Source organism: Misgurnus anguillicaudatus, chromosome 12 (assembly GCF_027580225.2).
Source record: "Misgurnus anguillicaudatus chromosome 12, ASM2758022v2, whole genome shotgun sequence".
In the NCBI taxonomy this organism is placed as follows: Eukaryota; Metazoa; Chordata; class Actinopteri; order Cypriniformes; family Cobitidae; genus Misgurnus; species Misgurnus anguillicaudatus.
Genome location: NC_073348.2, coordinates 10,885,014 through 10,957,102, shown reverse-complemented (window position 1 = coordinate 10,957,102; position 72,089 = coordinate 10,885,014). Strand labels below are relative to the sequence as shown.

At 38.7% G+C, this 72,089-nt stretch overlaps 3 protein-coding genes across 3 annotated transcripts; 1 reads left to right on the top strand and 2 right to left on the bottom strand.

The window, feature by feature from the left end:
- Window positions 1-1,309: 1,309 nt before the first annotated feature.
- On the bottom strand, window positions 1,310-15,532 carry dcp2 (decapping mRNA 2). The gene is made up of 11 exons (XM_073873948.1): window positions 15,243-15,532; window positions 14,386-14,537; window positions 14,129-14,256; window positions 7,859-7,957; window positions 7,605-7,757; window positions 7,391-7,503; window positions 7,180-7,275; window positions 5,628-5,760; window positions 3,247-3,324; window positions 3,115-3,158; window positions 1,310-2,299 (listed from the first exon to the last, which is right to left on the bottom strand). The coding sequence occupies exons 1-11, from the start codon at window positions 15,293-15,295 to the stop codon at window positions 2,161-2,163; spliced, it is 1,188 nt and encodes a 395-aa protein (XP_073730049.1). The 5' UTR covers window positions 15,296-15,532; the 3' UTR covers window positions 1,310-2,160.
- Window positions 15,533-19,890: 4,358 nt separating this feature from the next.
- reep5 (receptor accessory protein 5) lies at window positions 19,891-28,274 on the top strand. Its single transcript, XM_073873950.1, has 5 exons — window positions 19,891-20,123; window positions 20,306-20,396; window positions 24,755-24,893; window positions 26,964-27,132; window positions 27,255-28,274. The coding sequence occupies exons 1-5, from the start codon at window positions 20,003-20,005 to the stop codon at window positions 27,302-27,304; spliced, it is 570 nt and encodes a 189-aa protein (XP_073730051.1). The 5' UTR covers window positions 19,891-20,002; the 3' UTR covers window positions 27,305-28,274.
- A 429-nt stretch (window positions 28,275-28,703) lies between these two features.
- chd1 (chromodomain helicase DNA binding protein 1) lies at window positions 28,704-61,881 on the bottom strand. The gene is made up of 37 exons (XM_073873943.1): window positions 61,620-61,881; window positions 59,882-60,011; window positions 59,071-59,257; window positions 58,052-58,174; window positions 57,647-57,699; window positions 57,417-57,557; window positions 56,674-56,936; window positions 56,330-56,555; window positions 56,147-56,247; window positions 55,880-56,058; window positions 55,664-55,788; window positions 54,609-54,825; window positions 53,299-53,388; window positions 51,018-51,208; window positions 50,681-50,869; window positions 50,317-50,479; window positions 46,531-46,683; window positions 46,381-46,452; window positions 45,579-45,728; window positions 42,386-42,534; window positions 42,175-42,271; window positions 41,578-41,673; window positions 41,307-41,483; window positions 40,833-40,996; window positions 39,661-39,702; window positions 39,451-39,584; window positions 39,228-39,366; window positions 38,942-39,092; window positions 38,021-38,143; window positions 37,635-37,778; window positions 37,125-37,403; window positions 36,823-36,947; window positions 32,644-32,823; window positions 32,450-32,549; window positions 32,273-32,324; window positions 31,921-32,155; window positions 28,704-30,188 (listed from the first exon to the last, which is right to left on the bottom strand). Exons 2-37 carry the CDS (start codon window positions 59,932-59,934, stop codon window positions 29,864-29,866), a joined length of 5,388 nt encoding a protein of 1,795 aa, XP_073730044.1. The 5' UTR covers window positions 59,935-60,011; window positions 61,620-61,881; the 3' UTR covers window positions 28,704-29,863.
- Window positions 61,882-72,089: the final 10,208 nt, after the last annotated feature.

Here is a 72,089-nt window from a genome sequence, read left to right as displayed (position 1 = left end):
CTTTCTCAGCGAAAAATCAAGCTAATGATATTGCACCTGATCCTCGTTTAAATACCCGAGCGGCGGGGCGGCGCCGTCAGATGCAAATATCTGCATGCCAAGTTCATTGGCGTGTTAGTAGTTCTCGAAGTAGATTGGTCCCGCGAGGCACGTTCCCAATACGTCTCCGTTCCCTTCCTTCAGGGAACGAGGGTTACATACGTAACCGAGACGTTCCTACGTCGCATTTTTATAAATGAGTTTTATAAAGAAAAATTCTATAATAACAGAAGATGATGGTAAAGTAACTAACCTACACTACACTACAAAAATACTAGGTTATTTTCAACTCCTCGTAGGGTCCATAAGGGTCAAGCCCATCCATTGGGCTAAATTACCCCCCCACAAAAAAAAACTAATTACATTTGACCGAATAATGGGTTAAGAAAAACCCAGCATTTTGGTTGAAACAAGCAAGCATAGGTTAAATTACAAACAAACGGCCTGGTTTCATCCCTTCTTGACCCAATTTTTTAAAGTATAGAGAGAAACAGATTCAGCTGGTGTTGTCCTCAGACTATATGTGTGAATGTACTGTCAATATTAGTTACAGGTCTTTGACAAACAGAGATTAATCAATTACATTTAAACACAGGGTGCATGATTTTTGAAAAATAAGTCAGGCGAGGACCAAAACACACTTCAGCAGTAAGGGGCATGTCTACTAACTGACATTATTGCCTGGGTTGTATAGACGGTTTCAGCAGTAACATCATTAACATGTGGCTTTCGTGGTCATCACATAACTTCCGGTAAACTCTGTGAAGAATAAACAACAACAAAGTCCTTTTAAAGTAGTTTTATATAAAAAGCAAAATTAACAACACGTAGATTACATAGGAACCCAAAACATTTGTTCTTTTCGACGAGGTATTTGTTTCAGAGTTCAGTTACAGCAGCTAGTCAGACCATTAAACAAACAGAAAACGGAAGTTCAGACCAGACGCTTACGCGTCACCACACGTGCGCCCGATGAAACCGTCCATATGAGATCATGCACCTTGCCTTTAATTCTAAATATTGTCTTTAAAATTTGGTTTTTAACTATCTTTAACTATCTGGTTTAGTCAAGATGTATTGCATGTTGGGTAGTTTCTTTGCGGCTAGAGTCAAGGTTATTATAGACAGTAAATTTCTACTGCTGAGTGTCAGCTGACAGTAATTCATCCTGTGCAGAATTCTCTTATGACCACAAAACACCTTGTGATCATTAGAAAAAAAAATTAATTCATATAAAAATATTTTTCACAGGGAAAGACAAAAGAGGCCATTTTGAAAAAGTATCTTTATTTACGACAAAACAAAAACTCTCGCACAGAAAGAAAATCAAGAAGACCATAGATGATGTGACTCAAACTGCTGTTCTGTAAACTGAGATACCAAAGATATCAGTGCTGTCACAAAGAGAAATACTTTAACAATACTTTAAGAGAAAAAAAATAAACCTTACATACAACCTCAGCAGCAGATGAAACATACAATCTACACACACGCACAAACATACACTTATATATAAAAATCAAAGGGATTTATATTTTCACATATAAAAAATACCAAAAACCTGAAACACATAATACATGACATTATTATTAGTATAGAGAAACAATGTCAGTAGCAACATGTGCACAAATATCACTTGTGAAAGTCTAAGCTAAGCAGATAATTGCTGATTGTGGTCTTAAAATGATAATGTTTTGAATTCGCATGAGTAATATTGACAGCAATCTGAATCGTACCTGTCATGTGACTGTAGGCATGATTTCCTCAGCTAGTTCACAATACAACACAAGCAGAGGTACAACGTCAGGGGCTCAAAATCAATATTAACACTCATCTGTGTTTATTCAGAGAAAGCGAATGTGTTTCAGAAAATAAAGTAAAGAATTCTAAGTGATGATATGAAATGTGAAGATTTATCATGACATTCTCATGATTGTGCACATCGAGTACTTGCATAAATATTCAGACTACCAAAAACTAAAGCTAACTGCATTTCAGATCCAGGTTATTCAAAACTTTTATCTGTTTATGATAAAAGTTTATGTAGTCTTGGTCCAACACACAATGTTTCTTAACCCAGCTGAGGAGACTCTTAAAACAGAGGAGGAAAATGAGAGGAGTTCAGGAGTCGAAGCAGGATTTCATGATTGCCTCCCTATCAAATCTGAAACTAAGGAAAGACTGCGAGGAAAGGACGCATTCATGTTCTCCAAAACACATCTGTCCGTTAAAACCATATACATCAACAGCTTCATCAGTTGAAAAACAAATAAGGACAATGTTAAGAGTCAAATGAATGCAAATTAATGGGAAAAAAGAAATAATCAAGTACACTTACATATTTTTAGGATGTTTAAATATTCTTACTGGAAAAACAACACTTAATACTTGGAAACTAATGTTTTGTTGTGTATTTATGTATAGTTTCTAACAACGTGAGCAATGGAGACGGCACCACCTAGGGGTCGCATTGTTATTTAAAGTGTTCATAACATTGGTAAGCTGTATTAGCTCAGGTAGAGCATTGCATTAATATGATAAGGTTGCATTAATAGCCCTAATTAGGCTATTCTGAATTAAGTTGTTAACATGATTTATTTTATTCAACACAAGTTAGTGAATTCAGTCACTGAGTGCATCAGAAGACCTTTTGCATATTGTTCTGTGACTCTCAAGGTGCATTATGGGTATTTGAACATCAGTTGTACACGTGTGGTGCATTAAGGCATTGGGTGAACTATAAAATGTAATCTCAGTGATTTTGGACGTTGCATGACTGCTGGTGGTCAGATAGGTCGACCAGAATATTATGGTAACTGATGATCTCCTGCACAAACATCTACAGTTTCCTGCCATGGTTTATATATTTAGTTCTATAATTAGTACAAAGCAATCTACTATAAGCTATTTTCATTAACATGACTGTTCTTCTGTAGTCTTTCACTGTAGACATTGGATTATGTCAACATGAGCAGAAAAATGGCAAAGAATGTGGCCCATTTATCCAGTATTGGCATATGAAGTGCTGAGTGTATTATTGTATCAGCTATTGAAAAGCACAAATACCTACCAGTTTCAAAGTTGTCTTGCAGTCTTCTGGGCTGAAGTTTCTTATCTTTCTGTAAGACAACACTGTGTTAGTCAACAGAAACAGTCTTGCTGTAATGAAGAGTGAATGTGTAACAGAATGGTTTTGGGAAAACTCACCAGCTGACTCACACCATTAGATTTTTTCTTTATGTTTGGAGAGTCCTGATGTTTCTTTCCATTGCCTTTCACCTGACTCTGAAGAAACACACAAGAACCATATACTGAATCACAAAAAAAACAATAATCTGTGCTGCTGATATGAAGAACTATTTTTTGTGTTATTTCTTCTTCCTTTATTGCTGTATGGCATTCCAGCATCTACGGCTATATTCATGGCAAGAACCAGTTAATCCATACACAAGTTGGGGGAGGGACAATTTGGCATCTCCAATTTGCCTAACTTGGAGTACCCAGAGTAAACCCCTGCTAACACAAGGAGAACATGCAAACTCCACCTAGAAAGGCAACTTGAACTAGCCGGGCTTGAACCAGGGACCTTCTTAGCAACAGTGCTACCCACTGTGCCGCCCTCAAGGAGTTATTTAAGATTGCACCACTTAAGCAGTTTATCTGGACACTTTAAAGGGGACAAATCATGAAAATCTGACTTTTTCCATGTTTTAGTGCTATAATTGGGTCCCCAGTGCTTTTATCAACCTAGAAAAAGTAAAAAGGATCAACCCAGTAACTTGTTTTGATAAACCATCCTCTGCAAGCATGTAAAAAATAGGTAATTGAAATTTGGCTCCTCTTGTGATGTCAGAAGGGGATAATACCACCCCTTAATCTGCACTATCCAACAACGACACTGCCATTTAGTTTAGAGATCAACTCATTTGCATCTTAAAGGACATACCCAAAAACAGCACATTTTGAACACACCAACAAAGTGGCAAATTTATCATTCTATAATAAATTATCTATATGGTATTTTCATCTAAAACTTCACATACGTACTCTGGGGACCCCAAAGATTTATTTGACCTCTTAATTAGTCCCCTTTAAAGCAGTGGTTCAACGTGTTCACATTTTAGCGTGTGCCCTAGGGAGCATTCCTCTGCAGCCTACCAAATACAATTCATGACATAAAACAATCACAACCTTAGAATTTTAATTAAACAAATCATAGTACCCTGACACCATCTTGCGCCCCCCAGTTTGAGAAATGCTGCCTTAAAGGAATAATGAAGGAGACAGAAATGACTAAATATAACCCATTAGTCTATAAAATCTTTATCCGTGTCTTTCCTCTGTCTGTGCACATCTTATAATATAATATTGTCCATTTATAAATAATCCATTTACCTTTGAAATCATTCAGCGTGATTTATCAGATTTATCCAAAACAGTACTTCAAAGACAAGCAAAAGTACAGGGTTCCTGCAGGTTTCACCAAGTCAAATTTAAGACTTTTTAAGACCTTTTTAAGACCATTATGAGTGAAATTTAAGACCAAAGCGGCACAATGATCTCAGAAATTCTCAAAACATTATATTTTTATTATATCTTTGTTTATTTTTTTTTTATTTTTTTTGACAAATAAAATCCACTAATATGGGAAGATCAGTATGGTCAGCTGCTGATATGTGCCTTGTTAACATGTTTTACACTTTCTCCACCCATACGTTATATGCATAAATATGCACTATACCGCCATCACATTTATTCCCCTCTCTAATTACACAATAATGAAATGAAAAGGAAATTTACTATTAAAAGGCTGTTCGTGGTTTGTTGTGTATTGCAAACAAGGCCGTTTCTAAATCCAAAGGCTGTAGCCTCCAGAGGTCGCATTTGTAGGCTGCAAATGAAAACTGTGTAACACTAAAGTTGACTCATTGTTGATGGCGCGGGACTTGACGGCCTGACTGTTAAAGTTGATTTTTAATAAAGCAGTGTTGATTTTTTCGCTTCTGGGTCCTTCTGTTTCAGAACCTTGCAAATGCTCTGGTAAGCCACGGGCTAGTTGGTTAAATTAAGACAGAAAAGATTTTTCTCGCCAAACCTACAGTATACAGTCGGATCACAACATCTGAAATATAGCTTATGGCATGAATTGCGTGGATTATAATAGCCTACATTTGTATTCTCTTTAAAAAATAATGATTAAAAACTGGATTGAAGAGACATTCAGTGACACGCAAAGGGCAGAACTTTTCTTTTTAGAGGCCCACCCATCAAATACATTCTTACTCCGTCACTGAGGCATTTTAATTTTACCATTTTATTTTTTTCGGACAACCTTTTCGGGAATAAATGGAGGTAAGAAATGTAAGACTTGGGTTAATTAAATTTAAGACCTAGGGTGAAAATCTGGCCATTTTTAAGACTTTTTATGGCCTTAAATTTAACTTTCTAAATTTCAGACTTTTTAAGACCCCGCGGGAACCCTGAAGTATTTCTTGAATTATTGCCTGCCTGCAAAGTTTTTTGAGTGCCATATATACAACATATCTTTTTACATATGGCTCTTAATTGTCCTATAAGATGAAACCTACCATGGGTTTAAGCACATCTACTAATTCACTCTGGGCAGCTTGTCCAAAAGGTTTCTGCAGTTTTTGCTTTGACCAGTTGTCACCTGACCCTGGAGATGCTTCCACCAACAGCTGAGATCTTCTGGGCTTCAAGCTAAAAAACAGAGAAAAACTGAATTCAACTGAATATCCACTCCACAAAGAATCATATACGGGTGATTCTCACGAAACCATTGAAACACCACGGCACTAATGATTTTAGCTTTAAAATGTGTAATATAGTAAAATTAAAAAGCATCAAAATTAACACAATACTGTGTTCTATCTTGCACAATGTGTGATTTCAACATAAGAATTTATAATTGGAAATTTTATCTCATTTTCTGCTGAAATTCTCATTACCGCAATGTGTCCAGTTGTGTTTGAACACGCGTTCAATTTGACTTTGGTACAGTACCAGAACTTAATACCCTGGTATTAAAATGGTACCATAGGTTACAAAACAGCCTCAAATAATAAATGAAAAGAAAAAAATTATTAAGATGAATAAAACATTTTTTTCTACTTGACATATCTTCTCTCCAGCTGTTCCACCCTGGTTTTATTTATTGACATACATTAACGTAATTCTAACATTCATGAGACTATTTCTCATATTAAAATGAATATCAGTAGGCGCCAAAAAAAAAAACCCTGCTACTTCCAGCAACTTTCAGGAGCAACTACCAATGGGAGTGAAACGTAGAGTTCACGTCATCCATCATTTATCGATTACAGCAGTGGACGGTTACTCGTTTGTTTATAACTGTTACTAGTACAAGAATTAGGGATGCCTCCTAACGACTTCATTAAAAGAGATAGGCGACTCACAGTGACAAAGTGTGTCGCAGCTTTAGTGTAGGGATACACTAAACCAATGGCAAAAAAATGAACTGTGAGGTTAGTTCACATTGGCTTCTGGGACAAAGTTGACGTGACGCATCATATAGACTTCGGCCAAGTAGCATGTCCATTCTGGACCTGCGTGTGAAGTGATAACTTTCTGTACCAGCAGGTGGCAGTAGTTTAGGTTCATTAGTCAAAACTGAAAATCGGAAGAGCTAGTGACCAGAGTGATACATAACAGCAGCGCTCGCCTACCAGTCTCACACAAATCTCACTCACCACAGAATGATGGATTTGTGATTTACCTATAATGTCTTATGAGCCATGTCTTTTAAAAATGTTCATGTATTCGAATGAGAAATGCAAAGACTCTGTGCTTCTTCATTTGCTTACTTTATCACGTCTGTTTATCTTCTTGTGCCATGGTTGGCTATACCAAAAACAGACAATCAATTCCCAGTCAAGTTTCACCACGAATTCGACATGGTCAATAGGCAAAAAAAAATATGAACCACTAGGATTTACTTCAGCGGATGGTCCGAAACACACCAAAAAATTAAATCAGATGACACTCAAAAACTGCCCAACTGCCGACCATAAGCTTGGTGTGCACCAGGCTTTAGTTCTAGTTTCATAGATATGAAATGTTACAGAAGGCAAATGTCTTTAAATGGCAAAATAATCCTACCGGAAAGGTTTGGACGGTGTGCTGCCACTAGACGCAAAATCCTCATCGCTGCTTGTCGACTCTCCTTTGCGTTTGGCAATCCACTCTCTGAGCTGTCTACATACAGAGACAATACATCTGAATTATACTCCATCCAAATCAACAAACATGAATTTAAGCAAAAATCACTTTAGAAACAGAAGATCATTAATGATGCAAAAAACAGAGGTACCTCACAAAGGGAATCACCATAAAAAACTTGTTTGGAGCTAGTCCAAGCTTAGATTTAGGCGTCATGTCATTCCTGTGACAGGGCAGTTTGTCCATTGGAAACCATTCAATGTTCTGTCAGGAACCAATGGCAGAGATATGCAATGTGACGTCTTTTTACTATCAAATGACTGTGCTTGTATGTAGGCAAGAGAGAGGACTAAATGTATACACACCCTGATTTCTTTTCTGGTCTTGGGGTTAAACTTTGTGTCTTTAGGAACTCCCGGTATAATATACAATCGCGCAAGCTGATCTGAAATTCTCTGCTCAATATATGTTTTTTTGCAGATCCGATCTCTGATATCAAAACCTGTCTCCTCCAAAACCTGTGTGTAAAATCACATATAACATTTTCATGACACTGACCTGTTAAAAAAAATATTTTTGATATAATAAAGTTTTTTCCACGCATGGAAGACGATTGTACCTCTCTCACAGCGCAGTCATGAAACGCTTCATCTTTATTCACTTTCCCTTTAGGAAAACCCCAGCCAGACTTGGCCAGATAGCCCTGGACCAGCAACACCTTCAGGAACAAATCAAATATCAGTGAGGACTCTAATGCTACATTAACACGACAACGATGTAGTAAAAAACAGAAAAGGTGTCTATTTGCATTTTTGATGTAATGTACACAAGACAACGCTGTCAAAAAGATCAGACGGATCCACAAGGACAACTAAAATGCTGTATTATGTGTGCCAGGCTGGTAGTTGTCATGCTGCACATTTACATTCTTCTACATAGCAAAAAATACAAACAATCGAGATGACAAAGCATCAAGCTGTTTTGTTTGGATGGGCGATGAGGTAGGTTTATAATGACAAGTGACCCTGGAATAAACCTAAGTAAACTTTGTGTGAATAAACTCAAAGTATCTTGAGCAGCACAAACACAGTCCTGTAGGTTTCCATTGCTGTTTTGGTTATACGCACGCATGCCTATAGACTGAATTAAAGGCGGAGTCCATGATGTTTGAAAGCCAATGTTGATATTTGAAATCACCTAAACAAACACGCCCCTACCCCAATAGAATCTGGACCTTCTGTTGATAGACCCGCCCCACACATACGCAACCCGGCATTTGATTTGATTTGATTGGCTATAAGTGTGTTTTGGTAGTCGGCCCGTCTCCTTTTCCAAAGCGTTTTTCAAACATCGTGGACTCCGCCTTTAACACATGCACATGATGTTAGCGTTATCACAGATAGTTTACACAAAGACGACAAGGCATTGTTTTCATAAACTGGAACTTTGAAACCCGTCTTCAAAAGTTTTTAGGATGCCAACATGCTGTTGTTGTGCAAACGATCAGCCAAAGCACACAAAACTGTTTTTGGGTTTAAAATGTTTTCGTGTACTATATTATACAAGCACGTGGTCAGGTGCACTGCCAAAACTATAGGTCATTTTAAAGGGATAGTTCACCCAAAAATTAAAATTCTGTCATCATTTACTCAGAGTTTCCAGCAGAAAATTTGTTAGTTAAGGTGGTAGGGTTGGGCGAGTGGGCAGGACAGAGGGCGTGGCAATTAAAGGGGCGGGGCGTATGCGTCATGATGAAAATTTAAATATTTTTATTTAAAACACTCAAATAAAACTTAATTTTGAAGAAACTATGACAGAAAACAGAGAATAGCTGCATGACTCGTGTTAATCAAACAGCATTGAGAGAAAATCTCTCACTGCCCCTGATTAAATCACTTTTCTACCTTAAATAAAAAAAATATAAGCCTATACATACATGCATAATTAGGGGTCAAGCCCAGAATGGGCGAAGACCCCTATTGTATCCGTTAGTTTTCTTTTTATAATAATAATTAGGGGTCAAGCCCAGAATGGGCGAAGACCCCTATTGTATCCGTTAGTTTTCTTTTTATATAATAATTATTATTATTCCTATCCCCTTGCGGTCTATGGCAGCCCATAGAACCGTATGTAGGAAAGTTATGAAATTTGGCACACTGATAGAGGACAGTCCAAGTAATATCCACAGCAAATTTGGAGTGTCTATCTCAAACCCGCTAGCGCCAATTTTTCCGCCATTTTGAATTATTCATAAAACCTACTTTTGCGAACTCGTCCTAGGGTTTTTGCCCGATTGCCACGAAAATCGGTATGCAGCATCTAGAGACACTCACGGCAAAAAGTTATTAAAATAATTTTGATAAACCAATGCGTTGTCGTATAGCGCGTCAATAAACTTTACGTACAGCGCAAAAAAACAGGTTTTAGGCTGTATCTTCGGCAAATTGAAGCCTATTGACACGATACTTGGTACTTGTGATGCCAGTCTGGAACTATGGGTGCTTGCAGAGTTTTGTCACAGCGCCACCTAGTGGTCAGACTTATGCTTTACACGCCTATAACTTTGGCTCCGATTGACGTATTTTCATGGGACTTGTTTCTTTGGAGTTCTGCGCAGCAAAATAGCGTTTAAAAAACACGCGTGAATATCTCCGCGAGGGTTTTTCCGATCGACTCGAAAACACCATAGGAAGAAACTAACCTTACCTTCTGAACAAAAAGTTCTATTGGCATTATATTAAAATTTTCATCAGAAATGGCCGAAAATTGCAAAAAACGAAAAATTACCTTCAAATTTTGTGTTTTTTACACATAAATGGTTGTAACTTCGTAACGAAAATATATTTTTTCACCAGAATTGATACGCTGATGCATGAGCACATTCTGAGGCTACACAAAAAAAATTGTATGCTTGCACCACTAGATGGCCTTATAATTGAACAAAACCTTTGATAACAAGCCAGCCCTATGGTCATACAACTGTTTCTTCACTAAACTAAAGTGTATAGACATAATACTAGCTAGATGTAACACAATCATGACCTGATGTTGCATGCACAATTTTGTCATTGCGCCACCTACTGGTTTTGAGATAGAATATGGTATTTTTGCCTGAAACTACTGCAGCAACACATCTAAAACCATGAGTCATCATGGATTATTCCCTTCATGGCTTTGACTATAATCACTGGTGGTTGCCAATTCACTCCCTACCAACCATTGAGAATACCTTATCAACCGTTTTTGCAAAAGCTATATCTCTGCATCAGAACATCGTAGAAAAAAATAAAAAAGAACATCGTAGAGACACGGGGATGGTCTCTTTTGACTAATTAAACTTGTTTTAACATGATGTGACCCATGTTTTGCCACTGCAAACACCACTCACATGTCCTTCAGTGCTCTAATGTTCCATGATTGTCAATAACAGAAGGAAGATTGCAGTAGACAAGAACTTAGATTAATTTTGTTGATAACTTTTTTGTTTTTTCATCTAAAATGATTAGGTTTACCTAGGTTCTTCAATCTGCTTATCCAATCTCAATTTTACATCCTTTTGTGCCCTTTTCGGCTTGACCCCGGTATTGCTGCTTGCAGCTATATTTATTATTATTCCTATCCCCTTGCGGTCTATGGCAGCCCATAGAACCGTACGTAGGAAAGTTATGAAATTTTTGACACTGAAAGAGGACAGTCCAAATAATATCCACAGCAAATTTGGAGTCTCTATCTCTAACCCGCTAGCGCCACCAACAGTCCAAAGTTGCACTTATGCTTTTGCTTATTACTTCTGACCCATAAGTCCTAAACACGAAATTCTTGTTCCTTGGCTCAAGACGATTCGATTGGACCCTATGACGTAATTTTCCGTCATGACAATTTTTCCGCCATTTTGAATTATTCGTAAAACCTACTTTTTCGAACTCGTCCTAGAGTTTTTGCCCGATTGCCACGAAAATTGGTATGCAACATCTAGAGACACTCTCGGCAAAAAGTTATTAAAAGAATTTCGATAAACCATTGCGTTGTTGTATAGCGCGTCAACAAACTTTAAGTAGAGTGCAAAAAAACAGGTTTTAGTCTGTATCTTCAGAAATCTTATGCCTATTGACACGACACTTGGTAGTTGTGATGCCAGTCAGGAACTGAGTGTGCATGCACCGTTTCGTTGCAGCGCCACCTAGTGGTCATACTTATGCTTTACATGCCTATAACTTTGGCTCTGATCGGTGTTTTTTCACGGGATTTGTTTTCCTGAAGTCCAGAATAGTTACCGAGTCCAACGATACCAAACATGCCAGATTTCGCCTTACGGTTAGTCCTGCGCAGCAAAACAGCACTTAAAAAACATGCGCAAATATCTCCGCGAGCGTTTTTCTGATCGACTGGAAAACACCATAGGAAGAAACTAACCTTACCTTCTGAACAAAAAGTTCTATTGGCGTTATATTAAAATTTTCATCAGAAATGGCCAAAAATTGCAAAAAACGAAAAATTACCTTTACATTTTGTGTTTTTTACACATAAATGGTTATAACTTCGTAAAGCAAAGAGATTTTTTCACCATATTTGATACGCTGATGTACGACCACAGTCTGAGGCTACACAAAAAAATTGTATGCTTGCACCACTAGTTGGCCTTATAATTGAACAAAACCTTTGAAATCAACCCACCCTATGGTCATACAACTGTTTCTTCACTAAACTAAAGTGTATAGTCATAAAACTAGCTAGATGTAACATAGTTATGACCTGCGGTTGCATGCACAATTTTGTCATTGTGCCACCTAGTGGTTTTGAGATAGAAATATGGTACTTTTGCCTAAAACTACTCCAACAGTACATCTAAAATCTTGGGTCATCATGTATTATTCCTTTCATGGCTTGGAGATCATTGGTGCATGCCAATTAACTCCTTAGCAACCAATTAGGATACCTTATCAACCCTTTTTACAAGAGCTATATCTCTGCATCAGAACATCGTAGAGACATGGGGGTGCTCTCTTTTGACTCATTAACACCACTGTAACATTTTGTGAGCTGAGAATTGCCACTGCAAGCACCACTCACATTTTCTTCAGTGTTCTTGTTGTCATTGCTCCTCGGGAAGAGAGGGAGAGATTACACTGAATGAAAACACAGCTTTTTTGCTGATAACTGTTATATTATTTAGTCAGAAATTAAGAGATTTTCCTAGGTTCTTTAAACTGCTCATCCGAATTCAACTTTACTTTCTTCTGTGCCCTTTTTGGCTTGACCCCGGCATTGCTGCTTGCAGCTATATTTATTTATTATCATTCTTATATCATTGACTGTTTATCTTCAGAGAGCTTGAGATTTGTATGTTTTTATCTTCTTTCTATGCTTGTATATGTTTTTTGTGAATTGTGAACATTTCTATGGTATTAAAGATTTAAACCTTATTAAAAAAAAAACTCTACCGTGATACATATCGTTATCATGATATAAAATTAATCCTATCGTGATAGAAGATTTTGGTCATATCGCCCACCCCTATGTAGCATGTTTATAATGCACATAAACAAAGTGAGTAAGAGCGCTCAACAATTGTATCTAATCACCAGGCACGTGAAACCTAGCTAGCAGGTTGCTCAAACAACAAAATCACCAGCTAACTTACTTTAAATGTGCAAAAAAATTTTTGGGGACGATCTAGTTAAGGCGGTAGGGTTTCCAAGCTTAGGCGGGCCGCCTGAACTGAAATGTGCTGCGGGAAACCCTGTTTACTCATTCTCATGTTGTTACAAACCTGCATAAATTTCCCAGTTCTGATGAACACAAAGGAAGATATCCGGGGAAATGCCGGCAACCAAACCGCCCGTGGACCCCACTTACCTCCACAGTAGGAAAAAAAGAATACTATGGAAGTGAATGGGGTCCACAAACAGTTTGGTTACAAACATTTCTCAAAATATCTTCCTTTGTGTTCATCCGAACTAAGAAATTTATACAGGTTTGTACAGTATTATTATTTTCAGTATTATTAGTATTATTTATTTCTTAATGTATTTATGCTTTACATGTACAGCATATTGGTCATATAATGGTTCTTGTCTTAAAGGGGTCATATTATGAGATATTTTTAAGATGAAAAATAAATCTTTGGTGTCCCCAGAGGGTGTATGTGAAGTTTTAGCTCAAAATACCCCACAGATAATTAATTAGTAGGCCTGAGCAAAGTGTGCCGTTTTTGGGTGTGTTCTTTAAAATGCAAATGAGCGGATGAAATGCAAACACTGATCACAATGATGGTGGTTTGTTGTAATTGAAACTCAATTGTGCTGTCAAGTCCTTCTTTTCTCCATCTTCTTTCTCTCTGCACTAAATGGCAGTGCTGTGGTTGGATAGTGCAGATAAACGGGGCGGAATTATTGTAATTCACCTTGCTGCCTACCTCACCAAACAGGCAAAATCTGAACAACCTAATTTTTCACGTCCTTGTAGAAAATGGCTTACTCAAATTAAGTTACTGGGTTGATCTTTATCACATTTTCTAGGTTGATAGAAGCACTGGGGACTCGATTATAACACTTAAACATGGAAAAAGTCTGATTTTCACTCTATGACCCCTTTAAATAATACTATTTTAAATCTAGCTCTGTCTAGGATCTGAATCCAAAAGAGATCAAAACATTTGCTGCAGGCATTCTGTGGTGTTTTTAAATTAACTTTAAACTGAAAATTTTGTGCATTTACACTTTCACTTTTTGTAGTCTAGAACAACTAGTCTAGTAGACTTTTGTAGTCTAGTCAGTGTAGTGTCTCACAAACAGCCAAAAAAGGAACATGAATTATACATTACAAAACACAGTGTTATGAGGGGTCAATAGCATTCACAACTCAACTTCTTCTGTTTAATTTTACTCACATTGTCAAGCGTTTCATCAAGAATTATTGCACCAAAAGTAGGCACACCCATTTTATACTCCTTCCATTGCTCTAAAACCTTCTGAACATCCTCTCCTTGTGGCAGCAGGAATGGACAGTGATTAAAAAGTGATTATGAAGTTAAGAAGAGAAACAAAAGCATCTGGGGCAACAAATAGACTGTGTACAAACTAATTAGACTTCCTCTACAATCCTAATATGACCTTAAATGTAGTTTTAATATAATTTGAAGGATATCAGCCTTGGCAAAGTCCCTTATCCCACACTGAGGTAATCCTGGTGCATTCTGCATGCAGAAGTCCAGGTAAAACCAATGGGCGAGTTCAATCTGGAAGCAAACTCTGATGGCATTGTCCCTCTCTTCACTGGGGATGTGCAAAATAAAGCGACTACAGGGGGGGGAAATCAAAAACATTAATAATAATAAAAGTAATAATTTCTAGCATTATCACTTATAATGCTGACTAAGGAACTGCTATATTAATCTGGAGCACCTTTAAAACTACAAACATGTTTGAGTTTATTTTATTTATTTATTTATTTATATAGGCATGCTTGACTTTAGGTGGCGCACAGCAAAATGACGTGACTTCCGAATATCGCGAGACCGATTCGAATATGTGCTTTCGAATCGCTCTCGCGGTACTTTGATGTAATAACAGGTCGATTGGTCTGGGCTTTGCCGCATGATGTTGAAAACATCACTTAACTGCGTCAATAAGCGACAGTAGGCTTGTTCGACTTCATGCGGCGCCGCAAGAACCGACAGCCGGATGACGTCAAAGTACCGCGAGAGCGAGACGAAATTAGACTTCTCTAATCGGTCTCGCGGTACTTTGACGTCATCCGGCTGTCGGTTCTTGCGGCGCCGCATAAAGTCGAACAAGCCTAATATGATGCCTAGAATAGCAGCTGACTCGCACAAAATGCTGCCTGGTTAACGGTAGATCATGTCGGCGAGTTAGCTGGAGTTCACAAGGTTTGCAACACAACACATCATTACAATGTGATCTTGTAACAAAGTCAAACGTTAAACTTGATATAACAATAACTCTAAGCACATGTTTAGATGTAAATGGAAGGTCTCTGTTTACCTACAAAGGTCGTCCAGTACGCCGTTAGGTATCTCCCCTCGTTTTGTCTCCATGTTAAGGGTAAAAACATCACGAACAACCGAAACTAGTACGGTCGATTCTAACAGCGCAAAGCTACTAACCGTGCGTACATCGCATTTATAATATACGATTCAAGTAAATGGCCCTGTCGAATCGAAAGAACAAAGAAACATTGCTAGGAATTTATTTCGACGACGCAAATGCTAGAATGCTAACTAGATAAAAATACAGACACCGCGCATGAACAAAGGCGGGGATTTACCGGGGAACTAGACGCAGCAGCCAATGACAGAGCGTAAAAACTTTGCTCAAAGTCTTTTTGACCAATCATCCACTTTTCTAAATGATAGACATTGCCAGACACCAAACACAGTTCAGCAGTCACAAGGGACGCGTTTAGTAGGAAGTTTGGCTGAGCGGGAGGAAGTGTTTTAGAAAAAATGCATGATGTTTAAAGGAGCTGTATGCAGGTTTTTGACTGTACTAAATAATAATATAGATGTTTAGTAAATATGCCAAGGTCACATATCTTTCTCAGAAAAACAATGCTGTAGGTAGTGATGGGAAAATGAAGCGTCGAACGAAGCACAGCCCTACTGAAAAATGCAGCTAAGACCATTTGGTAGCTGTTTTTGCTGGTTTAAGGTGGCAGTAGCTGGTTTAAGCTGGTCAAGCTGGTGGGTCAGCTGGTCTTCCAGTTAGACCAGCTTAAAAGTGACCAAAACAAAGCTAGACCAGCTTAAAAAGTGACCAATACACAGCTAGACCAGCTTGCTATACCAGCTAAAACCAAGCTGGGAGACCAGTTAAAACCAGCTCACCAGCTTATGCTGGTCTTAGCTGGATTTTTCAGTAGGGAGAGACCCCTGGCTGCGTCCGAAAGCTTAGGCAGCTGACTTGTTGCCTTGCTGCCCCATGAGGCAATGACTTTAGAGGCAAGGCGTCAGTAGTGATGTTCGGTTCTTGAACAAATCAATCTTTTGAGACACTTCTCAGGAAGTAACCAGTCGAGCCGGTTCACAAATCAAACTAAATCAAACTTTAGTTTCTGGTTGATGCAGGACCCACAGCCGAAATAGCACATCGGACTCGGAACAAATGAGCCGGTTCAACCAATTGTCGAAGTTTGCAGAGGATTGCCAACGATTCTGACGAATGAGTTGCTGACACTGCGTGTGTATTACCGAGGATTTGAACGAGCCTGATGCGCGAAGTTTTTATTATTGTATTATTATTATTTTTCTTAATGAAAAACACAACAACAAAATGATCTTCCTTATATTAAACATTATATATGTATATTATAACAAAAACAAGTAAGCACGCGGCTTCTGCCATCTTCTGGTCAGTCAGCTTGCCTTAAATCTGACACCGGCTGCTCTGTGACGTGACGTGACGCGCGTTCAGCTCCGCTGAATTCACACATTCAGTTGAGTGTTTGTTCACTCTAACGAAACTAAATGATTTAATTACATGAAAAAATCAAAATGACGGTGGAAGACGGTGCCGCGGTGGGCAAGTAATCCAATCGGTGAGAGACTGAAGCACCGTATATCACGGGTTATACCGACTATATCGCAACAAGCCTACATGCAAACCATATTTTAGATGTTTAAGCAAAACCAACGAGTTTGGTCATCTTAATTTTCTGGATTAGATTCAGCATGTATTGATAATACCTGTCAGCACTGCATTGTGAGCTTATCTTCAAACAATGCTGAAGCGTCACATTTCCGGCTGACAAGGTATTTAGGTCAATCACAACATATAGATTAGATGGCCAATCGGATGACCCTGTGGTTTTCAGAACGATGAGCTTTGTAAAAAATCAGTGTGAAAGGGAAAGATTTATGGCGCAACAATACTGTATGTGGAAAATAATGTGTTTTTTGAACCATAAACCATGCGAACACATTGTATTATACCCAAATACACAAAATATTGCTGTTTTTAGCAATGTAATAGGTGCTCTTTAAGTGAGACCTTAATGGACCATAAATGATACCCCCGAAATGTGTGGCGATTGAGTAATAAAATGTGCGCAGATGGAGTTATAAAAATCCACACGCATGTAATATGCAGACAACAAAAAACATTGCAAACGTAAAAAGTTTCCACACTGGCAGTTTAGTGTGATAGTGGGCACAGTTCACATGAAAAACTTGCGAAGCTGGAAGCGCACTGGGATACCGAACCCGAGACAATCTGAAGAAGGAACTTTGGCACAATTACCATGACAACTGATGAATTCCACATTCCAAAACACATATGCACATATGTCGCTCTCTCCGCTGCGCATGACAACACTAACATATAAAAAACTAAAAAATGCGCATTGGTGATGACGTAAGATTACGCAAGTAAACTGGGATTTGATTGAATCGAGTGAGTTTAAAACCAGATCAATGCAGGAACATTTGCAATTGCAAACGATTGCAAACGGTTTTATGCTTTCAAAGTCAATTGCACTCCTGTATGTATCTGGCAACCCGAGAGCGGGGCAGGGAAAAACGTCTCCAATAGTTTGAATTTAAATTGCAGTACCAGGTTCAACCGCTCCTTTAATCCTCAAGTATAATGGGGACAAATGTGGCCACTCATAGGGAAATGGGAAATGACTATAATTTAGGGCAGTGTTCAGGGTGGCACAGTGGGTAGCACTGTTGCCTCACAGCAAGAAGGTCTCCGGTTTGAGCCCCAGCAAGGGCATGTGGCCTTTCTGTGTGGAGTTTGCATGTTCCCCCTGTGCCTCCCACAGGCCAAAAATATGCAAGTTAGGCAAATTGGAGATGCCAAAATGTGCCTCCCCCAACCTGTGTATGGATCAACTGGTTCTCACCATGACTATAGCCATATGCTGGAATGGCGTAAAGAAATAAAGGAAGAAGAAGAGCAGTGGTCATGAACCCTGTTCCTGGAGATCTACTTTCCTGCAGAGTTCAGCTCCAACCCCCCAATGAAACACACCTGAACCTACTAATCAAGCTTTTCACGGCTACCTAAAATTAGAGTGCTGTGCTGAAGCAGGGCTGAATCTAAAGTATGCAGCAGTATGCAATGGTAGACCCCCAGGAACAGGGTTGGTGACCACTGGTTTAGATTATTTTTTATTTCCTCAATAACCATCATGAGTACATACATACACATAAATGAAGAGGTGAGCCTATACAACATTTCTAATGTGTCCCACATTCACACACACACACAAACACAGAATTGAATGAGCCTATTACAAACTGTTTTTATTTTGTCAAAATATAGAACAACTATACAGAAACAGATAATTGAATGAGCCAATAACTGAGTAAACAAAAAAAGGCCAATGTGCAGAACACAAACACATATTCCAAAGAGATCAAAGTCTTACTGCAAGATTTGATGAAACTTCCAGATAAAACATTGCTAAAGTTAAGTTTTTTTTTTTACTTTTAGCAGAGACCCATCTTGTACTAGAAATTTGTTGCTGCAAAGAAATTTCTCTCTCTCCTACTTTATATTTTTCCAATACTATTATACAGTCAGATTTGTTTTACTCAACATTTTTAAATAATTTTTTTATATATTTTTTAAATTAAGTTTATTTAACTAAGTTCAGGAAGAGTATGGTAATGTGATTGTGATCCAAACAATCAGCACGAAAAGGGTCCCATACTATGAATAGCCTTTCTTCACCTCGGTGCCTTGATAGTTTTTGCAGAATCCCTCCTCCACCCCATCACCTCACTCTCAGCTAGTTTCATTCAGGCTAAAATTCCAAACTTAGAGCCCTCCCCTCGGACTGCACCGCAAATATGCTTTATCTCATTCCTTATTGATTACATGTTGCTGCAAACTCGTGAACTTGTGATCAAATCTAGACCTTAAGACATCCATTTTTTTTACAACACTGGTTTATAGATTTCAGCCTATGCAACCAGTGAGTAGTGCATGTAATTACTTTTTTATTTCCAACAGATGTCACTGAAAAACAATAGTGGGTCTTATTTTGAAAGTTTTCACTGTATTGTAATTAGTGGAATGAAGATTTTCATTTTAAGTCAAAATAACATGAAAAATGCTTATTTTATATTTACATTTATATTCCATGTAATTGAGATGTCACAGAAACAAAAGTGGTATTTAAAATGTGTAAACACTGAACACTTTAAATGTGTTTACTGTGTTTTAATTAGTGGAATGAAGTTTTTTTATGAAAATCATATTTTTACGTAAATTTTGGGTGAAAACATAAAAAATGCTTATTTTACAGTCAAATAAATGGAGTACTTATACAAATAATAATAATACCTTTGTACATTTATTTAAAAGAAAAAAAATCTAAAATATTCATTGAGTTTTATGACATTTCTGTAAAATATAAATGGAATCTCAACGTGCCTAAATGTTTCCACCTACACACCACGTGGGGGTAATAAATGTGTCAATCATCTGAAAAAAAATGGATGCTCATACGCAACTGGCACATTCACATTAAATTGTTAGCCTAGTCGCGGACACTTTCACTCCATACTCTAATTTACATGATCATTTAATTTTGACTAGTCACACAAATTATGAATATGTAATTTAAAAAATCACATATAAAGTATTTTTCTTTAGAGGAAGGGTGTGGTCGAGGAAGTGTTCGCTCGTGACGTCACTCTCTGCGTGTCAGTCGAGCTAGTGGAGCAGCGCGAGGCCAGCTGCTCTTCGCGAATCATTTTATATTTCGATAAAACGACAATCGCTTTAGACAAATCATGGCACGAGCACTTAAAGAGCGATTCGAAAAGTTTCTCCACGAGAAAAATTTAATGACGGACGTGTTGGCGAAGATCGAGGCGAGGACTGGTGTAAACAGATCGTACATCGCTTATGCTGAGTAGTTACTGCAGGAAACACATCACGTGTGTGCGCATGTTGTAACAGACCATGTATAAATAACAATACGCAAATAATACCTCTATCTTAGTGTATGATTATAAAGATAACGCCTCAGATGGGTGGATTACAACATGGACATTACTGATTAACAAGTACGATGTTATGCTTTTTTGCAGCTGTCATTGCTTTCCTTGCGATCTATCTGGTGATCGGATATGGCGCATCTCTATTGTGTAATCTCATTGGTTTCGTCTATCCCGCGTACATATCGTAAGTTTGCATTTTAATAAATCTTTCTGCTCGCAGCCCTCTTCTTTTCATCATTCTGCGGTGCGTGACGTCATTGTGGCCGTTACCGTGACTCTTCCTGCCTGACGTCATTTCTTTATTGTACCATGCAGCAGACCCATTTTTGGGGTGCTCCTCTCTCCAGAAGTCAGACAGGTTTTGGGACAGTGTTCTTGGTTCTTAGCCTCTGAATACAACTCTGTCCTGATGCAACAGGGTGGTGACCATACACACATTAAGGAAATGGTATTTCCCAACAATGGAGTACAGTCTTAACACACCTCAAGTATTTCAAAAGTGTGTTTCTGTAACTGGTACAGCATTGTGTTAGCAATGTAAAGGTTGTGGGTTCGATTTCCAGGTTACACGCATGCTAATAAAATACCTTGAATGCACTGAAAAGGGCAACTTTTTGCCCGTACACTAGGGGCGCATACAGTGCACGTGACACAGTTTCGTCATCAGAAGGGTGCTTGCGTAGTGTACGCACACCGCCAGATTTTAAAAACCCAGCGTACATTGTATGTGTAGGTCGTGCATGCGCTTAGCTTACAGGAAAATGTAGTTTTAAATAGTATGGTCTAATGTAATGTTTCAGCCTCCTGATCTCCAGTCTCCCAAACACTTTCTGTCCAGTAGGATACAGTTACTGATATAACCAAAAAGTGATTGGAGAAATAATGCTTTTAAATGCATTAAATCCGCTTGAAAAAAAAAAACGATTCACCAATTAACTGAAACACAGAGCTGGTGAACACCGCTTGCCTTCATACTGCCTGTATGCAGTTATTAGCTAGTAGCATTTGTTGCCCAATTGGTGCCACTCCTTCGTGAGTGCTATAATGGCCGATGTGACGCAGTTCCTGAAATAATGGCAGCAGCAGGTGTCACACAGTCAAGCCAAGAAGATCTGCACTTAATTTACTCTCTGAATCAGACGTTGCTCACGGTGGGTGTAGTGAGTCAACTGTTATTAGACATGTACATAATGACATGTACATTATATAATTATAAGGTTCAGGTGTTATAATAACTTGGTGTTTTTTAAAACTCTATTTACTGGTCTGTTTGGATACAAAATGCATAAGCGCATTTTATGTTTTGGGAAACTGAAATGCTAACGTTTTTTACATTTTCACGTTTGTCTCTTAATATATCTATTATAAAGAATGAATATTTAGAAGTTCATAGGTTGACACTTACTGATCATTTCTAAGGCTTAGCTGTAGATAGATTAAGGATGTCCCGATCAAGTTTATTGGGCCCCGGGGTTACATTTTGAGTATCGACCTGTAATGAGTCACGTACTGATACTTGTATTTTCCTAGTGCTAGATGCAAACTTCAAATACATTAAGGTCATTAAAATCGACCCGGTGCATTTGATTCACAGCTTAAATCATTATCTCTGCAATGCATTAATAACAAATAGCATGAATCCAGTTTCAAATTTCAGTTTTATAATTTCCTTTTTTTTACAAAATAAAACAATATATATATACTTATTTTTATTTAATTGTGTACTATTATTATTAATATTATTATTATTACAATAATTATTACAACTACAAGCAAAGTGTACTTATCATGAACATGGTCTAAATTTAAATCAGTTTCTACATAATGGGTTGGGTAACGACAGGTAGATTAGCAACATTATAGTTAAACCTGAAAAACCAACTAGAATGGCACAACAAAGTGTTCATTGCAGACATCACAAGTGTTTGTTGCCCTGTTTTATATTTTCACACTGCAGATGCTTTAAATGTTTAATTCAGTCACAACTTGTCCTCTACATTTTTAAAACCTGTGTGACGGCCAACGTAAAAATAATCGGGCTGATAAATACATCTGATTCCAATCGGTTTAAAAATGCCTTGATCGGCCCTGATACAATTTTTTTGTGATGTAGATGCACGTACTGCAGATGTGCTCATGGGACCTTGCATGAACTTTTATTTGTGGTGTCAGATGCACTTGCAATATCAAAATTGGAAATATGCCTAGAGAAGTGCAAAGTATTCAAGGAAACCGCGTTTATGCTGTAAAACATAACTGGCATGATGCAGCTTATAAACATCATGAAACGCAATACAGTTTTTGAAAAAACATTTTTAAATAACATTTTAACATGGGCATAAATAAAAATTATTAAACAGTTAGTGAACTCAGTCAGTCTAGTTAAGGATTACAATATTTGGCTTATATGTTGCAAGGATGTGTGAACATTGACATTTTTAACTTTCCATTATGACTAGTATATCATTAAATCATGCAAAACGTGCATAACATCATGTGTATTTACTTTCCTGCTAAATAGAATTACAACTATAAAAAAAACTTTGCATGTATTTTTTTTACAGTAAAACATATGTATAACTTTATAATAATGTGTGGCTAATGTAATCATCATAAATTGTTAAACAGACCATTAAAATGTAAGATGTGTAAACGAAGAGCAGAAAGTTTGTCTGAAATACTGCAGTATTGACAGCAAAAAGAGTTTAACGAAAGACGGCTGTCGATTCTTATGACTTTATTAAAGCCATTTTCACACACAGATTATGGCAAATACACAGAAAATGTCTCTGGGATTTGTCCGGGGATTGTATAATTTTGTTTTATTCACACTGCCAGTGATTTTCCATAATCTGTGTGCGCGTTCACACACTTCCCGTTAAGATCTCGTAAAGACGTGTGTATTGTGTGTACGCATGTAAAGTGTATTGTATTAACAATCGTGCACTTGGGCGGATTTTATCCACAGCATGTTAAGTTTGCCTATTATGCACGAGAGAAACCAATTGCATCCATTTTTGTTTCTGATTCGATCATAAAGCAGCACATGACGTGCTGTTGTATTAAGCTAGCGATCGATCTCAGTTTCATCGTGGAAAGCCTCGAGATATCAGGATAATTTTACATTTTTCAGTGTGAATGGCAATCTGCATTTTAAATCCCCATATCAAAGTGTTAAACAATAACTTCTTGTTGTGTTTACACGCTTGTCCTGACTACGGCACAGCCTTTATGGCATTGTTTCTGCCTTTTGTTCACATATAACGCATTCTTTAAATGTTACGGCAGTATTATGCGGCTTTCACATAGGACGTGGTGTGCGCTATGAAACCCATTCATTTCAATGGCTTGCACTGCGCGAGGGCGTTTTTTTTGTTGCATCGAGAAAAGCGCACACACTCACGCCGCGGTAAAAGTTAAAAATAGTTTAACTTTTGCGCTGTGCTCTGTGACCGTTACCTGCGTGGCCAATAGAAACTGGGCATCCAAACAAGCAAAATGGACAAAAAGCTCATACTCGGAATTCCTGGAGCTTTATAATACAAGTTTATGCTCCTGCAGAGACATCGGAAGGGAAAGCCGTGTCACGGAAACACGTAGCAATTCAAGTTGGCATGTCAGGTGTGTCTTAAATCAAAACGCTTGTTGTAGGTAGGCAGCTTAAAGTTATGCGAAATGGAGACGGCAATTTCATCGACAATTTAACCCAAATATAAACGCTATTAATTTATTGAAAACCCCGCCTACTTTGGTCTGGCAAGCAGAGTGCAAATAGCTTGGCTGTGCTGAACCCAGCGGAGAGCGCAGTGTACACCGCATCCTATGTGAAAGCCCCATTACTTAGGTCACCTTTACGGGAGTGATCCCAAAAACAATTATGGGACATGATTGCGTTCACACCCAAGGCACACTGGCAATTTTATGGGACTTTTCTGGGATCAACGTGTCGTGTAAATGGGGTTTATGTAATATAGAATGTAAATGTGCATATTGTGTAAACTTATGTGCATGCGTGAGCCTATAGGTCTTAACAATGTAAATGAGTATCATTTCAGTTTATCATGCGATAACAGAATGCTAACTGATAACTGAGGGTTAAACATGGCAAACCACAGAAAGCCTTGTGACTCAACCGCAGGGATCTGCAGATACTGCCATCATACCGAACATAGCTGTGTGTTTCAAACTAGGCCTGTCATGATAGTCGATTAATTGTCCTAGAAAAATGGGGATAATCAAACCATTTCAAATCACTGATTGTATAACGATATTAAAAAGCGTATAATAATAATAAAAGTATAACTTTTTTATATAATTAATACAATAATTAAAACATAAACAGATGTAATGGGATAGTAACGTCTGGTCATCAGTTGAGCTGCATTTAAATCAGCTAACAAGACCCAGAATCCTTTATCCTTTAATCCTTTATCTACTGTTATTATCACTTTTTGTTATGTTTAATTGCAGAAAAGCTTTGGGAAACATAATGATCATTTAAATTCAGAAAAGTGCTCATATCAGATTATCTTTTTTTGTTAGAATCAAAGCCATTGAGAGCGCGACCAAAGATGACGACACTAAGTGGTTGACCTACTGGGTGGTTTATGGGGTCTTCAGTGTGGCAGAGTTCTTCGCAGACATCTTCCTCTCTTGGTTCCCATTCTACTTTTTGGGAAAGGTAATGTACAGTATGTTTTAAGTATGTTCTATGTTGATAAACATCTTCAACTCTAATCCTACATGTAAACACAGAGGTATTGTTTGCAGCTTAGACAAAATGTTTGAATGCGCTCTCATTCAAAGTCACAAAGGCCTGCTTCATAAACGAATGTAAATGTAATGTTAGCCATTGTACTAAGTTTTATTACATGGTTGTTATCTTTAATGTTTAGGTGGAGCAATACTACAGCAGATGGTTATTAAAAATTCACCACTGCATATCAGTCTAATTGTTTGCTATATATACAGAGCCAATATGCATAGGATTGTGTAAAAGTCACACTGTTTATTCTAGGGCTGCTAGATAAAATTCATAGTAATCGATTATGAAATTCGTTGTCAACGAATTCCGGTTCATACTGTACAGTGCAAGCTGTGCGCTTCTAATTAAAGTCAGACTGCATTTTTCATACATCGTGACCTGCATGCTCAACGTCAGGCTTTTTTTCATACAACGCAAGCTGGACGTTTATCAGGCGCTTCTCACCAAGTGACCAGCTTGTTCAAAAGCAAGGCAGCATTGTCAGGTCAGGAAAAGCGAAAAGAACACTGGTTAATAAAGGTTTCATTTCGTCTTTTCATGTGAGTTTGTATTGTTCAATTGTTGTTGGGTTTTCATTAAAATAGTATTGAACCATAAACCAAGCATCTGTTTTAAAGTAAGGGGAATCCAGGTTTGTATTACTGTAACAATGCATGTATATTACTTTCATAATATATGGATTATTTATTTGTAAATAATAAATTGTTAATTCTCATTAAGGTCTAAAGTTGAAGATTAAAATGAGTTTATTCATCTGTGGAAAATTTTCCTCAACAGCACCTCCCTGAAGATTCATTTTGTTTATTTATATTTTGACATTTAAACTTGTTAACTGGCGTTGTCCAGTGAGCGGGACACCTATGTTTACTTATATTTTAAAGGCGGAGTCCACGACGTTTGAAAGCCAATGTTGATATTTGAAATCACCTAAACAAACACGCCCCTACCCCAATAGAATCTGGACCTTCTGTTGATAGACCCGTCCCACACATACGCAACCCGGCAAGGATGTCGGTTAGTAGACACGCTCCTTACTGCTGATTGGCTATAAGTGTGTTTTGGTAGTCGGCCCGTCTCCTTTTCCAAAGCGTTTTTCAAACATTGTGGACTCCGCTTTTAATGTAAATTTTAATCTACAACGACAAACTATGTATTTGTATATTTTAAATCCTTTTAGCAGTAATAATAATGCAGTAACTGTAATTTATTCATTTGTGACAAGAGTATGCAGTAAACCTCAGTTTTTTGATAATTTTATATTTTTAACTGCTATAAAAAATTCACCTCCAGACACTTCCAAAAAAAGTTCAAGTGTCTTCTTAAAAACAAGACCAAAATTAGGCTTCTAGAACACAAAATGTCAGAGTTATATTATTTTGAAGGCATAAATCACCTTTTCACCACCCCACACTCAAAAAGGGTTGCGCCAGTTGAAGGGTTAAGATGTTTTACTATTTAAAAGCTGTAAAAACTATATTTAAGGCTTAAAATATAAAGAAAAAGATTACATTTGTAAAACACTATAGTAGTGTGTGGCTTTTGCGCTTTTAAATGTTGACTTCGACACGTGAATACCCGCATTTAGTGCCTTATTTAGATATAACAAGTGAAAAATAAATTAAATATTTACGTTTTTTTATCAGATTAGTTGATTAATCTGAAAAAATCACCCAATTAATCGATTATGAAAATAATCGTTATTTGCAGCCCTAGTCTATTCACTTGTCAGTGTTACTGTATTTTTGTTTTACAATCTAAAGATGTGAGTGTCAAGTTTCTTGTGTGCTTTATATCACTGTGGCAGTAACAAAGTTTTGTACATCACAGTAGATGATCTAAAAAGATTATACTGACTTTACTTTAAAAGCATGCACAACTGAAATCCTGTGCTTGCATAGACCAGGAGTATCCAATTAACCATTGGATTCTGTTATTCACATTATAAGTGCATTCGAATAAATGCCTGTTTGTTTTTTATTTGGTTAGTGTGCTTTCTTGGTTTGGTGCATGGCTCCCACTCCATCAAACGGCTCAGTTCTGCTCTACACAAGAATCATTCGTCCCTTCTTCTTGAAGAATGAAACCAGGATTGACAATGTGATGAAAGACATTACGGATAAAGCATCAGAGGCTGCAGACAAAATAAAAGATGAGGGTAAAAGATACTTGCATGTCATTGTTTAGGATCTTTCTTAAAGTCATACATTATAAAACAATGACTGAGAGTGAAAACCGTCTGTAAGCATGGTTGCATTATAAATAATTTTTGTCTTGCAGCCAAGAAAGCAACCGCCAACATAATGTTTGAAGAGAAGAAAAGCTCCTAAAGGTCATCGGCGTTTCAACTGCTGCATATCCTGCAGGATTTCACTTTTCTAAATAAATCCTTTCTTTCTTTTGGTTAACTGAAAGTTAACCAACTACTTCGACTCCTTTTATTCTGTCTTTAATCTAACGGCAACCATATTAAATATTGCATCAGATAGCGTTTCAGAGCTGAAAATATCTAGTTATGCTTAAGCGGATATGGCATCCATCATATATCACGGTTACGTGTAAATGTAATTCTCTTGTGTCTTTTCCTATGCCTTTTTGCTGGATGATAGTAACAGGCTATGCAAATAGTTTTGATCTATCTTAGTCACTGGTCCGCTAATTCTCAGATGTATTTATGTGCAAGAATAAGATTTATTATTTGTTATAAAGTCTCATCTGACTGTTATGAGATAACGGTGAAACTGTAGGTGTATGAACCAAACGTTTGAACTATCAAATGACTATTGAAGGAATCAAAGGCATGAAACTCAATTCTCATCACATCCCTCAGGTTAGATTTCCAATCGCTGGCACACGTACAGTATGACCCTGCATGTATTAAATGAGAAATATTTGAAAACAATATTACATTAACAAAAATGTCCTATCTGTACTTTTGTCTCAGACCAGATGTATTATAACTGAATGATGGCTAATGTTCACAAGAGCTGTCTGAATCTGCAAAACTGACATAGAAGTCATAAAAAAAGAGAAACTCATGTAAATCAGTGATAATCTGGTCATTTTTTGTTTTGCTGTGATTGTGTGCCATCACTCAGCCTTAAGTTTTCACTTCCTTGACATGACAAGATCAGGTGTACATGTAAACACAGTAAACAAGTTGTTTTTACGGTACATTACATTACCAGGCTGCTATGAGTCTTTGCCTAAGTTTTGAAGGAAGCACCGATTCTGAATTTGCAAGGAATTTACGTCGATGAATGCAACTGTTTAATCCTAATTTAATAAATATACCTAAAACAAGTCTGTTTGTAGAAGTTTGTATTCATTTACACCAATTAACCTCAAACCACAAATGTGGTCTGAGACACCTCGAACGCTGCGTCTGAAATGAAAATCTGTATACAAAGAGATTCGTAGTATTTGAAAAACGGGTGAAAAGTACCAGGATGACCTGGTACTTATGGCTAGACTAAGTGTGCATTCAATTTATTTACAATTTTTTTAAAAATAAAAATATTATTTATGATCCTTTATTTAAGTGATTTGTACTTGCTAAACACACAAATAAATTATGGTCGTGGTCCGATTACATCATAAGTCACAAGACGATGCAATATGTCCGAAATGTATTCATAGAATGTCATCTAATTCAGTACGTACCGTCACAGTACACAATTTCAGACGCAGCGTAAAACAAATAAGTTAATGTATGTCAACAAAGTCAGATTGCAGGTGAAAACAGTGATTGGAGTTTAATGACTTTATAAACAATTATATAAAACAATTACTTTAAAAATCCATGCATTTCAGTGTAAATTTGGATTTGAAATATAGAGTTATATATACATCAGTGTTTCCTGTAACAGCATTCTGACTCGGGCCGGTCACCAGAAATAAATTTGGGCTGCATAGAAAATATTACATTATTGCCAACATTTCTAGAAAAACAGGAGGAAAGATGATGACGATGAAAAAGTTCCAGTGAGACCTCACAAGCGCCGCGACCTACCGCTACGACTGACCCTTTCATGTCCTTTTTTATATCGTTTTTTTTAAACAGGGTGCATGATTTCACTGAGGCTTAATTTACAAATAAAGAGTAAACCAACGACAAAGCGAGTATACAAAGAAAAATGTCTCTACAGAATACACACATGGAATATTTCATCAGAACTATTTCGATTTTCATACGTCTAAAATCATCACAACCAAGAAAAGAGCCTGAGTTAATGGGGAAAAAGTTGAGGGTTGGGTCACTACACCAGCCTGAGAAAAAAGCCCATTTGATTTACTTTACAATAATTTACAGTAGTACAATGTGAGAAAGTGACATTATCTGACATACACTAATAAGCCCAGATTATTTTACAGCCAAAACAGATTTAAATAATAATTCAAACATGATGGAAAAACAAAAGACTGATAAAAATTGGCAAGGTGGTCACTAAACACTGTAAACGAGGTACTTTGGAAGGTAAACCCCAGTCCTTCAGAACATCCTCTAGCATGATAAAGACTAGCGTATTTAGCATCCTTTCGTGAGCCGCTTGTGGCGTGTTTGTGTGTGGTGGTATGAAGTCAATGCCTGGATCCACTCCTCGCATGTGATAGCGAAACGTGGATCAGTCTATTCTCAAGTTGTTTAAAAAAACAAAAAAAAAGGAAACAGAAAAGTCAATTTATAAAAATAACAATTTAAAAAAATTACTCTGCAGCAGCTACAAAGGACGCAGCCGATTCTTAAATACAAAAATAAGCGAATTTATGTTTCCTCCCAGGTGAGGAGAGAGCTGCACTCCCTGAGGCGCAGTGCACCGTGCAGCGGCCGACAGTCCCCTAAGGCATTCCTGTGTGTGTTTGTGTCTATGGCTGATTGGAGGAGAGCGTTATGTCTTTCGGCTGCTCCAGACCTGTTCGGGTGTGCTCTTGTGGTCAGACGAGTACTCGAAGGGCGAGCGAGAGTCATACGGCGAGCGCTGTTCACGGGGCGAGCGCTGGCCGCTACCCGAAACCCTGTGCTCCATCTGCCAGTCCGAATGGTAGCGGTAGTCCCGGGAAGATTTTTGGTGAGCGTAGTCGGGGCCGGATCGGTGCTCGGAATGGGAGCGGTGTTCGGAGTGCGTCCTCGAGTCCTTTGAAGTGCTGTCTGATCGGTGATCTCTGCTGGAGCGATGGTCGTCTAGCTTCCGGTGCTTGCTGTCACTGTAATATCTGCAGGACATTATGGCAGTAAAATTTTACGTGAGATAACAAACCTACATTTATTGGAATCATAAATTGCCTTATATCATTTAACTATTATATTTTACAGCCATATCTATCAACACTAAGATAACATGACAAGCGAGAGTGTGTGCAATGGCAAATCTATATCTATTTAAATGAGTTTATAGGCCTTTAAGCATTCACAACCATTTCAAATGAGTGAGGTTCATGCTTACAAATGTAAAAGTTTACGGTAGAGAAAAGCAAAGCACAAATCTTAATCATTTTCTTTAACTGGAAAACAGTAAATGTGTAGTAAAAAAAAGATGGCACAAAAGTACACAGTACTGACTTTGATAAACGGTTACATTTTGCAGTTGCTTTTGACCAAATGACTTACAAAATAACATATTATTATGCAACCGAAATGTGCAGATTTCACTGAAAGCAGATTCAACCTCTTTTAACACTGATCATCTATGGCGGTGTTTTCTGAACTATGGGTTTAACAAACCACTAGTGGTTTTCAGGGGAATTGCGTAGGGTTTGTGAGTTGATGAAAAAATAATCAATTAATGAAATCATAAAAATGTAAATAATTTTTAAATCTAAATAATGTGACTATTACACAACACTACAATATATCAGAAAACTGAGAACTCATGAAAAATTGACAGATTCGTTTTGTGTACCAATAAAAGAAAATTACCAGATGGAGGTCCGGATACTACTGAAATAAACTTTAAAACAGATGAAGAGTTTAAGTTAAATATGCCAATGTGCCATTAAAGCATTACTCCATTTTCTTAAAAAAATCCAGATAATTTACTCACCACTGTGTCATCCAAAATGTTGATGTCTTTTTTGTTCAGTCGAGAAGAAATTATGTTTTTTGAGGAAAACATTCCAGGATTTTTCCATTTTAATGGACCCCAACACTCGACAGTTTCCCCAACAGAGCTTCAAAGGACTCTCAACGATTTTATCCAGCGAAACGATTGTCATTTTTGACAAGAAAAATATGCACCTCTAAACCACAATTCCCGTCTTCCTCCGGCTGTGCGACGAGCTAGCGCGACCTCACGTAATTGCATAATGCCGTGGAAAAGGTGATGTGTTACATATATGAAACACACATTTGCGGACCACTTTAAACACAAACTGAAATTAATTAGTATTATTCCACATACAACAACGTCAGAACGGTCCTCTTTCTCCACACTTGTAAACACTGGGGCGTAGTTTCGCATACATCATCTGTGACCTCTTGACGTGATGACGTATTACGTAAGGTCGCGCTCGTGAATCACGGGACCGGAGACAGATGAGAAGTTGTGGTTCAAAAGTGCATTTTTTTTTTCCTGCCAAAAATAACAATCGTTTCGCTAGATAAGACCCTTATTCCTCAATTGGGATCATTTAGAGTCCTTTGAAACTCTGTTGAAAAAAAACTTTTAAGTGTTGGGGTCCATTAAAGTCCATTAAAATGAGAAAAATCCTGGAATGTTTTCCTCAAAAAACATAATTTCTTCTCGACTGAATAAAGAAAGACATCAACATTTTGGATGACATGGTGGCGAGTTAATTATCTGGATTTTTTTTTTTAAAGAAAATGGACTATTTAAAATTTTAAGTAAATATTTTAAAAGATTAAAGTAAATAATTTTAGTCAAGGGAGTCTGAAAAGACCCGACCTACAGCATTGATATGGACTGTATTGTATCACGCATCCACTGACCTGCTGTCCTGTCGCTCTCCTCTTTCTCTGTAGTGGTCTCTTTCTCTCTCTCGGTGGTCTTTGCCATTGCTGAAGGAGGGGTACGGCCTCTTTCGGGAGTCTGTATTTTTTCTGTATGCGTCTGAAGGGTTACGTTCTTTGCCGTGTTCGTGGTAGCGAGATGTGTGATGTCTGTCAGAGCTGCTGCTGTCTCTGCTGCTGTCGTCGTGCTGCGACTCTTTTATCCGCTCGATATCTGATGATGCAACAGCATTTGGTGTTATACACAAAAAAAAACAATTGTGGGATTTCTGCTGTATTACGATAAAGATCACGGTCATGTTTTGAAAATGTGAACAGACAGTAGACAAACCTGTATTTTTAGCGCTTTGTGCATTTACAGTGCTAGTGTTCTGTTCCACTGCCTGAAACGAGACAAGCAACAAACATAAATATTAACATAATAAAATCAGTCTTGGTTGTTTATTGATGTTTTATGACAGGAGACACACAGACCTTACGCTTTTAAATGTTATTCCAGCATTCATACCTGAACATTTTCTTGTCTCTTCTTGATTGCGTGTTTATAGAGTTTATGCAGTTTTCTTGCATCAAATTCAGTAAATTTAGAAACAAATATCCAAAGATTTCTAGGAAGAAAAAATGTAAGCCTTAATAAAACTCACATCTATCATACAACCACTTATAAACCTTGATATGTCGTCAAAGACTAAACGGCCTTACTTCCTCCACTGTTTGATGTGCTCAGGGTTTGTGTATTCTCTGAGACACTCAGTAATGTGATCTCCTATTTTGATCAGGCATTGGCGTGTATGCTCCAGCTGCTCTCGCTCAGACAGGCCTTTCTCTGGACGATCCAACTGTTTTAGTGCTGCCTTTACTGGTCTCATGCGTTCCTTACACTGTGTGACACACAAATAAACAAACAATGATAAATGCCAAGAAAATCTTCATGATACTGTTAAATAGAGACATCAACTCTATATGTCCAACTCAAGCCAGCAGCATTGGGCTGTTCACTAAGATCTTTCATTTTGACTACATCCTTAGTATGCTTCATTTTTACAAGTAGGCTAATGGAAACTTAACCATTTAAATTAGTGCTGTACCCATCATTATTTAACAGATTTGATCATCTTTATACACAATGCTGATTCTATCTATGCTATGCAGATTCGAAGCGGCCCCTCATCAATTATTCCTTACATAAACAGCCAAGAAAAATAAAAACTAGCTGATACTTTATTATATTGATATTATTTTCTAAACCTGGGGTTGTCATATTACTTTGTATTGTACACAAATTAACTCATAGGAATAGTTTACAATGTACTTGCTTACCCACGTGTACAACTTTCTTTAGCTGAAACCAAGGTGATCCCTTAATGTCAATGAACTTTATAAAAATAGGCCCAAAAGGATGAATAATACATATGCGTAGGACCTTGGCTACACATTGGTTTCCATTTATACTTCTGCATCGTTGACGTGCCATTGCAAATCGGTATTAGGCAATGTTCACTGGTGTAACAAACAGTATCAAGGCAAAGCTTGTTGTGTATGTTGTTGAAAAAGCATCAGCAGGGATGGAGGTAAACAAACAGTGACTTTTATTGCGCCTCGATTTAAATATCGCTCCTCAACTTGGCCTATCTTAGTTTTTAACGTCGCAAGCGGAAATCCTTACGAGAAAATGCAAAGCGGTTTTTTTACCTGATGGGAGGGGTTTTAGCAGACCACGCTTTAGCTACACGGAACTATATATTGCCCTCAAATGTTGACACTCCAAAATGCATATTCATCCATTATAAAAGCAATCCAGTTCATTTATAAATGTCTTCGGAAGTGAAAAAAGATTAGGCAAGAGTATAAGAAAATATATATATATATATATATATATATATATATATATATATATATATATATATATATATATATATATATATATATATATATATATATATATATATATATATATATATATCAAAAACTTCATTTGTGTATAGCTGATAAAAAGGAAGTGATAGACATCTGGGATGACATGAGGGTGAGTAAATGATTTTGGGGTAAACAATTCCTTAAAAAATTGTTTTTAAAATTTTATTAAAAGGTTGGTTCAATGGGATTTCATGCATTCTGACTTACTAACACAGTTATAGAGTTGTTTCCTCGTGCTAAACATAAGCAAGTGTCAAAAAAGCAGTTGGCCGTGTTTAAAAGTATTTCTGTGCCGAATGCACTTCGCCAGGGTTCGTAGAAGTTTCGGAAAGTTTTTTTTATCGATTACGGGTTTCTATACGCATCACTTCTTTTTATGGGCACTTCTCCTGGAAAACCCCGGCCACCCATCAATTAGCAGGAGAGGCGAGAACTTAAAAACATCATATCACACGACAGCTTTGTTTAATTTCAAAACTCAACAATGGCATGAAAGAAGAAGTGTGTTTTTGGATGTAAGGAGAAGAAAGCCAGCCTTATGGAAACAATTGATATAATTCATTATCGGAGGTAGCAGCGGAGTTTTGCGTGTGTGATTGATGCGCTGGATTTTATTGAAAAGTCCCAGTTAAATTTAAACAGTGTTGTATTGTTGCATGACTCGTATTCGCTCCTCCTGCGGTAGTAACTCCTCCTTCTTCATTTTTTTGCACGTTATCGGAAAGAATCGGTAAAGCTAATCTTTCCTTTATAAATCTGATTAAACTAAAGACTCTTCAGAGATATAAAGGATGTAATACTACTCTATAGGTACTCCAGATTAACATCAGAAATGCAGAAACAGCATGTGTTATGTGAGCTTTAACATTAGAAGTCTGCCTTAATGTAAATGACTGTAGTCTATTGGGTTGCTTCAGTTCAGTTGAACTTGTTTATGTGTATTTGGCGCCACCTACCGCATTTTTGCGGGTGTACAGTGTGATTGACATCGTCTATATATATGAATATGAGACGACATTGTTTATTGAGAGGCTTTCCATGAACAAAAAACTCATCTTATATGCAGGACAATACAGTATTGTAAATATGTTATTAATCAGTTTCTGTATTTAGATAATACTGTAATTATAATAAAGAATTTAGTTCCTGTTCTCAATTATGCTTCGCTAAAAGTATTTTTGAGTTATTGTTTCTTAAGACAATATTAATCCCGAGTAGGACGATGCTTTAGAAGGTTACCAGATTTTTGTATAGGTACAGATTTGAGACAGATCTACTGGCAGCTCCAGAGGTTTTAACAGCGAGTTGGCCAATATCTTACCTACTTCTTGAAATGATCAGATAAGTAAGTAACAGTCCATCTATGTATAAGGCTCTAGTTGAGTATAAAGTATAACTCACCACTATGGGTGACCCCGAATAGTCGAAGATTCGATGCATCGATACGAGAAGCCTGATTCGACTACCAATCTCACAGGCGAATTGTCACAGATGTGTTATAAAATGAGTATCCTTTAATTTTGCCGTATATGGGTGCACTGTGCACAAATCTGATTTCACATATAACAGCTTTCTCCCAATATATTAATATACAGCATATTATTATAATTCTGCAAATAATATGTAGTAGCAGCTTTCAATAAATATTTTTAAAATGTGTTAATAAATCCAACAACCCCTGTGACCGGGCTACACATCCATAAGAGGTTTCTATGTTAATAAACCATTGCCTCTTTGTTTCTACATTTAAAAGAAAAACCTGACAATTCTGGCTATACTTTCATTCTTTTAATAATTTCTTTATTTTATTTATAAATCACTCTGGGTTATCTGATTTATCTATTTGGCTTGTGTTTTGTTTACGTGCACTTGAGGCATTTTGCACATTTGTTCTGCACTTTGTTACTTCTGACCTTATTTTATTTAAAAAAATGTATTTATTATAAACATAAATTCTGATCTAATTAAAGTCTGTACATTTTGGATTTTGCACTATTGCGTGCTGGCCATGCTTGCGCATGTAATTTAGCCAAACACGCTAGGTGCTCTTCATCTCATATTTAGAAGTTCATCAAACTAAACATAAAAAAACGGATGTTTTCGGCAGGTACGTTTTTAAAATGTATTTAAAACACAGTGGTTATCTTATCAAAAGTTAAACTACAAAATAGGTAAGCCGTTTCTTTAAATTTCGGTGATGACACGGAAAATATCTGCACCGACCCTATATTTATGCCTGACACGACTGTCTTGTGATTTAATATTATTGTCGGTGTTCACTTTCAAATGATAGAAAAGAGATTCCTGAAATAAATAATATCATCAGTTGTTTCTGTATCTAAAGTGAATGGAGATGATCAAAGTGAAAGCAAGCAGGTATTTCTGTGTTAAATAATAACGCGTAGTGTCTATATGAAATCATTAATTTCAGTGTTTTTATGAATTGTATATAAAGCTTAGTTTTTATAATTTGCAGTAACAATCACAAATTATTTATCATTTCTCATTTGTCGTTTTTTTGGTCATGACTGCTTCGACGCGCTTAATCTCCATATTAAAAAACACTGAATTATAGCCGAGGTTTCCAAGGCAGGATCACCTTTGTTATATTTTTAGGTTTAGTTATCAAAATGTTTTTTTTGTGTGATGTTCTGTAGATCGTGGCTTTAAAATGTTATGAGGAATAATTAAACAAATGTTGACTTACATTTTACATTAAAAATATATAAATGCATTATCAGTTTTGTCTTCGTTCATCACTTGAAAGGCAGTTTTGGTCATTTTATCAGAAAGTTGTTTATGTGTGCAGCTTGAGAAAGAAAATAAAAGTTATCAATTTGTACCTGGTCTGACCCCCTCCCAACCCATGCACACACACATGATTCGACTATCGGTCGACTATGAAAAGATTCGACAATTCTGATTCGAATGTGTAAATCCTTAGTCGAGGACAGTCCTACTCACACGCTGAAGGTCTTCTGGTCGAGTTCTTCAGACTCTTCAGATGATAAAATACTCTCTCCTACTGTAGATGCAATCACAGGAGTATCTGCCTTCTTTTCCCGAACTTCTGCTTTCACCTCTACGGCCTGAGAACACAAATCACCTGCTGTTTAAATAACCAGTCATGCAAATATTGTACCCAATACACACAATACCAACTGATCTAAAGCATTTTGTAAGTGCTACGCATTTGGCCGATGATGTGGCACGCGCCCCAGCCTGTGGGTCATATTTTAAGATGTGTTATTAGTGTTGATTGTAACCTCTATAGTAGTCTCCTCTTCTTCTTCTTCAAGTACAGGATCTTGCTTGATTTCCTTCTCTTTTAGTTCTTTTTCTTTGCTGTCACGGCCCTCCTCTTTTTTCTCTTTTTTGATCTCTTTTTTCACCACCTTCTCCTTTATCTCTTCTTCCTCCTCCTCCTCCTTAATCTCAGGCTCCTCCTCCTCCTCAGACTCATCTTCCTCCTCCTCCTCTTCCTCCTCGACCGCTCGCTCTGTGACACGCGCTCTTCTGCTAGGCAGCTTCACTAGAGCAGTTTCCTGTGAAAAAAAGAGAGAAAACTAAGTCCCTCCCCCAAATTTCACCTTGAGCTCTCACAGCCTTCCTTTGAATCCTAATTTTAACAGTGTTGCATCTGTAGAGTAGAAGGTCTCGGCAAACGTGTGCATCGAGTGAGCATAGAGACTGCAGATGGGGAACTCATTAGCACCCTTTATCATTAGCACCTAGTGCATAAATTCTTATTTCAGAAAAAAGGGAGTGATACAGACCTTTTCCTCATCCTCTTTTTCTTCCTCATCCTCAGAGCTCTTATCTGAAGGAGGAGCTGAGGACAAACTGTTCATCAGTTCATCAACCTTTGGTTTCACTGCTTTATTTTTCTTTCCCCGTGGTTTCCTTTTACGTGAATTTGCCTACAGAGCACAAGTAAACGAATCAGTGTCTGTAGTATGACATAACCCCAATAATGAGCCATCCATGGCTTTACATCTGGGTATAACTTTATTATTTTAAACAACAAGTACTATAGTAAAGCGTGTAAAACACAATGTCTTTTGTAATGATGATTATTATTGATATATTAAGATTCAATGATGTCTTGCTTGTTTTCAGATGTTAATGATAATCCTGATTGTATGTAACCAGTGAAACTCACACTGCCAGCCTGTTTCTGTGCTTCTTTCTTGGCCAGGTCTTTGCTCAATAACTTGATGAGGTAGTCAGCTCGTGTCTGCAGCTGTTTGGCCTGTGGCTTCTTGTCAGGATCGTCTGGAAGGAGCTACAACAAACAAAAAGTCAATATTTCAGTGCAGCGGGCGTATTTTTGTTTGCAAACTATTAAGTTTACCATGTATTATACTGATCAAGAATAATATAAAACTTACATACTATATTTCATGACAAAGGCCAAAGGGTTCAGATTTGATATTTGAGGGTTATAATAAGTGCTGTAGGAATATTTATACTATATTTTGTGAGATATCTCAACTTCGAATACAGATATAGGTGTTACGGTAAAAATGCGCTACACATGGCATTTAAAAAAACGGATGTTTATGTATAGTTCGAATATGGAAATTTCACTTCATGTTCGAATGCATATTCGATTATCGAATAAAAAGTGACAGCCCTAATTCTAATATTAGCAGTAACACAAACTGTTATACAAAAATACACGCAGATAAATCCAACCCAAATGTCAGTATTCACTTAAAAATGTATTAAGTATATTAATAATTATTGATTTATACATTTATTTCATTTAGCACATCTTTATGGTTCAGTACTGTTGATTTATTACTTTTGTAACAAATTTTAGTTTCTTTTTGAGTGTTATGTTTGTTTTTATCCAGTATTCTTTATTTTAACTATTGGTCAATGAATCAGTTATTGGCAAGTACGGACCAACCTAGTTATTGGTAAAATCCACTATTGGTCGACTTCTATCAAGTACAGAACTGGCATGACCGAATAAAAAAAATCAAACAATAAATTAAAAGAAACTGGAAATGACAATCAACATAACTAAGTGTAACCAATTAGTAAAGTACACCAATGCTTTCATGTTATTGTGTACCTTATGTGTGAGGTTGAGATCTGGGTCCATCTTGATCATTTCCCAGCTACCATAACCATATTCATAGATGCCAATGAGCAGACTGGAGTCATCCTCTTTACCCCACTCAATGTCAAAATGAGCTGCCTTTGAGTGGCATGGGATCATATACCTGAATAGATAATGAAACACAACAAGGATTAACAGCTCATCTCTGATGTTTTATACAGCTATAGGAAATAGGATTACGATCCAACTCTTTACAACTAGTTATGATACACTGTTAAGATCTTGAACATCTGGTTACCTCTTCCTCTCCTCTGCGTCTGCAGGAATGGCCTTGTGTAGAGGTGCCAACTCCTCCTCATGAGAGATCACAAGTTTGGCATTGACCTGAACCCCTGAGATTCTAAAAGTTGGTCCTTTCACCTTTCCTCGCCTGCCTCCTGATGACAAAAGGGGACAATCAGGACTCAGTTTCTATAGACTTCATAAATGACAGAGTAAATGTAGTTTTAGGTAGCTCTTGCCTGAGGTTCTCTCTGGTCCACAGGGATTCTCCTTCAGGGTTTTCAGACAGCCGTTGTGGACAGTCTCAGCCAGCCGCCGCAGATCATGCTCAGATTTATCCACCAGCTCGGCATCGCGGGCGATAGCATCGAGTCTGTCAAATATAGAGAGGTCAAAAAGACAGACGAGGACAGAAAAGGCCTCTAAAAAAATGTATGATGGTTATTTACCTTTCTAAAGGGCCACCGAATTTCTTATAACTTTTGATAAACCTGTGAAGACAGTAAAGGGTTACATGTGAGAGAATGAATTACAAAGTTGGCTAAGTATTGACAATCTACAATCCGTTTTCAGTAATAAACATCTTCAAAAAAATTGTATTACTGATATATGGTCGGGAGGGTATAATCATATATACTGTATAATGTTAGAAATGTTTCCCCCGTTTGGGTTTCGCCATACAAATGATACGTTTTTACAAAAACTTGCGTTTGAGCTTTTAACACACAAAGATACAGACTTTGAGGAATAATTAATTGTTTGGAGATTGTTAATGGACGTTTCTGAGTGGTAAGTTTGTGTTTTGTTTTTTTGTAGTATGGACCTGTAAAACATAACTGTAACGTCAATAGTAGAACTTCAGCCTAAATGCTAGCATATAGCATTAACTAGCATAAAGCGCCAACTCAGCAGTCACAACTTTCATTGTAACAACATTGTAATTCATTTAATGTGTAATTTAATGTTGGGGTGTACATCACTGGTGTAATGTCACAGTCGGGGTTATGTTGAGATTGCAGGTCTTTTTCATGCACAAGGTTTAAGGTTTACATAAGAATGAGCAAACAAACATGTTTGAGGCTCATAATATGTCATTACCACGTACAAAACTCGTATTATTCATCTATTCCTACATAAATACAGTTTAACATTCTATGGCACCTTTAAAGTAAAAAAAAATTTTTTTTCTGTGTTTTATCCTGCATTTCATAATGTAAAGCTGCTTTGACACAACTAAACAATTGTGAATACGAAAAGCTATATATATAAAAATAATAATAATAAAATTGAATTATGAAAATGACATTCAACGAAGCTGTGCATCTGCTCCAAACAAAGATCAAATCATTTTTATTAAACTTTTATTAACAAATGTTGTGCTTTTGCCTCCACCATCGTCCTGTCAGTCAACGCACGTCTCACATCATCATGAAACTCCCATTGCATGGTGCAGATGTGCCTCTGTGCAGCTCGCACTGTTGTGATGGGGCAGTGATGTCACAAACCAACCTCACCAATAATAACATTCGTTGAACACTGGTCGATTATGATCAATTGGTTGTGGCAAACCTAACAGTGATGCATTTAAACACTTGAAAACGTAAAAATTTAAAAACTTTACCTGCGTATCTCAGCATCAGTGAAGCCCTTAATGTTTTCTCTTGGAATGGTTCGAGGTCTTCCTCGTTTCTTGGGCCGCTTCCTGTCAGTACCCGAGTCGCTGTCTGAAGCAGAGTATCTGAGCCTGTTCCGACTCCGCCTGCTCTCATTTCCATTAAAGCTGATCTGTTTAGCACAACAAAAAATCTTTCAAAACACACTTGTAATGTCCTTTTAGGCAGGGTAAACACACAACATGACCAGTGATGTATAATTCAAACAAATTTTTCAATAAAAGGTTAAAACAACAGATGAGTCTGGACAAACAATGAACTTGACTTATTAGTTTGAACAGAATCTGTGTAACAAATAAATTAGTAAAGGAAGTAAAGTGTGTAAGACCGTTCATGGCTACAGCTGTGTACTACCACTGAAAACAAGGAACAAATCCAGTATTAAGCATCATATATGACCATTAAACTAATGTATCACTAACCTGTTTAGCACATTTCCTCATGCGGGGCAGTAAATAGATCTCTGCCAGCTCCTTCTGTCGCTCCTCCTCCTCCAGTCTCCTCCTTTGCTCCTCAGGGATAATATCATCCCAATTCCTATTGTTTCTATCCGTGTCCATGTCAATTTCCTCTTCGTCCATCATGGAAAAGTTTGCCACCTGGATTTAAAGATGTATTATTTATGTGACTGTCTTGAATGCCCGTTTCTTATGAAGAAACACTACATATGAAATAATGCTGAAGAATAAACACCTTAAACTGTGAGAGGAGCTCTTCTCCTACAGTTGATGGTCCAGGGTCGTTCTCTCTGGTCTCTGCTCTTTTCAGGATTTCATCAATATCCATCTCCTAAAAATTACACAAACACCACACAAGTTAAAAGATGTTAAATAAAATACCGGTATACAAAAAATGTCACTAGCCACACTTGCTGATTATCTCCTATATTTAACAGACTTAAATAGTTGCTTCGGACATTAAGTTGCACTACAGGTATTTAAAAATTGCTTGATGCTGCTTGTAGATTTTTTTAAAGATGTTTCTTTGCACTGCTGCTTCAAATTTGATGCTTTGTTTTTCATATTATTCCTTTATTGTCTTGAATAGCAATTTAAAATGTGTTGATTTTGGCAGAAACTAAAGGTGCATGATACAAAATGTATCTACAATTTTTTTTAAATCAGCTTAAAATCTTCAATACAGTCATATTGATTCAGCGGGTTCATTTAAATATATTGGCTCCATTTTCAAAAAATTACAAAATATTTGTCATGTAATTTGCCCTGCATCAACTCCTGATATTATAGATTGTTTTACTGAAAGCCCAGACAGCTGACCAAGTCTACAGACCTGAGGTTCTTGCTCTTCTCCCTCCGGTTCTTTAAAGAGCTCCTCCGCACCAAACTTCAGGATAGCAGACAGCTCCTCCTTGTTGAACGGAGTGGAACTGAAGTGAATTCAAACAAACAAAGCAAGATTCAGCATCATTCATGAAGCAATTATCAGACTAATAACATAATACAGAATATTAGATGTCTTCCGGTTATATTGGGTTTTGTACCTGGAAGGAGCAGCGCCCGTGTGGAGAACCGTCTTCCCTGTAGTGTCCATTCTCTGAATAACTAGATGGTCCAATACCATTTTCTTCTTGGCCCTTTCAATAATCTCCTCCTCAACTGAGCCCTTTGTCACTAGACGGTATATATTTACCTGAAAGAGATTGCAGCACAAACATAAAAAAATAGCATTTGGTTACCAAATGTATGGCCAAGTGCTAATGGAAGAGCTCTGATGAAATGTTGTAGCATATAGATACAGTGTTGTTGTTTTTAGTTGGAGAGTTATTTTAAATTATACGACGGATCTGTTGAATGCTTGAATCTGATTGGCTGATGAACGTACTGAGGTGTGCAATTATTTTCTGGGAAACGCACGGCGAACGTAGTGCCGGGTAGCTCTATTTACCGCATTACAGTTCCATATCACTTCACAGTTAACTGTAATAACAGACTAACAAAAACAACATGACAGATGATTTCCCGAGGCAATAACAGCGCTGTGTAGAGTAGTGCTGGAGCGACGCGTCGATATTACGCCGACGTCATATTTTTGCGTCGACGCTTCGACACAGCTCGTCACACGCGCGTTTGAGAACAAAACATAAAAAATGGAGGACGAAACACCAACCTCCTCGCATAATTTCCAACAAAGGCCTACAAAAAGCCCCCAAAAAAGAAAACAGCTCGCACTAAATCATCGAAGGTATGGGAATATTTCAAATTTAGTTCCAAACGTAAAGATGTTGTTATCTGCGCTATTTGCCAAATGGAGATGGCATACCACACCAGCACATCAGCGATGTTGGAGCATCTGAAACGGAGGCACCCCATTGTCGTGAAGGAGACAATAAAAAGTAAGTTTTACAGTTGGCAAAATTAATTTCATGTTTGTGTAGTGTGTTGTGTAACATTAGCATGAGATATGTGCACTTCAGTGGTGGTATCTAACTATATTAGCTCTCGGTGCAGTTCGTTGCTCATGTGCGACGTTATATGTCTAATGTTAGCTAACTCAAGAGTCACGACTTGACGTTTAGTAAGCGTTAACTCATGTTTTGGTTGTTTACGAGTCAAAAACATAACATTAGACTAACGTTAGCCAGTTTATAGTATCATGATTCAGTACGCTAGTTTGCCAGTGTAACGTAAACTTACGGAGCCAGGGCTGCACATAAGCTGGTGCAGAGTGCTCATGAATGCATGGTTTTATAAGCACTGAAAACAGATAAATATTGTTATGTGTAACAGTTAACCCTGGCAATTTCCATGTAACAACACAGTAGCACGTTAGCAGCTGGCTAGCCTAAACATGATGATGAAATGCATTGTTGGACATAACATTACTTTTAAAAGTCTACACGTTGGTTAAGAGTAGATTTAAAATGCCCCACTGTCATAGCTGTTCTAATATGCATTGCTTTTGTCTTCAGGCCAAGATCAGAGAGAAGATGCTGTCAGGAATGAGCTGCTTGTGTACTTTGGGGAGAAACCCATTCCAAAGGACAAAAACCCACTCCAGTGGTGGAAGGAAAATGAAACAAAGTTCCCTGCCCTGGCTGTTGTGGCGAAATCCTATCTGGCTGCCCCTGCAACATCCACACCTTCTGAAGGTCTGTTCTCCGCAGCAGGGACCATCGTGAGCAAAAAAAGAGCAAGTCTCACCAAAGAGCACGTGGACATGCTCACATTCCTCCACAGTAATTCAGAGTAGGTAGGTAGTGTAGAAGAGGAGTAACTAGTGGTGATGGATGAGGGAGGAGAGAAGCGCAGGAAAGTGGACAGTTCTATATTACACGCACTTCATTAGCATATAAGCTTACAGATAGCAGTTAAGAGAGTCAGTTTGACTGTGCATCAGGTTTTATGTTTTGACTGTTAATTGTGTTAAACACACTCAAGAATGTCTGTTCTGTACTGTGCAATGCACAGTGTTTGTTTTTGCACTGAATTTTTATGTTTTGTACAAGAGAGATTTATGTTTGGACTGTAAAAAGAAAACAGAAATTTTATATTGTGTTGAACTCTCAGGAATGTATATACTGTGCACTGCACAGTGTTTTTGTTTTGCACTACTCTTTTGAATTTTTTTGAACAAGAGTTATGTTGGTACTGTAAAAGAGTAAACAGACTGTATAACAGTAAAATCCTTTTATTTATTTTATTTTGTGTAAAGCAGAATATTTTTTTGTCGTGCAAAACTGTTCCTTAAAGATTGTATCTTTAAAGTATATTATTAAGAATGTTTTTGTTATTTATTCGAGATACATTATGGTTTTTATTAATCGATAAACAGAAAACTAATCGTTAGATTAATCGTCCAATTAGTCGTTAGACTAGTCGACTAATCGACAAAATAGTCGACAGATTAATCGTTTAAAAAATAATCGTTTACCCCAGCTCTAGCGTAGAGATGCACAGAGGTAGCCTCGTTCACACAATCTCTCTCTCTCGTCCCCTCTCTCTCTCTCGCGCTCGGTTTCTCTCTCTGTGTCTCTGTCGCTCTCTTTCTAATATCTTCATTAATAACTGCATTAGAATGCTATCAACGGCTCAAGCCTTCATTGTCAGCTTTAAAATGACGTTTTGGAACAAGCAAAAGAGCCGTTGGAAGAGACGCAGAAGAAATAGTCCTACTCACAATTGCAATTTAAGTATAAAAACCGGACAAATCCCTTAAAATGTATCATGTGATGGATGTCTTGAGATGTGTTAATCGTAGTATAAGTGGAATAATTGACTTTGGGCGGTTGAATTATTAAAAAACAGCAGGTATGCATCATTTTTCTAATAATTCAACGGCCTGTCGTCAATGATTCCTTAAGTATTAACCCTTTCCCCGCCATTAATTAAGAGAAAACATTTCCCTGGCAATTATGAGTTTTTACGCTATCCATATTTCCGCTATTATCCACTAGGTGACGCTCTTACCCAACTTCTGAAACACTGAAGCATCTACTGATCCAAAAACAGTAAAAACTCTTGTTGTGTTTTGATCATCGCTCTGAATCTGATCTCTAACAAAAGCCATTTTCAAAAATGCAACTATCTCAGCTTTTTGTTCAAAATGTGCTTTTTAAAGCTACCCATATTTGAGAGGTGATAAAAGAGAAGAAATAAAGTTAAAATGAAAGTTTTTTTCTCCTCTTTTTTAAAAACGCTGGCGGGGAAAGAGTTAAGATGACTAGTGTTGTTCACCTGTTTCTTCTGTCCAATCCTATGAGCTCTGGCCTGGGCCTGTAGGTCATTCTGCGGGTTCCAGTCGGAGTCAAAAATCACCACCGTATCAGCAGAGGCCAGATTAATGCCCAGACCACCTGCTCGTGTAGACAGCAGGAAGCAGAAATCCTGCAAAATCCAAGAAAAACTCATCAGTATCGACCATACGCATAAATAAAATACTGCATCTCTACCAAAACAAACCTAGCCAAATCTAAAATGTTTACAAGGGACTCTATGTATTTGCATGTATGTGCTTTTTGCACCATTATAAAGTAATCCAGTGAATTATTGTCTTCAGATGACAAATGAAACATGCCTAATCCCATATAACACAGAAGTGTGTTCATACGGTAGAAATGGAAGTTATACTCATCTGAGATGGGATTAGCGTGAGCAACTGATAATCATTTTTTTTGTGAACTATTGTCCTTAACAGTCTAAGGCTCATTTTACAAGACCTTAGTACTTTTTAGTAATGCTGTTTGCAAAACAAAACCTGGTAAACTGGTTGTAAATGCAAATGACACTGGCCAGCGCAATGTGGAAGTTTCTGACTGGACTGAGTGGATGGTGGGTGAGGTCTACATATTTGTATCATATTTTATACATTTATGAATTTGTGTTATCATTATTTGTGAATCATAATCTAACTGCTAACCCTATATTGTCAAGACATCATCAGTAATGCACTATTAGTAGAAAGCACCATTAACAACAAAGCACATCTATATATTAACACCAGTATACTCCATTACAAATACATTTAAACCACATATACCTCTGAGCCTTCAGCATTAAAATGATCCAGCGCCTGTTTCCTCATCTCACCCTTTATAGAACCGTCCAGTCTCTATAAACACAAACAAGATCAGATGTCACAGCTGTTACACAAACACTGCAGGGCTTTGAAAGTGTACGTTCCCCTCACCTGAAACAAGAACTGCCTGCTTTTCAGGTATTCGGCAAGGATGTCCAGCATCCGAACCATTTGGGAGAAGATGAGCACACGGTGACCTCGTTCCTTTAACCGGACCAGTAGTTTATCTAAAAGAACCAGCTTCCCACTGCTACGAATCAGGTGCTGCAGATTGTAAAATTAGTATTTAATCACTTCACGACAGTTACAGCTCATGTAAGACACATGTGTTTTACAGAAATGTGCCACGATGTTCAAAATAGGTTCAACATACTGTTTGATTTTACATGAACAAGCAATTTAAAGGAGCGGTGAATCAAAAACTCAATTTTAACTTGATAATTTGTTATATAAGAGGTCATCATACTTAAATGAACATCCTGCAAGTTTCAGAACTGAAAACGTCCGTGCTACTGAAATATAACCGTCTTTGGCACCAAGCCAGCTAAAAACTCCAGTCTAAAATTCGGAAATCTATGACGTCAAAGTAGAATTGAAACACCTCCCCATAACCAAAAGGACAAGTCTACTTTTGTAGCCCCGCCCACAGCTTCGCGTGACACGTGTGTCTCAGTAAGTAAACATGTCTTTAAAGATTGACAAATTTAACCAAAATGACTTTTTAAATACATTTTTTCTGAGAGACTTTTATTTTGACGCGGTGATCTGTTATGATACCATGGAAACGCTTTTTCGGTTTTGAAAGAACCGCGTGGGAACAACCATGGGAACAACACAGAAGCTAAATACTTCAATTCGGAGGCTTGGAACCTAACATTAGCAATATGCTTGGATAAAGTTTGCTTTTGAAGAAGTTCCAGCTCGTGTGGGGAGCGTTTGTTAACGTTGTGGACATGGATTCATTTGTAAAGAAGTCGATGCTGGATTTGCAGAGAGACTCAGTCAGAAGCACCACTTATATTGGATCTGACAACAATGACACAGCAGTATAATTCACAGTAAGACATTTTACTTTATTTAAGTTACTGCGTTTCACTATTGCTTTGTTAAAAGAGATTGCTTGATGTGTCCTGTTGTAACATCCATGTCTAAATACGTTTGTTGACTGTTTTAATTTACTAAAAACATTAAACGATTAATAAAGGTACAACACTTAACAATACGACTGTAATTTAAAAGGTAGAAATATACAAAGTTAGTTATAAGGAAGGATTTATCAACCGCAGTTTAGATTCTGATGCCCGTTTACTGTGTTGTATACGGTAATTTAGGCAAGTTCCGTTTGAAAGGTCAAACACTCAACAAAGCTTATTTTTTATCATATAACTGTGGTATTTAACATTACGTGAATGTAAAAGCAACCTCACAAGCACAATAGAAATATACAAAGTTATTGATAAGGATTTATTAGCCGCAGTTTAGATTTGGATGCACGCTTACTGTGTTTTATATGGTAATTTAGTCACGTCGAGTTTTGTTTCTACTTTAATATACGTATTGTCATTTATGTGTATCATGTTTAGCACCCAGAATCTTTTGTGTCTCAAACATATTTGTGTTCGGCTGCTATTTTTATCACATTAATGTTTTAAAAACATTTCCCTACATGTAATGACGGGGAATGAAGCTGTCCAATCATAGCAGTGGGTGTTTACGTTCAGGTCTTCAATGCGGCCCGCCCCTTCAAACGAACCATTTCTCAAGACAGCCATTAATCCATGTTACAAAATAGCGTATTACTTATTGCTTTTGATGTTTTTGAATGTAAAAACAACGCGAAACGCATAAGTAGACATCAATCAACGTCATAAAGCAATAAAATCGACCAATTCACGGCCCCTTTAACATCAATTTAACAAAGTCTCTTGCAATGAATATAGATTCATATAGATTTCCTGAGTTCTTATGTGTACACTCACATAAAGGATTATTAGGAACTCCATACTAATACTGTGTTTGACCCCCTTTCGCCTTCAGAACTGCCTAAATTCTATGTGGCATTGATTCAACAAGGTGTTAAAAGCATTCTTTAGAAATGTTGGCCCATATTTATAAGATAGCATCTTGCAGTTGATGGAGATTTGTGGGATGCACATACAGGGCACGAAGCTCCCGTTGCATCCCATCCCAAAGATGCTCTATTGGGTTGAGATCTGGTGATTGTGGGGCCATTTTAGTACAGTGAACTCATTGTCATGTTCAAGAAACTAATATGAAATGATTCAAGCTTTGTGACATTGTGCATTATCCTGCTGAAAGTAGCCATCAGAGGATGGGTACATGGTGGTCATAAAGGGATGGACATGGTCAGAAACAATGCTCAGGTAGGCCGTGGCATTTAAACGATGCCCAATTGGCACTAAGGGGCCAAAAGTGTGCTAAGGAAACATCCTGCACACCATTACACCACCAGCCTGCACAGTGGAAACAAGGCATGATGGATCCATGTTCTCATTCTGTTTACGCCAAATTCTGACTCTACCATCTGAATGTCTCAACAGAAATCCAAACTCATCAGACTAGGCAACATTTTTCCAGTCTTCAATTGTCCAATTTTGGTGAGCTTGTGCAAATTGTAGCCTCTTTTTCCTATTTGTAGTGGAGATGAGCAGTACCTGGTGGGGTCTTCTGCTGTTGTAGCCCATCCGCCTCAAGATTGTGCGTGTTGTGGCTTCACAAATGCTTTGCTGCATACCTCGGTTGTAACGAGTGTTTATTTCAGTCAAAGTTGCTCTTCTATCAGCTTGAATCAAGTCGGCCATTCTCCTCTGACCTCTAGCATCAACAAGGCATTTTTGCCCACAGGACTGCCGCATACTGGATGTTTTTTCTCTTTTCACACCATTCTTTGTAAACCCTAGAAATGGTTGTGCGTGAAAATCCCAGTAACTGAGCAGATTGTGAAATACTCAGACCAGCCCGTCTGGACACTTCACTATCCCATGATGCCCCGGGAGAGGAGTTATCCAACAAAGAAGAAAGGCATGCGGCTGTTTTCACGCTGGAATGACATGACGTGATGACGACGCATGTAGCAACATGGTGGATGTAGTACGTCCGAATCTCATTCATACTACCAGGATTCATACTATACAGTACCTACTGTTTTAACGGAAAGTAAGTACGTACTTCATCTCATTCAGTACCTACTGTACAGGAGCTTAAATGTTTTTTGTTTTGTCAAGTTTAAAGGGACACTTCACCCATTTGCATTAATCTTTGTATAGTTAGAACCCCAGTCATGTTATTGAATGGTCATGCATAATTTCCTCAGTTGGCACTGATGCAGGAGAAATACAAATTTCAGTGTCGCACTTCCTTCTTTCAATGATGTAAAAATCATCATTTTGCATCATTGAAAGAAGGAAGTGCTATATCTTTGTTGAGGGAGTGAGACTACAAACACCCCTTTTCTCGGTCAAATAAGCACCAAATTCAAATACAAATATGACACACTTTCAATAAAGATTAATGTTTCTATGGGTGAAATGCTCCTTTAATTCTGTTTATCATTTTATTTTTTGCTATGTCCTATTTTGTTATGCCGTAGACTTCAAATAACACACATAGAAGTCCAGTAATGAAGGACAAGGTTAAAAGATTTGTAGCCGTGTATAATCATCTAAAATACCTCATTTATGTATCTATATTTCACATAGAGTGCCTGAAAACAAAATGTTATCGTGATGTGAAATAAGGGAGTCTACATAAAGTGTTCACTTTCGAAAATGGACAGGACTCGGCGCACATCAACAATAGACTAGGCTACTGGGACGTTCCTGAAACGAACCATGGCGTTGCTGGAGTCAGAAAACACACACACACACACATACACACCTGTAGTCCCTCTTGTCTGTTGTAGAACTCATTCTCCTCAGGTGGTTTGATGAGGTAGCAGTGGTTACAGCATTTCTTCAGCTCCATCATGATGTTCAGAAAGCCAGATGTGCTTCCCTTAGTGCCTTTACTCAGAGCTTTATAGTTCCTCGTCAATATCCACCTAAACAAAGATGTGCACAGATATGTTTTAACTGTCCATAGAAACAAGTAAAGAGAAAAACTGAAGAGCTCAGATGCACTTTCATTTGTGTTCAAGACAATAAAATGCCAATGTATTTCTTAACTACTAACAAACTTGTTTCAAACCCTCCTGAGAATGACCAGGCCAGGAATGGTTGCAAGTGGTTTTAAGTTCTCTTACTTGTAGTATTGTTTTTGAATAGCGCTCATCTCAACCCTGAGGATCTGCTCCACCTTAGCGGGCAGAGATTTCTCTACATCCTTCTTCACTCTACGCAGCAGAAAGGGCTCCAGCTCTTTATGAAGGCTGGTGTAGCCTGAGTCTCTGCCCTTTCCATGTTCCTCTTCAAACAACTCCCATGAGTGAAACCTGCATAAACACACACCCAAAAAGATCAGTCATGCATCTACACGCATCACTTAACCCAGATCTTCTATCTAAAGCACTTAGTACAAGAGATAAACACACAGAGAACAGCAGGTAATATTGCAAAAGTGTACAAGATGAGGATACTCACTTCTCCGGCATGATGAAATGCAGAAGGGACCACAGCTCTTTCAGGGAGTTTTGGAGAGGTGTGCCTGTGATTAGCAGCCTGTGATTAGACTTAAAGTCTATCATGGTCTTATAGAGAAGAGAGTCATCATTCTTCAGTCGATGAGCCTCATCTACACCAATGAACGCCCAGCTCACATTACCTAAAAATGACTGTAGGAAAAACAAACGTGAGCACTTTGCCACTTGCAGGTGCGTTTGCCTGACCCCTATAAACAACTGCTCTCAACCTTTTTTACTGATAAAGCTAAAACTTATTAAGCTTGCATTACAAGATTTGAATCTTTTGTCATCCCTGCAATACTGTGGACATCCAAGTACAGAACTAAACACACCTAATTTAGTTTTATACCTAGATGTTTGTGGCTGGAAACTACATTTAAATATTCATATCTTTATGTTATTTAAGGGTAAGAGTAGTGACTTACTGACGCTCAACTAGAAGAGCATTGAGCTAGTAGCTCAAGGGTCATGGGTTCAATTCCCAGGGAAAAAATTGTGACAAAATGTATACCTTGAATGCCCAATGGGGCCGTTTACCGGACCAGGCTTATAAAGGTATAGTTCTTTTCATTTGTCAAGTTTTAAATATGGATATTTATTTTACAAAATCGCATCAATTACCCTCAAAAGGCCTTTATTAATCCCACTGGAGCCGGGTGGATTACTTCTGTGAAGAATGTATCCACATTCTTTGGACTTAAATTAGGTAGAGCCCATATTCTCACATTGAAAATGCTTGGAAGAGCTAGGACATTTTCTAAAATAACTGAAAATGTGTGTTGTCTGCTGAAAGATGGTGGACATATGCATCTCAGATGGCTTGAGAGTGAGTAAATCATGGGGTAATTTTCATTTTTGGGTGAACTATCGCTTTAAGCCTAGTCTTAGACTAAAATGCATGTTTGAGCATTTTTTAACTTAAATAAACAAGTTGCATTCACATTAGGTATGGGCACGAGTACTCGATTGCTTGAGTACTCGAACGTGGCATCGAAGATTGATCACGAAAACGATGTTCATGTGGGTTTATCTATTTATTTATTGTGGATATGGATTTGGATGTCTGGTTAGCGTTACAAGCGCATGTGGTAGTAAAGACTGTTTCTGGAGATGCATGTTTGAAGTCGTGTCGAGCTACGCAGACCAGCGTATGACATCGGTAACATTACCATGCATGATTCAAATACAAACAGATAATTCCGCGAACCGCGCAGCAGCAACCCGCCGGTCCACGCAATGTGCGGCAGCCCGCCGATCCCGTGAAGCCGGCCACACCTCACACCACTGAGGCACTATGGTTTAAAAGGATGCTGCGATTTTCGGAAATACAGTCAGTCAGTGGCAAAATGTACAGCGCCATCAAAAGTTCAATGGATTATAATCTTATATTTAAACATCAAATGCCAAGAGATACCAGAGAGCCATACGATCATTAACATTACATCTTGACTGAGAACAGGTAAGGGATGACACTGCACAGCTAATCGCTAAAATGATAGCAAAAGACTTAAAGCTGCTTAATGTTATGAAGCTTGTGCTTTGCCTGGACGTGTTTAAAAGCGCGCTGTTTATGATGCACATCCACAAAGGGTGTTAAACTTTCTTTTTTTTTTTACATAACTTAGTTATAAACTTAAAGTCTTTTTATGCAAAAAGTCATTTTATGCAGATAGATGCACATTGTACATTTATGTTGTTTAAAGGCCTAATGTGATGTAGAGTGTGTCATATAGAAAGCATTTAATTCATTAATAATCTAGTGTGTGGGTCATTGTTCTGTCATAGTTTCTTCAAAATTAAGTTTTATTTTAGCGTTTTTAATAAAAATATTTTCATTTTCATCATGATGTGTACACCCGCCCCTTTGATTGCCCCGCCCCCAGTTAATCGAGTACTCGTTCTTCAGAGCTATGGATTAATCGAAATGAAAAAATGACATAAATGCACATCCCTAATTCACATCTTAAAATATACAGTCTTATATATCAATCTTCAGTATTGTCTCAAGATGCACACCAGTAAATTTATAAGGTATGCTTACGAAAACTCCTAATGTCCTAATATAAATAAGGCCTAGTCCTGTGTGAGAAACTGCTCCTATAAGTCACTCTGGAACGGCCAAACGAAATAATATGTAAATTTCAATATGTACATACTTTAAAAAATTAAACTAAAGGCAAGAAACTGTCAGACAGACACACTGGTATAAAGAGATTACCAAAGGGAAGTCAAAGTCGTACCTTATCTTTGAGCAGAATTTCATAAGTAGTGAGCAGGATGTTGAACTTTAAGCGCTTCGTCTGCGGATGCATCCATTCATGTGTCCGGATCTAAAAAAATAACCAGAGACAATATAAAATTTTTCTGACATCAGGCATAGCAAAATAAGAGGATAAACACAAAGAATGCTTTACTGAATTCTACTCGTGCCTCTCTTTAAATTGTAAATCGCATGCAAATCACACGGTATAAAGACCTCAGTACATATTAAAAATACATGCATCACCCACAGATGATGGCAGATCTCAAGGCAAGAATCACAGCAAGCGATTAACAGATTATGTGTATGCCCCACCTCTTAGCTTTAGCACATCAGAGCTACTAATTAGCATGTCAGACGCTCCTGACATTTCAGTCTCATTTTTGCTGTACCCACAGCTCATTGGCTGGTGATCATGCACATGACTAAGAGCATCAGACACTAGGGATGAACCGAAAGGAAAATTTTTGGCTGAAGCTGAATAAAATTAAACACTCAGCCAAAGACTTAATTTTTTTTCCTAATTGTTTTGCCAAATTTCTCACCATTCATTGCACAAGTTACATTTTCAGAATGTGCTTTTTACTATATTTATTTTTTACACCTGGTTTTTACAGCCACCTAAACTGTTTCATTTACATTCAACCACATAAATGAGTCTTGGTTAAACGGATATTAAATCACATCATCTATCCCCACGCAAAATGCAAATAACCTATTCATTACTCCTTAAGAAACTTGCAACAACGCTTATGCAACACTGTACTGTGTTGAGCAGCGGATACGCCTGCGTGCACGGTCAAGCATAAGCAGAGGGAGAGAGACGATGGAAAGTTTGTCAGGAGCTAAGAGAGAAAAAAGAGGTCTAACAAGAAGTTTGTGTTAATAAACGTTTAATTTCTTGTTTAATATAAGCGTGTTTGTCATTGTAGGACTTTACTGGTTCTAGGAAGTGTTTGTGCATTCAGCAGAAAAATACCCAGGATCGCCACCGTCGTGTCCTTCTCATACACTGCATGGTGTTCAGGATGTCTTGTTTTTAAATGATAAATAAACTGTATGTTTTTGCATCTTTCTCTGACACTTTAAAATGCTTTCACCGACATGTTTGCTGCATTTGCGTGTCTCTCACTCTGCGCTGGTGCTATTTGATTGCGTCATCAAAGAACTTATTGTCCGGTAAAATGTATTACATCTTTGTAGTCCCTGCAATATGCATTGTTATATAACGAGCACAAATATATAAAACTATAATAACACCTCATACACCTGCGTTTTACAATATCATACCATGTTTCTGCTGTTTATGTCACCGAGGTAGACAACAACGTTCATTTGGGAAGCCCAGAGCTGGATCTCTCTCTGCCAGGATGTAAGTGTGGATAGAGGCACTACCAGGAGGAAAGGCCCATATAGCTGGTGCTCATTGAACAGATAATTGAGGAAGCTGATCGTCTGTATGGTTTTACCAAGACCCATCTCATCAGCTAGGATACAACTGTTCCCTCTGGAAAATAAAAAAGGGTGTTAGTGATACAGCAACTCACGAATCAATCATTTATCAACACTACTAATCGAAAAGGGCAGTGGTTCTCAACCAAACAATCAAGACCACTAGTGTGGGGTAAACCTCGAGGACTGGCACACGCATGTTTGTAGATTGTCAGATGAAACAAAACGATACCCAATCAAAAAGCGAGCTGATGAAAAACCATAACAACCGCAGTCATAGCGCAGCAGGCACAGTCCAAAGTGAGATGGACATCAGAGATATAAAAAGCAGTCCACAGTATTAATGACAAAATTAAAATGATTCATATTTTTATGCCTGTCGTCAGTCGCTTTTGTTTACTTTGAAGTCACGTTTGACCACGAGAGACATCTCAAGATTCTGTGAAGGAAATTATAAGATGTGCCCTGTGCTGTGATGACCACATGGCAGAGATTTTTTTATCATGTTTGAGGTCTCACACATTTTGAAAATCTGATAATCTTTTCATATGGCCCTAGCTTAAAACTCATGAGACCAGCTTCAAATATTGATATGATATATGGGTGGGGCTTGAAATTAAAAAGGTCACTTTTTTATTACTATGTTAGAATAACAAGCAAAATCCAAATTTCAATTTTTTTAATCCAATTTTAGTTTTCCTAATAAAAGGAATCAATTAATGGCAAAATTATATTTTTTTATATTCTACAAAAACTAATTCAAACATTTAGTCAAATACCTTTAGATTAAATTAATTAACATTTTAGTCAAGTAACCTTAACCTTTATACCAGTAGCAAACGTTTGGATTTAATCAAAGGTGAGAAGATTTACTAGAAATAAACGAAACATACTTGCACCAGGAATGCGCCATCCAGTTCAAACCGTCCAGCTGATAGTCCCGCAGCTCCAGACCTTCTACACAGATATAGGAAGGCTGTTTCTTCATGGGCACAAACCGTGGTCTCTGTTTTAAAACCTACAGAAAATAAAAGATAAAGTGATGAGATTTATTCAGAATGTTTATAGTGCAGTATTTCTCAGTACGTCTGGTGTTTAATGCCAGTCACCTTGCAGTCTCTGGAGGGAATGTTTTTGCACTGGTTTCGGCTCATGTATTCAGTAATGCACTTCTGAAACTTTCTCGCGATGAGCGCTCCGTCTTCCCAGCTGCACTCGGAGTACGACAAACCCTGCCATTTACACAGGTAGTCCGGATAGCCTGCGGCCGACTTTTGGTTTGAATGTCCTGCAAGTTTAAGGTGGCGAAAATAATAAATACAGGTGCCCATTAATTATTTTAAACCTCAAGAAGTGAATAGACAGAACTTTCTTACCGATGATTCGTTCCACCAGTTGATATTGTGAATGCAGGTCATCCATCAATTCCTGCTGACAGTTGAGGTACTCCACATCCTCAGGTGAAGCGGTTTTTAACCTGCAGACATAAAAAAACAGAATCAGCATATGCATGCACATTAACTTTAGGACATGACATCTTCTAGAAGAGGCTCAGATACCATTTTTTCCTGTCTTGCTCTTTTTTCTTGAAGTTGTCTAGTTTCTTCATTCCCTTCACGTTTTGTTGCTTGAGGGTTTCCTCTGTCTCCCAGGTGTTGTGAATGTGAGACCAGTTCTTCCATTTAATCAAGTATTGCACCTCTCCTGACTGTCTGCTGGGGTCAAAGTTGGCGTTGGGGTCACCGTCTGCCTCGACAGCGTAAACTGTGGTTATAGCCCCCGTCACTGTAAGAAACAGACAACGCTTTCGAAACTGGCTTTTCATAAACTGACTGAGGTCAATCATTAAAAAAAAAACTAAATAATCCATGTTTGCCCTCTGAAATCTTAGAGGGATCCTAACCTCCTTTCTGTCCTATCCTCATTTCCATCACCCTCTCCAGCGTCTCATATTCGTCCTCCTCTGGTGGTGGCACATCCTCCCCACACACCTCCACCAGGTCATCTGAATCGGTCTTCAGTTCATCATCCTCTTTGTAGCTGACGTTGACCGTGGCCTGCCGCCGAGGGCCTGCGAGAGCTTTCTTATAGTCATCCTCATCATCGGAGGACGAGCGGGGGGGCTTCTTTGAAGCTTTACTTTTTTTGCCATTCCTGGCATTGGACCTGGAGAAAATGAAACGGTTCAGAGTGAGCAGGTAATGGAGTGATTGTTATATCAAGACAATCAAACAATACTTCAGATGAGGAAAGTATTAAGCGACGTCATGTCTTCCATTTTATGAACCCTAAGCAAAATCGCCTTCACAGTGCATCCCTACATCAATAACAATGCTTGGCAGACACACCAAATGGCATTATACACAATGTGCTTTTTATCCAAAACAGGCAACTGATAAAAATGTTGGTTTACTAGATGTGGTATGTATGATTTTAATGGCTATGTCAATGGTATTTTATCAATCAAACCCAGACTACTGTGATGGCGCTGTGGAAAAGCAAACTGAGCCAAAGAAAAGAAAGCAGAGCCAAGTTGTACCACACAGTAAAAAAGCACCAAAAGACTTTTATTTTAATCCAAACATTTGTTACTGGTTAAAATGTGAGGAGATTTACTAGAAACATTGAAGAATGTGAAAAGCATACTTGTTTGGAGGTTTCCTGCTCTTGACTTTGAGACTGGGCTCGTAGTCGGACATAGACTCTTCACTGTTCCCTTCCTCTGCTGAGGAGGCAGATGAGCTTCCCGAACCCGAGTCTGAACCCGAATCAGAATCTGATCCAGACCTGCACACAGAACAACAGCACATACGGTTAAAACCAAATTATTCAGAAAGTCATCTTACATTCAGGATCAACACAAGACACTCACTCACCCTTTACTCTTGCTCTTTGAGTCATCGTCAGAGTCATCACTACTAGAAGAGTCCTTTAGAAAACAAAACAAAAAAAAAAACAAGATATGAGACACTCTAATGCTACGTAAAAACCAAACGCCGGGCATCGCGTTACTTGCTCTAGATTATTCGCGGGATTTAACTTCATGTCATGCGAATTTTTCGCTCGAGTTGAATATTTTCAACTTGGGCGAAGACACATTTGAGGCTAACAGCGCGTGTTTTGCAGCAAACGCGCCACCCATATCGCGTCATTCGCATCTAACTCTTTACATTTTGCATTTTACTCTTTAAATTGTTGAACTCGCATCTGGGTGTGAACCAACAGTAAAACTACATGTGATTGGTTTGATAGCGTTTGAAGGAGTAACTGTGCTGTAGTACCTCATCTGAACCGCTGTTGGAGGAGCTCTGAGGTGGATGATGGAGCTGTTGTTGTTGTAACTGTTGTTTCCTGAGCATGGCCGACCTCTGCACTGTCAGGATACTGGGGTTGGACTTCCAAAACTACAGCAGAGAAAATTCAATCAAGTTTAAAAAACAAATGTATTCACCCACACACAAAAACCTATTGTCGCATCAGAAGACATTTATGAATACATTGGAGTCGCAGGAATTATTTTTGAATGCTGTATGTGCGTTCTGGGTGATCAACATTTTGGTACCAGTTTCCCTGCCCTGTATGGCAGGGCTCAACACAAATAATTTTTTATACTGACCCGGTCGGACCAGTGGTTCAGGTGTTCACTTGCCCTGCCAAAATATTCACTGGCCCCAATAAAAAAAATGTCAGTGTACCATATTTAAAAATAATAATTAATGAGTAAAATATAATTGTATACATATACATCAGACATGTTCCAACAAAAAAAGGCTCCCAACTTTTCTGCTTTACCTGTAAACTGACAGCAAACTGTGCAAAATATTGCATTGTTTTTTTTTGTTGTGTTTTACCCAAGTAAATGTCTGCTTCCAAGATGTTAAATAAAATACACATTGATGAAAATATATTTTAGTTGTTTAATGTGAAGGACTGGCCCGATCAGGCAAGTGACAATACTTTTTACTGGCCCGAACGACTCTCACGCTTGCCCCGGTCCATCGGGCAGTACTTTATGTTGAGCCCTGTATGGACCTCTCAAGATGGGATATTATCTAAAAATTGTTGCTGATCTAAAGAAAGGAAGTGTTGTTCAAAAATGGCATGACTGCCAACCACTGACTTGATGTAAAGTAAAAATAATACTGGCATATTATAGCATACTGGGATTTGAATTGTTGACGACCAGGTGAACATACATTCCAGATCCACGAGTCTTTAGGTCTCGAATGGTTATTGTCATGCAAACCTTCAGAGATAGGCAAGTAAGCTGATGCAATGCACGAGTTTTATGAAGTCTTACCGCTGCTCCATCAATTTTGTTTTCTTGATTATTCTTTTCCTTGGACTTCTCAGAGTCAGAGTCTGATTGGCTGCCAGAATCTGAGCCACTTCCTGATTCGCTGCTTCCTGATTGGCTACTGCTGGAACTGCTACTGCTGGAACTGGAGCCAGATCCCGATCCTGACTTCGACTCATCATCCGAGTTACTAACACGCATACACAAACAAATGAGTCACCTTTTAACCCTCCAATTATTTACATTACATGCTGTGCTGATTGTAAACTATACTAACCATAATTATAATCTTAAGCAAATTATACCAAAAAGCAAATTTCTCATAAAATGTCACTGGGATTTTGTGATGAAAACTTAACTTTGCATACAAACAACTAAATATCACATAAAAATTTGTAATGATAATGGAATGCCATGAGGGTGTGTAAGTGATGGCATTTTTATGGGTACTATTGCTATTACATTAATGTGTCAAAAAGTTAGAATAGTCAAATTTTTAAGTTGAAGCAGACAGGTGAGAGACTGGTGAGACAGAGAGCAATGATCTTTTTCCCAGAAACAATGTGCAACAAACATTGATTATACAATCTTGAATATATTTTATTGTAACTAAAATTGATTTCAGAAAGCATTATTGTGTGACATGTCACTTTTCTTCAGTATCACACAGTCCAAATATTTTGTATCACAGTAGAAAAAAACTGTGTGGAACATCATGAGGGCAAGTTAATGACAAAATTCTCATTCTCATTATTTTTATTTTTTACATTGTCCCCCAATATTAAAACAAATGTATAATGTATGAATGGAGTACCTTGACTCTCCACTGCTGTTACTGGCACTTTCATCTTCACTACGTCCATCCATCTCAGTGGATAAAATATGAAAGAATCAGTGCCTGATCAGATCCTGTACAGTCTGTGTGCCACTTCAGAGCAGATCGCCTAAAATGTCATTGTGATTAGCACAAAAAACTAACATGTTAAACTGTATGATTTATTGAGTATTCGTCTGTAATCACAGACTACAATCAATGCATTTATTTTTAAGAGATTCTGAACAAGTTTGATCATTGATTTTAAATTTATTTCAGTCTCTGACATGACCTTACTCACTCAATATTAAAGATAACAAGGATATATCACAGAATGTTCCTTACATTATGCTGGATGATTTTATGTAGAAAACAGTAAATCACCAAAAAATATCTTTAGCTGGAATTTCACAGACTGCGTCACAAACATTCAACTGTTGACAATTTAACAGCTGGTTTTCAGAAGCATTTTTATTAAAACAACAGAATATATTAATCTACACTTGATTTTCCAACGAGTTTTTCAATAAAGTACAGTGGCAGAACAAACAGGTGGTGTACAAATGTTGGAATCGGCATTAGATATTCTTCGTATTATTATACTTTACATCCCCCGACGGATTCACTAATTTTTCTGCAATGAATGTTGTATGTATTTTGCACCGCAGACCAGGTGAGTTTTCACTCTTCACACATCTATGTTGCTAGCATAACAGTATTGAGTATTAATATGTTTGTTTTGAGGACAAACAGTGTAAGCGATTCTTAGATGCTTTTCAAAGTAAAATCCACGAACGAGTCGTGTAGAACTTGTAAATCACCTTTCATGTAAAACGAAACTGTCTGTATTAATGAATGAACCCGTACAGTGTGATGTACGCTGCAGAGGCCTCTTGGATTCAGGCCTTGAAAGCCGCGGGTTTTCCTACAGTGCGTGGTCGCCCGGGACAGCATTATCCTGGGCATGACCGCGCAATGCTGCCGCGGTATGTTACGTACAACAAAATCAACAAACATCCCTTGATCCGATCTTTATTCGGGTGTGAACTTCCAAATCCTACATCTTTACCAAGGGACCATGTTTTGATCTTTCGTCCCAATAGTAGCTCTGGGTTGGCGGTACATTTCAAATCTTTCCTCAGCGTGTTTCTGTATTCACCAGACTGGCTATGGTACTTTAACATGCTAACGCTAAAAGAAAAGCGTGTGTTAGCTATTTGGCTACCTGTCGGCTAACTCTTTTCTTGACCATTGTAAAAACACAGCCATTCTTTAGTTTAGTTTAAAATTATCTGGAAAAGACGTTTATATTTGATATGTAACCATGTAACATTACTTATTGGTTAAGCCAGTTCGCTCACGCTAACTCCGAGTTAGCCTCAAGCTAACCGAGCAGACTCACTTAGGGGGCGAATTAAATGGGATTTTTACTATAAACATACCTGGCCGATCTTTCGCACTCAAAACAAACATGTGCAACAATGGACCCGTGATTTGTTCCCAATCAGATTGAATTTCAGTTGTTTTTTAGACTAATGTTGTCCGACAATCCCGCTGTTGATTCCCGAACTGCGCTTAAGAAGATCCGTCACTCAGTTTGTTTTCATCACCCCGAACCGCCACAAACACACCTAAATCCCACTGAATCCATCACACGAGCACGAATTTCCTGTTTTATGAGCGAATCTCTTCAGGTTTCACACACAACTACAATCACATTGAATGTGTTTTTGGTTACCTGTCTGCCCGTGCACCGCTGACCGACTCTTTCTCTGTTGAATACTCGAGAACTCTTATACTTTATTCTAAGGCGAGAACTTCTTCGTTTTTACGTCCGCGGTCAAGTGCGCCTTTAGATGTAAAACAGTTTCACGTATTCCATGTGTTGGAAACACCGATAAGACAGCGGGCATATTTCAGCTGTATATCCTAAACCGACCGGCCTCCGCCATGACGCGCTCGTGCACACGGACTGAGCGCGGAGAGACGTGTGACGTCACCCGCACCCGCGAAACAGACGTGCGATCGAATCCATCAAGAGCCACTGCACAGACCATTCGGCATGTGACGCAGAAGTCCCGCGAGAGCGACTAAAAAGGACCGCTCTCGCGGTACTTCAGCGTAATATACTGATCGGTACTTTGAAGCCATACGCAAAAGCAACTGAAGTTACAACACGTGCGGATATTAGCAAATAACACAGCCTAGCCGAATGTTATATCATTTATTTATTAGGTTTTAATTATTTATTTCGAAGCATTTTTAATAATTAGTTAATTTATCAATAAATAGCCTTAGATGAGTAATGTTTCATTAATATAAAGCAATGACTTTATTATTTTTAGAAACATGTTCTGAATTTTTCTAAGATTTCTATACACTATAATATTAGAAATGTTTAATTCGAATTAACAGTATTATTATTAGGTTAATAAACTACACTTTAAGAATCCAACAAGAAATACATGAAAAATCAATGTGACAAAAGCTTGTGTGATTGACCCCACAAATCTGTTTGTTCTTTTCTGCAACCCAAAATGACATTTATTTATTTATGCAATGCATTGCTTACGGTAGGTTAAATTCACACCGGGCATAAGCTTTGACGCTTCCCATTCACTTTTAATGTCATGAGTTGCCGAACTGAATTGTGGAATTTCTCAACTTTTCAATCGGCAATGCTTGCGTCAGCCAATTAGATCCTCTTATGAAAATAACCTAGGCAGAGCCAGCCATTTATGGAAGACCGGAGCATGAGTTGCGGCCACAGTGATTGGCTGTTTGCCACGCTTCAGACAAGTGTTAACGCTTATGCCCCATGTGAACGCACTGTTAAAGTTAGACTAATACTTAAATAACAGAGTAAAGTATTTTTTTATGTTATATTGCAGTGATTATTATAAATAATGTATCCAAAAACTTCAAAAATCTGAAAATATACGTCCACCCCCTTGTGGCAATCATTCTCAGATGACGTCAGTTAGATGACTTGGGCGGGAGAATCCGTTAACTCCACCCCCTCCGTCAGACTGCTGACAGTTATATTTTTATTTTAACACCTACTTTTCTAAATCCAATCAAAGCACAGTGGAAGACGCAAGCCACGCCCACTGTTTTCCTCATGTGATATTGTCCGTTTCTTAATCCCGAAGGCTGATGCCCCTGGAGGTCGCATCTGTAGGCTGCATAGGTCATTTCAGAATATTAACAATAATAAAATTTACCATAGACCCCTTCAAGGTTTGTAAACATTGAATGATTATCGGGTGCGCGCGGAGCATGGGGTCAAACTGTTCATACCATTTAGGCTTTCTAGTTTAATCTAACAGGGCTGAAAAATGGTGACTTACCTGAAATGAAGTAAGCACTACAAACACAAGCCTCTTTGATCTTTGCATTGTCCCAGTCTGCATGTTTAATTGTATTTTTTGTTTTTGAGATTCTGCAGGAATCCCGAAAAACTTAACGGCCACAACGCAAGTAGGCATTTTTGACGATACCGAATAATACGCAACTCAATCTGCTGTAATGACTTTTCTGACCCCGACATGCGCAGTAGGAACCGCCTGTGACGTGAACTGTGAAGGGGTCTATTATTCTTAATTAATTGTTGTAATTTGCTTATGACTTGTGAATGTAATGCTCAGTTAACTTAAATGGGGACATATCATGAAAATCTGACTTTATCCATGTTTAAATGGTATAATTGGGATCCCAGTCCTTCTATCAACCTAGGTAAACCATTCTCTGCAATCATGTGGAAAAAATAGTTAATTCAAATTTGGCACCCCTTGTGATGTCAGAAGGATATAATACCGCCCCTTAATCTGCACTATCCAACTACGGCACTGCTATTTAGTGCAGAGATCAGCTCGTTTGCATTTTAAAGGACACATCCAAAAACGGCACATTTTTGCTAACACCTACAAAGTGGCAATTTTAACATGCTATAATAAATTATATATATGGCATTTGAACAAAAACTTCACACACATACTCTGGGGACACCAAAGACTTATTTTAAATCTTGAAATGTCCTCTTTATATAAACCAGGCTTGATGACGTATGCAGCCTGCATATGTGACCTCTATAGGCTGCAGCCTTCGGGTTGAGAAACGGCTCATTGAGAATTCCATTACAACAAGGAAGTAAAGTCGATTGCAACTTCCAGTTCACATGTACTTTAATCTTACGATTATGCTTTTTAACTCTTTCACCGCCAGCGTTTTTAAAAAAAGTTGCCAGCCAGCGCCAGCGTTTTTCATGATTTTCACAAAAGTTTAATGCCTTCCAGAAAATGTTCTTCTTCAAATATATAAACATACAATAAACCAAATTAAAGAACAGACCCTCTGCTTTCAAACAACAACAAAAAACGAGTAGTTCTTTTGTAATCAGTTTTTGAATATGGGTAGGTTTTCTGCAAAAACACAACATTTTGATCAAAAAGCAGAGATAATCCCATTTTTGTGACGGACTTTTCATAGAGTTCCCATTCAGAGCGATCTTTAAAACAGACACGGACATGCAGCAGCTTGCCATAGGGCAATACCTCCGGGTTTAAAAAGTTGCGGACGGGCACCACCTAGTGGATAATAGCGGTATTGCGGAAAGACGGAAATACTCGTCATCGACAGGGAAGCGTTTTCACTTGATTGACGAGATATCTCGTCAATGGCGGGGAAAGAGTTAAGTACTAAATTTAAAAATAATTTAAAGATCATGGACACTTATGATGCTTTTCTATTGGATTTGACAGCTTGAGCGTTGAGAGTTTATTTGTATTGCGTTTACGATAATGTCATGGCAATAGAGGCAGGGCAACTGTAATGATAAGTCTATAATCCCACCCACTCTAAAGCAGCACTAAACTGCAATGGAAAAGCGAACCGTGCCAAAGTAAAGCGAGTCTAGTTATGTGGCACCGAGCCACGTCTTACCACACAATGGAAAAACGCCAATAGAAAGAAGGGACCATCACCCTTATGAATTCATGTCGTCATCTGTTCTATGGTTTCTTGTGCAATTTCCCAAACATCCACACAGTGAGAATCAAGAACAGAGTTTTATCAATATGCTCCATTGCTTCTGTGTCGTGCATGTTTGTACCGTGTTTACAATATTGTCTTCCAGGAGAGGCGGCACAACAATAATGATATGTCTATAATCCCACCTACTTTGTAGCAGTACTAAACAGAAGTGGAAAAGCAAACTGAGCCAGTAAAGCAAACCGGCTCGGTTTGCATCATTAGAAATTGTATGAACATAAATGTCCAGTGCTCACACTGGGCACACCAAGTTACATTTTCCCATCCACTCCTAAATGGGGAGGACCAAGAACTTGGAGAAGCATGGGCCTCAGCACATTATCCAGAACTTGAGGCACTTACCCTGACCCCACAAAAAAATCCACAGAGCAAATTCTAGTGATGTATGGGACATTGACATTACCTGAAGATCTTCCACTCTCCTCAGTGATGTCATAGCCAGAAGGACCCCTGTCTGGCATGGTATCAAATGGCTCTAAGGGAACTGCCTTAAAGTCACTCCAACACAACAGTCATGTCCTATGTCGACAACTAATTGCTACTCACAGATATCAGCTGGATCTCTCTAACTGGGTCCCTGGTCTCATAGAGGAGCTGCACACAATGAGGTGGAGACTCTCCACTTCAGGGCATAAATACATATTGTGAAGGGTAGCTCTGAAGTTAAATATCCCTGCAAACATGCCATGCTGGCATTTTGTGTACACGGTGGGATAAGGTCAGCCCACACCATATCTAAACAGGCCCAGTGCAGGCTGGCTCCTACTAGCAGGCTACCTTTAATAATCTCATGATGACCATTGTGGGCCAGCCTGTTCAGGCCCAGAGAAACGTTTGGACCTTTGTGCCCATGCAGGTTTTGTGTTAGGCAGCCCATGTTCTGTTTGGCTGCCTTTGACAATTTATTCAATGATGTAGGCTTGCCATGTTGGGGGAGCTAATTTGAATCTGTGGTTAAATAAGCCAAAAGTTACTTATCAGTAAAAGTAAATAAACTACAGCCAAGCTACCCATCTTAAAAAGTAATTAGCTACTCTACAAGTTACTATAAAAAGTAGCTAGCTACATTAAAGGAAAACGAGACAGATTTTCAATAATTTAATATGTTCTTATGTCAACTTTTTGATGAATACATCCCTATGTTTTTTCAATGCATGCACTTCATCTTTGCCCAGCGCGTCGTGAATGTGTTAGCATTTAGTCTTGCCCATTAATTCCTTAGGATCCAAACACGGATGAATTTAGAAGCCACCAAACACTACCATGTTTTCCTCATTTAAAGAATGTTACATGAGTAGTTACACAAGTGAGTATGGTGGCACAAAATACAACTTGCAGATTTTTAAAGCGGATAAAAATAAGAACTAATTGGAAGAGCACTTAGTTTGCAGCACTTCAACATCTGGCGCAGTAACATCATCACTCTTGTGAACTCCCCCCTCTTGCTCAAACTCAGTGAGAGGAGTGATGATGTTACTGTGCGCTGAGGTTGTAGATAAAAATGCATGTAAAAATAGTTTTTCGACTTTACCCCTGCACTTTCTGTATGTAGATGATCTGCATGACAGAACAATAGATGGCAGTAATGAACAACAATAGATGGCAGTAATGAACAATTAATTTCTGATCTATAAAGGGAAGAAAGATGCTGCTGCGCTCAGTCAGTGCACTGCTTAAAGGCATTGCGGAGGAGGCACATGTAATGCAGCATTCAGACTAAAGTGTCACGGAGTGACTTTTTAGGGCGTGTAGGAGCCATACATTGGGTTTGATCTTTCTATTATTATTATTCATTTCTTCTTATTCTGTCGTGTATTTGCACCTGCATTCATGACGTCATTGCTTACTGTGGGTGGCACTCGGGGGTGTGGTGTTTGTATTAGTGTGTGTTTGTGCTCACCTGTGTTTTTGGATCATGGCCGCGGGGTGAGCATGGGGAGAAACCTTTTGTTGACCGTCACCGTCTTCATCATGGTTGCACTGTCTGTCTAAAGTATCTTTGCACATTTTATGAAGTACATCAATCAAAGTAAGTGCTTGTGTTTTCTAAACACGTGAAAGAGAGAAATAAAGACATCCCATCATGTGCAATGGCTTAGCGTGATGCGTCTTCAATGTCTATCCTCATGTGTTCAGCCTGCTGCGGTTTGGTATGGTTTGGTTTTTGATTTTGATTAAATATATGCCGCAGTAGGGCGCAACCAAAAGTGAGAGAAGAGGTTCTGCCCGAATCGAATTCTACAAACACCGTCACTTCCGGGTATCCCCGGGAACCCCCAAATCAAGCGAAATCAACCGCAGGTGTGTAAACGACGTGGCGATTGCTGAGTGGGGGGTTCACACGAGTGAAAGGAGTATAAAAGGAGCATTGGAAACACAGGAAGAGGTGCGCTGTTGTGTTGTTGTGTTGGGAAGGAACGCTGTGAGCGAAGCGAAGGGCTGGAATACAAGTGTGGGAAAACGCAGGCTGAAACCATTGGGGATTCGCTATACGAACGAACGGAGAGGAGAACAAAGATCCTAAAGAGGGGTGAGAGAAAGCAACATTGGAGAAAGTTGATACTTACCAAGTGTGTGCTTCATTGAAGGTCTGGGCGAAGCAAACATTGCTGCTGGGCATCCTGTGGGTCACCTAAGGAGAGAGGAACGGAAGGGAAGAACGGTTAATGACAAGGAGATCGTGAGTACAAAGTACAAGACATCTTTGTGACGGATATAAGTAACAGTATTGGAGTGTTACCTGCTGTTTAGCGGCCCCACCGTGTGTGTTGGGACGGGTGGGCGAGCCAAAGTCTTGGAGGCAGAGCTGGCGTTGTGTGCGGAGTTACCACGATTGGGTAGGACATCGCTCAGTGCAGCGACTCAAGTCTCTCTCAGGGCGGATTCCGGCCAGGTGAAGAGTACGGACCTTATTAATCACTGAAGTGTGTGTCGTGCAGTGTGTGAGTCTGTTTTGACGTGAGTGCAACGAAGCTTTGCAGTGTTGTGCCATGTCTCTTGTTGTCTGTACTCGCCCTAGGTTAGGAGGGTCTCTGTGGAACGAGCGTGAGCTACTGAGACGGTGGACACCAATTTTCCAACTGCCCGATACAACCCCAGCCTAGAAGAAGTGGATTGCATACGTTGAGTGAGGTACTGTGAGAACATTGTGGGAGGAATAATAACGTCAGAGGGGATGTTGGGAGTGCTGTCTGAAAACTGATTGCTGTGTGTGTACCTTGTGTGTGGATGTGTGTGCTGAGCTGCTCACCCCACTGTCTAGTTCTTTGCCTGTCCACAGGAGGAAGGGAAGAGGACGTGTTAGCCCAGGAGGACGGACGCACGGTAGCTGCTCCACCTGAATTCAGTCACCAGGATGCCATTGGCCATCTTTGGCCCTACAAGCCACAGCCGGATGCTGGTAAAAGCTCTCCCTCTTCTCGCCCTTGAACGAAGCCGAGAGGTGACGTATGGTTTTGTTTCCACTGTTGTTGATACCTACTCACACATCGAGCTAAAGCTATACCCACCCTGTGAAACTCGTAAGCCCAGAGAAAGAGCCTGTGAATGTATTGATACCTACCTTACGTTGAGCTAAAGCTATGCCCACCCTGTGAAACTCGTAAGCCCAGAGAAAGAGCCTGTGAATGTATTGATACCTACCTTACATTGAGCTAAAGCTATACCCACCCTGTGAAACTCGTAAGCTCAAAGAAAGACACTGTGAATGTGTGATACTTACCTTACATTGAGCTAAAGCTATACCCACCCTGTGAAACTCGTAAGCCCAGAGAAAGAGCCTGTGAATGTATTGATACTTACCTGCCCGTCGAGTCTAGGTTAAACCTACCTTGTCTGCCTTGTAAACCCGGTGCGAAGAGTCTGTAGGGTCAGTCACGATTCACCTACCAAGCTGAGTCTGTAATGACACGTAAGGAGTGGAAACAACTGCAGGAGAATGATAAACGATGTTTATTAAATATAAACACAGAGAGAGTATTGAGAGTCAATGCGGAAGTAACACAGTCCGGTGTTATTGTTGCTGGCAATGGTGACGAAGACTACGGTGGAAGTTGGTGAAGAGAGTATTGAGTGCGACGTTGGTGGAGTGGTGAGCAGTGATGAAATCCAGGCTGAACACGGGAACATCCACACGAAGACGACGACAATACACATCCAACTGAAACTGTAATTCACACGACACGAAACAACCAAACAACACGGAGCCGAACACAAAGTAAGAATCTGGCAGGGAACAGAAAGTCATGTGAGTATTTATGGAGGAGATGTAATGATGAACAGCTGGAGCGAGACAATCAACACACAGGTGAACTGAATCACTCTAATGAGCACATGGCAGAGGTGAGTAAACAAACACACACACACACACATGACATGGAGGAAACAGTAAATTTCCTACCGTGACAGTACCCCCTCCCCGAGGAACGCCCCTTGACGTTCCCAGCCTGCTTTACCTGAAGATTGTAATCATCAATAAGGCGGTGATCCAGTATGTCTCGAGCAGGAACCCACCTTCTCTCCTCCGGACCGTAACCTTCCCAATCCACCCAGTACTGAAAAACGCGTCCCCTCCGCCTAGAGTCCAGAATACGGTTAACCGAATACGTGGTCTCCCCATTAACGATACGAGGCGGGGGGAACCGGGGTAGGCGGATTAAGACGGGATGAAATCACAGGTTTAATTTTGGAAACATGAAAGACGGGGTGAACCCTCCTGTACGCCAGTGGAAGGCTAAGACGCACTGTTACCGGATTAATGATCTTGGTAACAGAAAACGGGCCAATGAATTTGGGAGCAAGCTTGTTCGAAACGGAACGCATCAGAATATTCTGGGTTGAAAGCCACACTCTTTGACCGACGACGTAACGGGGAGGCTTTGACCGGTGGCGATCGGCCTTGGCCTTGGTGCGCGACCTTGCCTGGAGCAAAGCTCTGCGATCTCTGGTCCAGGTGCGGTGACACCTCTGGACTAGTGCGTGTGGGGAGGGGACCGACACATCGGATTCCGTACTCACAAAATTAGGTGGTTGGTACCCTAAGCTACACTTAAATGGAGACATGCCCGCATGACCTCTTTTATTCATTTTATATACAAATATGTGCCAAAGTAAACATCCAAGACGACATGTGGTAAAGTTTGCTGACGACTCCGTCATTGTGTCTCTTTTAAATTCAGATGATCAGGACCACGGCCCTGTGGTGTCAGATTTTATTAGCTGGTGCAATTCATCTTTTTTAGATATCAATGTTGGTAAGACCAAAGAGATGATCATTGATTTTAGGAAGGGACATGATGTTATTTCCCCTGTTTTTATAAATGGTCAGGCTGTGGAGACTGTTCAGAATTACAAATATCTTGGGAATGTGATTGACAACAAACTTACATTTGAGCTTCAGGTTGATAATGTGTGTAAGAAAGCCCACCAACGTATGTATTTTTTTCGTAAACTTAGACATTTTAATGTGGACAGCACTTTTATGAAGATGTTTTATAGTTGTTTTATTGAATCTGTTGTTACTTTTTGCACTGCTTCCATCTGGCCGTAGATTTGTGTCCAAGAGATGTAAGACAAATAGATACAAGAGCTCTTTTATACCTGTTGTGATCAGTTTTTTAAACACTTCTACTTGAATGTATGATTGACTTACTATTATTGTTTGGTGTGCTTTTATGGTGTTTGTTATGTCTATGTATTGTTTTTTACTCTATCTGCTGGCTGCATAAAAAATTGCCCCTCGGGGATAATAAAGAATACCTTGACCTTGACCTTGAACCCGGACGAAAGACTAACAGTCGCTCCTAGCAATTTACAAAACTCTCGCCAGAATTTGGACACAAATTGGGGACCCCTGTCAGAAACCACGTCTGTCGGGAGGCCATGTATTCGGAAGACACGATCAATGACAGCTACCGCTGTTTCCTTGGCTGATGGTAATTTGGACAAGGGGATGAAATGAGTCGCCTTCGAGAACCGGTCCACTACGGTTAAAATCACCGTATTACCCTTAGAGGAGCAGGGTCTCGAAGAGACAAACAACGGTAAGAGTAACCCATCCGGAGGTCGATTGGAAGTCTTACCAGTGGCACAAACCGAACAAGCCAAGAGGAGTCATACCAGGCCACCAAAATCATTGTTTGACTAGGAACCTAGTTCTACTAACCCCTGGGTGACAAGCAACACTGGAAGAATGGCCCCACTGGAGGACGTCAGACCGTAAACTCTCCGGCACAAACAATCGATTCGGTGGGCACCAAGCCGGGGGCGTTACCCCTTCTAAGGCTGTCAAAACCTTCGATTCGACCTCCCATCTGAGCGCGGAGATAATGATGGTCTCCGGTAAAATGGGCTCGGGAGTAGCAGTGCGATCGGAACGCTCAAAAAGACGGGATAAAGCATCGGGTTTAATGTTTTTGGAACCCAGCCGGTAAGATAATGTAAAATCGAAACGTCCGGAAAAAAGTGCCCACCGAGATTGCCTGGAGTTAAGTCTTTTGGCGGTTCTAATGTACTCGAGATTCTTATGGTCCGTCCAGACAATGAAAGGTACACCCGACCCTTCAAGACAGTGACGCCATTCCTCCAGTGCTAGCTTGACCGCCAACAACTCTCGATTGCCAATGTCATAATTAACTTCCGCAGGAGATAAGCGTGAGACAAATACGCGCAAGGATGAACCTTTTCGTCAGAAGATGCGCGCTGGGAAAGCACTGCTCCTACCCCCACCTCTGATGCATCGACCTCCACTATGAATTGACGTGAGCGATCAGGGGTGACAAGAATGGGAGCTGAAACAAAGCAGCTTTTCAGTTTGGCAAACGCAGCCTCGGCTGCGTCTGACCACCTGAACATCAAACTAGGGGAAGTCAAGGCGGTCAGAGGTGCGGCTAGTTGGCTGAAGTTGCGAATGAAACGCCGGTAAAAATTGGCGAACCCCAGAAATCTCTGCAGGGCCTTGCGAGACTCTGGGAATGGCCAATCTACCACAGCCTTTACCTTCTCAGGATCCATGCGGACACCCGCAGTCGAAATGATGTGTCCTAGGAAAGAAACAGACTGTGCATGAAAAACGCATTTTTCCACCTTGACAAAAAGCCCATTCTCTAGCAACCACAGAAGCACTCATCGTACGTGTTGCAAATGTTCCTGGAGAGACGAA

Coding starts and splice junctions, on each gene's coding strand:
- dcp2 (XM_073873948.1), bottom strand. CDS start 15,295: ATGGAGACAAAACGAGGGGAGATACCTAACGGCGTACTGGACGACCTT. Junction 14,257..14,385: donor AAGGGACTTTGCCAAGGCTG/ATATCCTTCAAA, acceptor CTTCATAATCAC/TTTTTAATCACTGTCCATTC. Junction 7,504..7,604: donor AGACCAGAAAAGAAATCAGG/GTGTGTATACAT, acceptor GGTTCCTGACAG/AACATTGAATGGTTTCCAAT.
- reep5 (XM_073873950.1), top strand. CDS start 20,003: ATGGCACGAGCACTTAAAGAGCGATTCGAAAAGTTTCTCCACGAGAAA. Junction 20,397..24,754: donor GTCTATCCCGCGTACATATC/GTAAGTTTGCAT, acceptor TTTTTTTGTTAG/AATCAAAGCCATTGAGAGCG. Junction 27,133..27,254: donor AGACAAAATAAAAGATGAGG/GTAAAAGATACT, acceptor TTTGTCTTGCAG/CCAAGAAAGCAACCGCCAAC.
- chd1 (XM_073873943.1), bottom strand. CDS start 59,934: ATGGATGGACGTAGTGAAGATGAAAGTGCCAGTAACAGCAGTGGAGAG. Junction 45,729..46,380: donor TTAATGCTGAAGGCTCAGAG/GTATATGTGGTT, acceptor TGGATTTTGCAG/GATTTCTGCTTCCTGCTGTC. Junction 39,703..40,832: donor ACTGATGCTGAGATACGCAG/GTAAAGTTTTTA, acceptor CTGTCTTCACAG/GTTTATCAAAAGTTATAAGA.